Source organism: Oppia nitens, unplaced genomic scaffold (assembly GCF_028296485.1).
Source record: "Oppia nitens isolate AA-2021 unplaced genomic scaffold, nextdenovo-longstitch-racon4-pilon3 scaffold1_pilon_pilon_pilon, whole genome shotgun sequence".
NCBI classification, from domain to species: domain Eukaryota; kingdom Metazoa; phylum Arthropoda; class Arachnida; order Sarcoptiformes; family Oppiidae; genus Oppia; species Oppia nitens.
Genome location: NW_026533199.1, coordinates 13,879,339 through 13,951,427, shown reverse-complemented (window position 1 = coordinate 13,951,427; position 72,089 = coordinate 13,879,339). Strand labels below are relative to the sequence as shown.

Genomic DNA, 72,089 nt, shown 5'->3' with positions numbered 1-72,089 from the left:
CAAAATATGTTTAATTTCTAAATAATTAATACACTAGAAACATTTTAATTATTAAAAAAAATTTCTATTTATTAAAAATCTATTTAAATGTGTTATAATATTTTAAATAATATTTACAGTTTTAAAATCAATAAAACTATTAAATTTATTAAAAATATTTTTTTTAAATTACTTTAAATAAATAGCTAAATTAAAAATTTATTTAATTTTACATATTTATTATTCTTATTATAAAACTTTTATTATTTAATTATTATGTAAAAATTATTTACTAAAATAACTTAAAAGTTATTTTACAAATTTTAAACATTCCACAAAATATTTCATATTATAAAAAAACTAAATAACATTTTATAATAAGTATTTCTATAATAATTTTATATTTACAGTATTTTTAACTTCATATTATTAACGTTTAAATAATATATATTTTTTGTATATAAAAGTAAAATATTATTAAATATTATTATTTTATTATAAACTAAGATTTTAATAAAATTTAATTTTTTTTAAACTAACTAAAAAATTTTAACACTGAACTACTAAATCACTTTTTTTGAATAGGTTATCAATATTTTTTTTAAAATAAAAATTAATTTTAATCAATTAATAAACAACAACAACATTGTATGTTTAGACTGTATTAAAAAATAGCATTAAAACTTTATTTTATTAATAATTTTATTTTAAATAATAATATTTAAAATTATAATAATATCATAATAAAAATAAAAACAAATAAAATACGGAAACAATAGAGAGATTTAAAAGAGAGATAATTATTATTATTATTAATAATTTTTTTATTAATTAATTAATTCAAAAATAAACATAACCAACATTATGCTTCTCATATCATATCATTATACATGCCGTTCCCCTTTATATACTAATAATACTAACTTAAAACTAACCAATCAATCAATCAATTTAATGCAAATCATATGATTTGTGTGTCTGGACGTGAATAGTCTTTTCGATGACCGGACGCTCAACTTTGGCAATATAGGGCTTCTTGACTATCTGTTCAATCTTAACGGGATAGGGACGATCAACTTTGACTGTATAGGGCTTATCCACTGGGACCGGATAGGGTTTGGCAACTGGGACTGGTACCGGTACCAATTTGATTTGTTGCTGAGGCATGGGTGCATAGTTACCGTGTCTCAGATCACTACTGTCACCGTAGTTGTCGTTATCGTTGCCGCCATAACTGCCGAGTAGTTCAAGACCACTGCTGCCGTAGTTGTTGGCATAGCCTTTGTTGTCGTTGAGGATCAGTATCTGTTTGCCATAACCGCCATAACTGCCCTCATCGCCACCTTTCCACGATAGACCACCCAAATCCAAGCTACGACCCAGATCATAGCCACCGTGGTCACCCAGGGTTAGAGTGGGCAGGCCATAGGCAATACCGAAAAGTGCCAGTGCCTTCACATATATAAGTAAACAAAAATTAAATAACTAAATTAATAAATAATAAATAATTTTTACAATATTGCTAATAAAATTACTGCAAATAAAATTTATTTCAAATAAATATTAATATCTAATTAATTTCTAATTATATATTTCAAAAAACTAAATAATATTTTTTCTAACTATTTTTAAAACTATAATAATTTTTTTCATATAGTTCTAACATTTTTAAAAAAATTATTTATTACACTTATACTAATACTTCTACTTTATACACATAATAATAATTATTTTTGCGGATTTTAATATATATATAAAACAATTTCTAATTAATTACAATTTATTAAAACAAGTATTATATATACAAAACTATTATTACTTACAATTATTATGGATTTCATTATCACTCGGTTTGCTATCTATATTAACTGATTGTTAGACAACCATTTAAAATGTATGTTTGAAAGACATATTTATACTATTACTGGCTATTTATATGAAAGTTAAGTTTAATTTCAACAACAAAAATAAAACAAAAATTTAAATTTCTTTATTTTCTATCATAATTGGAAAACAAAACAAATAAAATAATTCATGTTTTACTAAATGATAAAAAAACAAAAATAAAGTTTTTTATTTCTAGAAAGTCTTTAATTATAATTTCACTATTTTTATGCATATATTTAATTATAATAATAATAATACTTAAATGTAATGATATTATATTGAATATACAGTATATCAATATTAATTTTTTTACAGTAAATTATATTATATATATTAAATATATTATATTTGTTTTCAATTAACCATAACTTTTTTAATTGCAAAATAAATTATTTTTTAATTTTTAATTTCTTAGGATATGTTTAACTAAAATATTTAAATTAACTGTAGAATTAAATATTTTTTTGAAAATTATAAATTTTTTACAGTTTTAATATTGTATTATATTTACTAATATAATGGTGTAAAATATTTATTATTTTTTAAAAATAAATAACTATTTAACTAATAATATTAAGTAAAACAACTTTTTTTTAGCAGCTATTGTATATTTATAAATAAAATAAATATTACTAAAAAATGCATTAAATAAAATATAAAACATCTAGTTAACTTGATAATTTATAATAATTTAATTTATTTATTTAAAAAAAATTAATTTTTGTTTTTAAAATGTTCAATTATTATATAATCAATCGATACATAAAAATATTTTAGCAAACATTTTAGTGTATATATATATATATATATTAGATACTGGCAGGAAAAGCTTACTAGCTTAATTTTTAAATAAATTGATGACGTAGTTTATTAAACATAATAAAAACTTATAAAAAATATCATCATGTACATATAAACTATTACTAATTTGCAAATAATAACGTAAAATTTTAATTTAAAAATTAAGCTAGTAAGCTTTTCCTGCCAGTATCTAATATATATCATCCCATTATAAATACAAACAAAATTTTTAACAATCAATCAATCAATCAATCAATCAATCAATTTATATATATATATATATATAAAATATTAATTTATTATTATTTAACAAAATAATATCATTTAATTAATTAACAACAATTACTAGATAGTGGGATAGTATAGCTATTCAAACCTATACAATTAATATCTATGGGGTGGGGGTGTGAGGGGGGGGGTTAGCTGTTGTTGCTGTTTAATATCCGTGACCACCGAGTTCGAGACCACCCAAACCGTGCGATAGACCCAAACTGAGACCATTATCGCCGCCATAACCACCGTTATTACCGGACAACAATAGACCGCCATTACCGAGACCGCTATCCAAACTTTCCGATTGGACAATACGGGTGCGGACAATGGGTTCGCCTCGGGCGATGACCGGTACACCAACGGTACGGGTAACTGTGTAGGGTACGGCACGTGGTACTTCGACGGTTACGGCCCGTGGGACGGCATAGGGCTGGGGAACGGGTACGGCATAGGGTTGGGCAACGCCTTTGATGATGGGTGCCGGCTCCTGGACGGGATGGTCGGTTTTCAGTCGATAACTCGATTGTTGGGTATGGCCCAGTAGGGTTGTTATGGCAATGGGTCCGTGGCTGCTGGGGAAGGCGCTGGCCACTGTGGCGATAGCAAAAATAGCCTAGATGATAATAATAATAATAATAATAATAAAATTAGTATAAAATAATAATTTAAATAAAACAATAGTTATTATAGTTGTTTAAAAATTGTAAAAAAATTTTTTAGTTATTTATATAAGCTATAAAAATTTTTATAATATTTTTTTGATGGGGTCTATCATAAACTTATTACTATCATAGACTAATATATATATTTATAATTCTAATAATATTTTTAAAAAAATATTATTATTAGCTAGCTAAATCTATTTACTTTATACTAGACATATTTTTTATATAAATAAATTATATAAAATATTATTAATTTTATAATTAGTTAGGACTTACCAAAATTGATCTCATGTTTGTATAATATGTGAGTGTGTTTGTGATTATTAGGTTTAATCCCTGATTAACATACAAACTATTTTAACTAAACTACCGTTCCTTATATACTTATCTATGTATTTCCAATTTTAAATGGTTTTGAAGAATTATTGGATATTAAATGTAAATTTTTTTTCTTATATTATTTTTGTTTTTATTTATTTGTTTTATTTGTTTTCTCTCTATATTTGTGTTGCAATAATAGCTATATATATATAAACTTCAAAAAATCTAAATGTAATAATTCATACGTAAATCAAAACTATAATCAATAAAAAAATAAATAAATCAAAAAACTAATAATGAATATAAAAATTAAAAAAAACTAAAAAATATTTTAATCACTTTTTACTTTGCATTATCCAACAAAATTTTTCAAAAAAAACTAAAATGTAAAAATAATAATACTGTGTAATATAAGGTATAATTTTAATATTATTATTTTTATTGTTAAACGTAAAACTAGATATTGTTATGCAAATTATAGATTAATTACAATATAAGTTAAAGCTATCTGTATTTTCAATGTTAGAGTATATATATATATATACTAGTATATATACTGTATATACAGTACATAATGTCTCAGCCAATTACATACCTGTGCTAATAATGAGAGAGAGAGAGAGAGAGAGAGAGAGAGAGAGAGAGAGAGAGAGAGAGAGTCCAAGTATGCAAAAAAAATTTATATAATATAAATAAACTGTAATTTTGAATCATAAAAATATATATATATTTGTAATAAAATATTTATTTTTTTTAATTTAAATATTTAGATGAGCTAGCAATTTGGATATTTTTTTAAATTTGCAATTTATTATATATGTATATTATATTGTTAAATTTGTATATAACTATCGTGGTTATCCCATTTTAATTAAAAATTTAATTTGACAGTAATCTCTCTCTCTCTCTCTCTCTCTCTCTCTCTCTCTCTCTCTCACTCACTCACTCACTGGGCGTTGTCTTATTATTTTTTTAATTATTAAAAAAAATATTTTACAAACTTTTTTACTAATTATACTTAAAATAAGACATACAATATGCATACATTAAGTGTTATCACACACAGACACACACACACACACACACACACACACATATACATACATACATACATACACATACATACACACACACACACACATAAAAAAATTATATACATATTAAGTTATAATTAATTTTTGAAGTGTAAAAATATCTGATTTTGAAAATGATTTTTTTTCTTCTACTAAATTATTAATTTATTTTTTGTTAGAAAATTATTTTACTTATTTTACCACAAAAAAAATCCATTTAAATATTATTAGATTTTTTATTTGGTTAATACTAACTATAAATTTTAATTAAAGTTTAGTTAATTTATTTTTTTTGTTAGATTTTTAAAGTAATATAATATATATATTGGTCAAGGAATTGATAGCTAATTGGATATTAAAAAAAATTAAACTAAATATTATTTTATGTATTTAATTATTTGTATTTTATCTTTTAAATAGCTATTTATTATTATAATTATAATCGTGATTATTACACACTTGAATGATTATATCAGTAATATAATAGTATATAAATTTTTTTCATATAAAAAGTTTAATCAATATTAAAACTGATTGATAACATTGATGATGATATTGAAATATATATATTATTAAAAAAAATAAATTGTATTTAATATTAACATTAGATTATTATGCGATAATAATATCATATAATCTTTTATAATAATTAAAAAAAAAACATTTTGCATAAAATATTTTTAATATATTTAATAATAATGTAAACTAATAGTGAAAACAATAGATAATTAAAAACTATATGTCCTTAATTAAAATACTATTATACTTATCTAAATATATCATAAATATTTTACTACAATTATTAATATAATATAAAATTATTAATAATAATAATTATTATTATTATTTTAAAACTTATTCTATACTAATAATGCAATAATTTTCATATTTTATGCAATGAATAATTTTTGCGACAATTTTTTTTTTTTTTGAATCTAATGTGACCTTCAAAAACAAAAAATTCAAATATCTAACTATAAATTTTAATTTTTATTATTATTATTTTTAAATATTATTATTATTAATAATTATATTAATATGATTAATAGGTGTGTGTGTGTGTATCATATGTTTTTTTAAAGTGAGATTATAAGGAAGTATTACTTATATATAATATTTATTTATTTATTTTTAAAAAATTGCTTCAATAATGACCTCAATTTTATAGTTTTTTTATATGTAAAGCCACACGAGTTAGTACTAAATGTTTTATAATTGATATTATCGATGAATGTATTGTATATACATATTAAATAAAAAATATTTGTGCAATATTTGTAAAAATTTATTTTAATTAATTTTAAGTAAACAATCTATAATATAAAAATAAAAACTTAAATAATTATTTATATTGACATAAAATGTTTAGCAATGAACTAATATTTTATATAGTAATACAATGTTTTGCAACTAATTTTTTTAATTAATTGATTAAAATTATATATATATATATATTTAATTAGAAAATAATATTGATAGATTAAATAAATTTATGATTTTTAAAAATAATATTTAAATTATATATTTAAATTTCATGTAAAAATTAATTATTAGTAATAATAATAATAATTTTATGAGTTATAATTGCCAACTATGTCATAGTACTGGACATATATAAAAAAAATATTTAAATAAAATATAATATAAACTTATTAATAGTATTAATAATTATTTTTTTTGATATAAACAAAATTATTAATTAGGAAATTTTTATTTGAAAAAAAATAATCATAAGTACTTTTTTTTAGTTTCAAAATTTAATAATATTATTTTTTTTTGTTAAAAAACTATAATATTAATTAATTTAATAACTAACAGCTTTTCCCACATAACCTTGCCGTTGGGCACCGGGAGGACAGTCGTTATGGGAGTATTCACTTTTTTTGGCGTCTTTATAATAAAAATGTATAATAATATTCAAATAAGATTAATAATAATGGGGCAATTATTATTAAATAATTATTTAAAAAAAATTATATATTTAATTTATTTTTGTTTTAAAAAAAAATTATTTTAATAAAATATTTTTGTTTTTACAATACCATAAAGTTTTAGACGAAAAATAAATGTAAATATTTTTTTTTAAATATTTTCACTACAATATTTTCTAATAAATATATGCAAAAATTAGATTAATTAGCTAAAAATTTTTATTGATAATTTTTTTACAGTTATATATATTTAGTAAATAAATAATATATTACTTTTTATATAAAGTACAGTATAATCACTATAATATCATTATATTTAGGTATTATTATTATAAAATATATGCATAAAAATAGTGAAATTATAATTATTAAACACTTTCAACAATAACAACAAAAAAAAACTTTTTTGTTTTTTTATCATTTAGTAAAAACATGAATTATTTTATTTGTTTTGTTTTCCAATTATGATAAAAAATAAGAAATTTAAATTTTTATTTTGTTTTTTTTTAAATTAAACTTAACTTTCATATAAATAGTATAAATATGTCTTTCAAACACACATTTTAAATAGTTGTCTAACAATCAGTATTTTATTGTATAGCAAACCGAGTGATAATGAAATCCATAATAATTGTAAGTAATAGTAGTTTTAAATATAATACTTGTTGTAATAAATTGTAATTAATTAGAAATTAATTTTAAATATATTGATATAAAGTAAATATTAAAATCTGTAAAATTATTATTATTATTATTATATGTATTAGTATAAGTGTAATAAATATTTTTTTAAATGTTAGAACTAGTTAGTAATAGTTATAATAAAATATTATTTAATTTTTTAAATATATATATATATAATTTGAAATTATGGCTAATATGTAATAAAAAAATTATTAATATTTTTAAATAAATATTGATTTTATTAATTTAGTTATTTAATTTTTGTTTACTTATATATGTGAAGGCACTGGCACTTTTCGGTATGGCCTATGGCCTGCCCACCCTAACCCTGGGCGACCACGGTGGCTATGATCTGGGTCGTAGCCTGGATTTGGGTGGCCTATCGTGGAAAGGTGGCGATGAGGGCAGTTATGGCGGTTATGGCAAACAGATACTGATCCTCAACGACAACAAAGGCTATGCCAACAACTATGGCAGCGGCAGTGGTCTTGAACTACTCGGCAGTTATGGCGGCAACGATAACGACAACTACGGTGACAGTAGTGATCTGAGACACGGTAACTATGCACCGATGCCACAGCAACAAATCAAATTGGTACCGGTACCGGTCCCGGTAGCCAAACCCTACCCGGTCCCAGTGGATAAGCCCTATACAGTCAAAGTTGATCGTCCCTATCCCGTTAAGATTGAACAGATAGTCAAGAAGCCCTATATTGCCAAAGTTGAGCGTCCGGTCATCGAAAAGACTATTCACGTCCAGACACACAAATCATATGATTTGCATTAAATTGATTGATTGATTGGTTAGGTTTTTACAGTTAGTTATATTAGTATATAAAGGGGAACGACATGTATAATGATATATATGAGAAGCATATGTTGGTTATGTTTTTTTTGAATTAATTAATAAATAAAAAAAAATTATTATCTCTCACTCTCTTTAATCTCTATCTATTGTTTCCGTATTTTATTTTATTTGTTTTTATTATGATATTATTATAATTATTATTATTATTATTTAAAATCGGTTTAAAATGAAATTATTAATAAAATAAAGTTTTAATGCTATTTTTTGGATACAGTCTAAACATACAATGTTGTTGTTGTTTATTAATTAATTTATTAACTTAACTTAATTTTAATATTTTTAATAAAATATTTTTAGTACAAAATAAAATCATCAAGTTAAATCAATATAATTTAGTTATAATTTAGTTACAGTAACATTTTTATAGATTGTTAAATTTTAGTTATTTTAATACAATATCTATAAAAAGTTTTTTTTAATTAATATTATTAGTTAAATAAGTATTTTTGTATAAATATTATATATTTTTATAAATATCATATATTTTTATAAATATCATATATTTTTATAAATATCATATATTTTTATAAATATCATATATTTTTATAAATATCATATATTTTTATAAATATCATATATTTTTATAAATATCATATATTTTTATAAATATCATATATTTTTATAAATATCATATATTTTTATAAATATCATATATTTTTATAAATATAATTACAGTAAATAATAATACAATACTAAAGCTGTAAAAAATGTTATAATTTTGAAATTTATAAATATTTATAACTAATTTCTTATTTAATTAGATTTTAATTAAAAATAAAATAACTAAATTGTCATTGTCTAAATTTTTATACATTTTTTGTCATAAAATAGATAAAAAAACAAATTAGTTAAACACTAACATATAAAAATAAAAGTAAACTTATAGTAATTAATTATTTTTTTAATAATAAATTAAAACTATAAATACAATAATAATGCTACTAATTATTATGTCTATAGTAGATATTGTAATCAATTATATATATACAGTATGCTATTAGTATTAAATTTTATTATTAATTGTTTTAATAATTCAAATACAAATAACTAATTAAAAAAACTATAAATTTTTGTTAGCAATAATTATTTAATTATAACAATAATTATTATTAATAGTATATTTTTTTATTAGTTAAAATTTTAACTAATTATTAGTAGTAGTAGTAGTTTTGTTGGGTGCAAATTTAGTACCGGAGCCGACCAGCACACGGGTGCTGCTGTTTTTCTCAAGTATACCTCTAAGACAGTGTACACTACCGGCCGGTATGGTTAGCCGATCGCCTCTTTCCAGTCTAATACCAACCAATCGGCCATCCGATAGACGTACCAATTGATTACACGATCCGTCCAACAGTACTGCCTGTTCCCGATACCGGTGCTGGTGTTCACCAATTTGATTGAATGTCTTACTATCTAGGATTTCAATTGTTGACTTATCGTCATCCCTATCCCCATCATCATCATCATCATCATCATCGCCCATACCTACCAATAGTTTGCTAAGTGTATCGGTGCGCTCATGTTGTTCAAGCACCTGGTTGTCCACCTAATTATTAATAGTAGTATTATATATATAGTAATGTTTTAATTTTTTAAATATTTATTATAATAATAATAATAATAATAATAATTTTAGTATACCTTATCCATAGTAATACCAGTTAGACGTAAGGCCTCATCTAAAGGCATCCAATGTTTCAGTGATTGATTAGTTAGTGAATCGCTATAATCGTAGCCAATGTCCAAATAAAATGCTTTTTTTGTTGAATCAGTTGAATACATAATAATAATAAAAATGTAATTTAAAAATATTTTATTTATACAAAAAAATGGTATTTATTTATTATAACTAATAATATTATTGAATTAAATAATTACTAGTTTTTTGAAAAAACAAAAAAACTTGTAGTTTATATACTATAAACACACGTGTCTTAACAACTAATTAAAAAAATGTTTATTGACTTATAAAAATTAATTTACAAAAAAAACTAAATAATTTTTTATTTGTCAAATAAAATAATGATTATGCTAAAAAAGCATAATGAAATTTTTGACTTTTTTTAGTTCACTGTATTATTATAATTATAGTAATAAATTATATTTTAATATATTTAATAAAAATTATTAAATTATATTTATTTTTTATAAATATTTATTTATAATTTATATAATATAATGCTCTTATAAAATTTATTTATGATGACAATTATTATTATTAATATTATAATCATATTTATTTTTTTTAATTTAAACTATTTATCTATAATTAATTAGTTTATTAATATTATTTTATTATTAAAATAATAATTATTATGAAAAAAATTAAAAAAATTAACTTTTATACTCTATATTACGACTGTATGTTTAATTTATTTTTAGTTATAATAATTATTTAATAAATAATAAATAAAACAATAGTAATAAATTACAATACTTTTGGTTTTAATAATAAAAAATAATTACAAATAATTTATTAGTCGCTATCTATACTCGTAGTAAATATACAAATAAAATATTTTTTTATTTGTATAAATAATTTGACAAATAATTGTTTAGAATATTTAATTAATTAATTATTTTATTCAAAAAAATAAATAAAAATTAAAACTAAAACAATAATATTAATTAATTATTTAAAAAAACTAAAACAATAATATTTATTAATTATTACTTAATCAAATCTATTTTAAACTTTATATATTATTATTGAATATTAAGTTTATTATTAGTTATTTTTAAAAAAAATAATTAATAATTAAAATAAAATTTTAAAAATACAAAATTTATTTGTTGTTTTTTGTTGTTGTTATCAATTAGTCATAATTATTATAAAAACTTTTAATTGGTATTATTATTTTGGTTGGTTGAAAATTTTAGTACCGGAGCCGATCAGCACACGTGTGCTGCTTTTTTTCTCAGGTGCACCTCTAAGACAGTGTACACTACCGGCCGGTATGGTTAGCCGATCGCCTCTTTCCAGTCTAATACCAACCAATCGGCCATCCGATAGACGTACCAATTGATTACACGATCCATCCAACAGTACTGCCTGTTCCCGATACCGGTGCTGGTGTTCATCAATTTGATTGAATGTCTTACTATCTAGGATTTCAATCGTTGACTTATCGTCATCCCTATCCCCATCATCATCATCGCCCATACCTACCAATAGTTTGCTAAGTGTATCGGTTCGCTCATGTTGTTCAAGCACCTGGTTGTCCACCTAATTATTATTAGTAGTATTATTTATATATAATATTGTTTTAATTAATATAGTTTTTTAATAATAAATAATAATAATTTTAGTATACCTTATCCATAGTAATACCAGTTAGACATAAGGCCTCATCTAAAGGCACCCAATGTTTCAGTGATTGATTAGTTAGTGAATCGCTATAATCGTAGCCAATGTCCAAATAAAATGCTTTTGATTGAGTAGTCGACGGCATATTTATAAGTCTAAAAAAATCAATGATTATCTATAGATTATATACTAGGAAAAAATATTTTAGTTATTATATATTATTATTATTAATAATAATACAATAGATATTAATAGTTAGATTTTTTGTTGTTGACGATAGCTTATATACTTTTATTATAAATAATTAAAAAAAAACATTTACCTAATAATGACTAATTAAATTTATTTAATTAATTTATTTTTATTAACTTATTTCTAAATTATTAATATTATTATTTTCATATATTAGAAAATTGTTTTTTTTCCGTAAAAAATAATAATAAATTATTTATTATTACAGATAACTTTTACATTTATAAAATAAACATTATAAGTTTTAAAACATTATAAATATTACAAACATTATAAGCTAATTTGTATATAAATAAATATTTTTTTACTGTCAACAACAATGATTATACTAAAAAATTATAAAAAAAATATTTATAATGATATATTAGTTTAATAAATACTTTTTACATACTTTTAGATTTATAAAAAATAAGTTATTATTTTCATAATATTTTAATTTTATGAAAAAGTTAGTAACTATATAGTAATATAATTTAAAAAATAAATAAAATAATAATAATAATAATAACATATTGTGAATTCATATTCAAATATTAAATAATTGTTCATTTTTTTGTAAAATGTTAAAATATTAATTATTTTATTATTAGTAGAAAATACACAAAAAATTATGACATTTATATAAATCTTTTTATATAAATATATTTTTAACTGTCAGTAATAATGATTATAATAAAAATTACAAAAAAAAATATTTACTAATAATTTATTAGTTTAATAAATACAGAATCAATAAATTAATTTTATTAATTATAAGAAAAAATAATGATAATAACAATAATCTAACTAAAAATATATATTATTAATTTAATTTTCTTAAATTGATCTAATATTTAATAGTTATTAAATAGCCCTTTAAAATAAAATATAATAAAATAATTATAGTGATATTATAGTATTTTAATTAAAATAGATATTTTGCAAAAAAAATATAAATAATTCAACTTATAAAATATTTAAAATAAATTTATTTTTATATGGGATTAAACTAAATATTAATTTAATTTTTCAATAAACAATAAACAAAAAAAACTTTATGTAAAATTTACAGTATTTTAAATAAATAATTTATATATATATATATTTATTATAAATTTAATTAAAAGCGAAATAAATAAAATAATATTAAATAGAAGTAATTAAATAACAAAAAATATAACTATTATTTTAATAGAAATCATATAATAATTTTTTATTTAATTAATTTTTTATTTATATTAACTTATTATGAGTAAATTATATTGAAATATTTCATATTACTTGTTTTATTATAATAAAAAAATTGTTAAATTATTAAAATTGTTTAGTTATTATTCTTTTTAAATTTAATTTTTAGACAAATAAATACTAATAATAATTTTTATTTTAATTTCAATGTATAGTAAAATTTTTAGAAATAAATTAATTTTTTTTTAAATATTTTCAATGCAATTAATATAAACAAAACATTAATTAATATTATTTTTTTTCAAATTATTACAATTAATTACAAAACATTTTTTATTTAATAAGCAATGTTTTTTTTTGGCTAACGGTGCCGATAGGACTGTTTTTTTTACTATACAGGTGCTGCTGATTATATACTAACTGTTCAGATTATAGTTGATATTATATTAGTTTATATTTTTTTTAAAAACAATTGTTATAATTTTAATTATATTTATAACAGTTTTTAATTTTGATTTTTTAAAATAAATTTTATACACACCCTAACCAATTTTATTTATATAAAATATCATTAAATATTAAACTTAACGCTTAATATATACTATACAGTTTTTTTTGTTATAAATTAAAATAAAAAAAATAAAATAATAATTTGTTAACATAATTATTAATATATTTTTAAAAAATAATTATTACTATATGTTATATAGATAATTAACTTTTGTATAGGAAAAATTTTATTTAGACTTACGTCAATAATTAAAATTTGATTTTTTAAAATTTTACTTTATATTAGTAGTATTATTATAATAAAATTAAATAACAAAATTAATTTAATTGTTTATATATTATTTGTTAATTTTACAGTTAGTTTATTTAATTTATTTTTTTGTGACTATAGTAATAGAAATTATAGTTAAATAAAAACTAGATATTAATTAATATATATTTTTTTATTATTGTAGTTGTCTATTGAGCACCTGTAGCTATCAATACTAAATGATAGCTAATTGATATTTGCAAATAAGTATTGACCAAAAATAATAGCAATTAAATTAAAAAACTGTACAAATGTTAACTAATTAAAATAGTTGAACTATTAATCAATGAAAAATAGTTTTAAAAGTTGTTTTATTGAAAAAACTTTAAAAATTGTTAAGATTTTTTTGTTGTTGCTTATTGTTATATAGATATTATTAAAAATTTATTTAAAACAAACAACTGATAATTTTCAATATTCATGAAAAATAACATTTTATTATTATTAGTTTATATTAGTTTCTATACAATCTATATTATAAATATTGAAAAATTATTAATAAACAAAATCAGTATTTAATATAAAAAAACAATATTTTTTTATTAATTTTTTATAATGCTAAATTTTTTTGAATACTATTTCAATACATTGCAACAAATTTTTTCTAAAAAAAAAATATAACAATATTTTTGATTTAATTATTAAAAAACAAACAAAATTAAAATCTCAATTAAGTATTATTTAAGTACATATGTATCGCAAACAAAATTATTTTTTAATAAGCAATGTCTTGGCTAACGGTGCCGATAGACCGTACGGTGCAAGCAATGGTCCCGAAGCAGCATAATGTACCGGTGCGGCCGCCAACAAGGGGGCAGCGGGAGCAACATGTGATACTAACGGTGCCGATAGTAGTCGGCCAGTGGTGTGTAGTACAGGTGCTGAATGTACTAACGGTGCTGTATGAACAGCAATAGCTGGACCGGGATGTACTTGACGGGTCTCGTAGCTATAGGATGTTATGGCCGGTGCATGAGCTACGGCTATGGCCGGACCCGCGGCCGCATAGACAGCTGCCGGTGCCGCGGCATATAAGTCAGGGCTGGCCTGGCATACAGTGGCCAACAACAGTGTAGCGATAGCCTGTAATATACAATACAATACATATATATATATAGTTAAAAAATTTAATTAAAAAAAATAATTTTATAATTATATATATTAATTTATATTAATATAATTTACATAAAAAAATATTTTAATTATAATATTTTATAATAGTTTATATATAATTTATTAAGATTTTATAATATTAATCTTTATTATTTTTAATTTATTATTAAATAATTAGCTTAAATTAATGTTTATTATACAGCTTTTTTAAAATATAAAATAAATTTGTTTACATAAAATAATTAATATATGTATTTTTAATTAAATTATTGTTTTTAATTAATTTAACTAAGTTTTTTTTAAAAAAATATTTATCATATAAGTTATATAATATATTTAGATTTTTATTAATAAAAGTGATTGTCTTTTCAATCTATTTGATTAACAAAATAAATTATATTATATATATGTTTATATATTATTTTTAATAATTTTACAGTTAATTAATTAATTTATTATATAACTAGAGATTATATTATAGTTAAAAAATTAGAAATTATGAAAAATATATTTATCATTATATAGTTATACAAGTTATATAAGTTTTATATTTTAAATTATTTTATTTAGTAATAAAAATTTAATACTTACAACAAATTTGAACATTATTCTCAACAACAAAAAAACTTTAGTATTAAACAACTAAATAATCAAAAAATTATTTTTAATAATAAATTATTATTTTTCTGGCGAAAGTAACTGTGAATTTTTAAAAATGATAAAATTTTTTTGGTATTTATATATAAAATTGTTTGGGAGGTTAAAACATATATAAATTTGATTAACAATCAAATCAATACATACATAATAAATAATTAATATTTTTTTTTTAAAAATCACTTTTTATTTTTTTTGTCTATAAATTTTGTTTGTTGTTGTTGTATGTGTGTTGCATAACAATAAAAATTTAATAATAATAATAATAATAATAATCACTTCATGTGTTGACCCCATACAGGAGGACAGGGACAGACACATACATACATACAGTAAATACAGTATATCTGATGTATAGACAGCTCAGGGAGATTGAAAGTCACGAGATTTTGTATTATTATTATTATTATTATTACTGATTAATACAAAATTATTGTATTATATTATAATAATTTTTTTTGATTTTTTATTTGTTGTAATATTGTAATAGAGTTTAACAGTTAATTAAAAAAAAACTAAAATTGAAAAACTTGTTATAACATTTAAAAAAAACAATAATATTAATAACAATAACTACATTATATGAATATATTGAGTGATTTATATGTTATTTGTAAATATATATATATACTGTATATTAATATTAATTTATATATTCAACAAAAAACATCATTTTTTTGCTGCATTTTTTTCCCCAAACAAAAAAATTATTGTAATTTTAATTGTATTATTATATAAGTGTCTATCATATGGTGTATAATGTTATCCTAAATTTTTTTATTAATAATTTTAAAAGGCGTTGCCATATGTTTTTTGTTGTTACTTTTACTTTTAAATTTAAATCTATATTATAATAAATAAATAAATAAATAGATAGATTTTTTTATTAACAACAAAACAACTCTAAAATAATATATTAATGTAAAACTAATACTAATTAAAAATTATTGAAATCTTATTTAAAAAAAAACATTTCATATTATGTATATTAAAATTATAATTTATTACATTGTATATATTGTTATTGAATTTGTTTTTAAACTAATAAATATTTTTTGTAAAAAAAATATTATTATTATTATTTATTAATTAAAATTTTAACAAATGTCAAGTATAATTTTTTTTTTTTGAAAAATAAACATTTACCGTTTATAATTTTTATTATATACAATGTCTATAATTTATGATGAATTATTGAATAATAATTGTGTATAAATTTTTTTAATAATTTTTATTTTGTTTGCCTTTCAATGTTAATCAAAAAAATATATTATTGTTGTTGTTATTGAATTGTACTGTACTTTACTATTATAAAACTAATAATTTTTTTTGACAACAATATTGAAAAATGATGGCCAAAATTATTTTTTCAAAATACAACAAAATGTTTTTTAATTTTGATTATATAAAAAAATTAAGTAGTTACATTGTATCAATAAAAAAAAAATTTTTAAAGTATATTAATAAAATAAAAAAGTAAAACCAATTAATGTATTTTTTAAAAAAATATATAATTATTTTTTTAAGTAACTTATTATTAACTAATACCTTGAGTATCTTATTGTGAGATTTAACCAAATATTAATTGTATTAAACTTTTACTTAACAATCAATTATTAATATTAGTATTTTATTTGTGTACAATTAATTGTGTTTTAATTTTTATAGATTTATTGTTTAAAATTGTTTTTTAAAAATTAATAAATTATAGTGAAATTACTAAAAAAGCTATTAAGTTATAAAATTAAACTTTTTTAAAAAGTTTTTAATTAGTATTTTATTTTTTACACAAAAAAAATAATTATTTTATATTAAAAAACTAACTACACTTATAATTATTAATTATTATAAATTAATAATATATTACTTTAATTTTTTTTAAAAATTTAACTTACTTTGATGAACTGGAAAATAAATTTCAATTTATATTTCAATTATTATTATTAATTTTAGTGATTTAATAATTAGATTTAGACACACAAATTGAATTTTACAATTTATTAATAATCTTTAAATAAACTATAAATATTAGTCACAAATAATTACAAATAAATGTGTAAACTATTCAAAAATATTTGTATTTTTACAAAAATTAATTTATTAATTATTATTATTGTTATTATTATTATAACTAATCTTAACATTTTTTTATCAACTTATACTTAGTGTACTTTATCTCTAGAAAAAAAATTTACTATATTTTTATTATTATTATTTTATAGATATATTTTTAATATTATATATATATATATATATATATATAAAACAACATTGATAAAATACAAAAAATACTAGATTACAATGCTTAAATGAACAAGTACCTAATACTTTAATTATTATTATTACTTATAATTGTGCAATATATATAATTAGTATAATTAAATTTATCATTTTTATTAATAATGCCAGGTACATAAGCTCCTTTAAAAAAATATAATAGATATAACTGTATAGATAAATAATAATAATAATAATAAAATTTTTTTAAATGATATATTTTGTATTTTATCAGATAAATTAAAAAGGTGAATCATTAATGTTTTATTTAATTTTTAATTTAGATAGAAATATAAAAACTATATAAATGTCACAAACATTTAGAAAATTTTATTTATTTATATATCAATGTTTGTATTGTAATATAATAATAAATAAATATATTTATTATATATAAAAACTAAAGTTTATAAAAGTATTATATGTATAACTAGAAAAAAACATTAGTTTTTTTAATTATAAACTTATTAATTAATTAATTAATATTTATAATTTTTTAACAATAATTTATTATTAATTAAAAAAATGTTTTTAATTTAATTAATATTATAAAGTGCAAAAAAAACTAAACTACTTAATATATATTTTTATTCAAAAAAATATTAATTATGAAAATTAATTTTAATTAAATATTTATAATAATAATTTATAATAATTTTTAAACATGTTATCAAATAATCAGCATCATAAAAAATTAATTAGCTTGCTAAAATCTAGTTATCAATTTACCAAGCTACTAACTGTTGAACCATATCTATTTATTTTCTCAATGATTAACAATATGAAATCAGTACCTGCTATGCAATTGGCTCAGGATAAATTATGTTTATACCATTACCAGATGCCTGGAAATTATTGCCGGGAATTTTCTCAAATGCCATCGGATCCGACAAAATTGGCCATCCTAGCTGATTTTGGTAATTTTCAAATCTATGGTATCTTGGTCATTTATTTGCCATCATTTATAATGGCCCTGTTTATTGGATCATGGTCAGATAAATATTTATCGGCCAAAAAATTGATCATGATCAATTCGGCAATTGCTATTATCCTTGAATCAATTATATTGATTTTATGCGATTATTTTGCTGAATCATGTATGTATTTTTTTAAAATTTTAATATTATTTTAAAATGTAAAAAAATTAAATATTTTTTATAGTTTTATTAGATAGTTTTTTTTTAAAAAAAAGTATTTACAATATTTTTAAATATTATATAAAATTAATAATGTTTATTATTATTTATTTATTAATTTAAAAAATATTTTTTTAATTAGCTAATTGTAATTAAAATTTAAATAGTTTAATTAGCTAGTTACAAAAAAAATTATAATTAAAAAAATAAAATTAATAATATTTATTATTATTATTCAATTATTTTAAAAAAAATCTAAATAATATTATTTAACTAGCTAATTTAACTAAAATAGTTTAATTAGCTAGTTAAAATATAATTAGATTTTTTTAAAAAATAAAAATAATGTTTATTTTATTGTTTTTTAATATAATTTTTAAAATTATTTTATCAGCAATTTATTTGATGCTATTAATCGGTTTACCAAATCTAATATCTGGCGGTTTGATGGGCTCATTGGGCGCCTGCTGGACATATCTGGTCACTACAACACCCGGCCATATGCGGGCTATGCGTATAACAGTTGCCGAAGTTATTATGGGATTGTGTAAGTGTTTTATAATTATAATAATTATTTAGTAATAATAATATTAATATTAATTTTGTGTTTAATTAAGTTTTCATAGATTTATAGTTTAAAATGTTTCTATAATTGTTTTTAAAACAAACCAATAAATTATAGTGATATTCATATTATTAAAAATAGTAGTAGTAGTAGTAGTAATAATAATAGTAATAATTTTGTTTTAAAATAATATACATATATTTTAATTTAAAAAATTAAACTAAAAAAACACTAGGGGCTTTAAATGCTAATAATTAATAATTTGAAAATATTTTATTTGTTAAAAATTTATAATAACATAATTTTGACAGTTTTTTTTTAATTTATTTATTATTTATAATTATAATAAAATTATTATTAATATTAATAGCAATAATTAGTATTAATACAGTATTTATAAATTTTGAAAAAATAGATAATAATTACTTTTAAAATAAAATAATTTAATATACTATTTAAAATTTTTATATATTTATTAATGATAATTTTTTTAAAAATAATTAGCCGGTCCACTTGGCTCATACCTGGGCGGCTACATAATAAACACCCCGACCTGGCTATCATCGGGTGTCGACCACCAGTTACACAACTCGACTGCCGTATTCATCATCGATGGCCTGGTCTATGGCCTATCAATCCTATGGATCTGGTGGGCCATTGACGAGGCCCGTGACATACGTAACTGGGAACTGGAGTTTGGCCTGCCGTACGAATCGGACGGCCTGACAGTCGACCAACGAGTAGCCGGGAAACTTGAAAACTATGATAAGCACCGGGAGTCGGGCCATAGTCCTGTACGCTTGCTATTTACATGGTCTAACCTGAAAAATATATGGCATACATGTGCGAAATCAAGGCCTAACTATGTCCGATTGCAAATTTGGCTACTGTTCCTGGCTAATCTATGCTATATGATTGTCAAATCAGGACCCGTAGCCTATTTGATGCCATTTACCCAAACGGTTTACAAATGGGATTCAAGCCAGTATAGTACTGGGGTAGCCATTACTAATCTGTCCGAAACGGTTGTACAGTTGCTGGCATCGCCAGTATTGATTATGGTAAGTGTAGATATATTTTTCAATTAATTAATTAAGTTATTTATTTAATAAAAATATAACTATTTTTATGATAACTTTTATATATATATATATATTAAAAAATATAAGATAAATATTTTTTTGTTGTTCTATAATTAGACTAATAATTATTTTATTTAGAAAAATAAACTATTATTTAAATAGTAATATATTATTAATATACATTATAAACAATATATAATTATTAATCAAATTTATGTGTATTATTATTATTATTATTATTATTTTACTACTAAATATTTATTACTAGTAAATTATTACTATTGTAATAAAATAAATTCATATTTATATTAATGATTTTATAAAAAATTAATGAAATTATTATAACTAACTAATAATCAAAAAATATACTAATAATTATAGATAAATAAAAAAAGTTTAGTTACAGTTTTTTTCTAATAAATAATATTTTTTTTTAATAATAAATAATTAAATATAATAGTTATTATTATTAAACTTATGTGTGTTTTAATATTTTTCTACTAAATATTTTTTTACGAGAAAATTATATTATAGATTTTATTAAAAATTATTATAACTAACTATTAATCAAAGAAATATACAATTAATTATAGATAAATAAAAAAGTTTAATTTAGTTACAGTTTTTTTATACTAAATAATTTTTTCTTTAGTTGTAAATATTTAAATATAATAGTTATATTAAATTAATATAAAAATATTTATATTTATAATTTTATTATAGATTTAATTAAAAAAATAATGGATATTTTTGATAAACTTTGATACTTTAATAATTTTTATGAAAAACTTTTAATCAAATAAAATAAACTATTAATTAAATATTAAATATAAAATTTAATTTAGTTACAGTTACTATTAATTAAAAATGATTTTTTAAATATATAATTTATTATTATTATAATTATTTTGTTTAACTTGACATACAGGTGCTCAAACTCAAAGATACTACAGTATCGGCACTGGGAATGGCATCGTATGGCATCCAGAATCTGGTCCGCGGTCTAGTCCTAACTCCGGACGGCTTTTACTATTCAATAATTGCCGGCTGTTTGGGTAGTATAGCATCGGTTGGTTTGCGATCGCATTTCTCACGTATACTCAAACCCCGTGAATTGGGTGCACTGTTCAGCTGTTTTACATGTATTGAAGGACTGACACCCATAGTGGCCGGTGTTATATTCAACGAAATATTCAAACATACTGTCCAAACTGGTTGGCCGGGTTGTATGTTACTGGTAGCTGCAGGTATACAATTGATACCTATTGTTATTATGCTATGGATACAGTGTTTTACAATTATGCCCAACAATGATAACAATAATGATGTTTAGTAATAGTAGTAATTATTATTATTTCAAATTAAAAATAATGTTTAGTAGTAGTAATAATTTTTTTTATATGTAAATAATTATTATGCAATTTATTTATTTATTGTTGACAAAAAAATATGTGCCCAGTTTAATTATGAAAATTATTAATAATAATAAATTTAAACAATAAAAAAACTATTTAAGTAAAAATACCAAAACTATTGTTTTGTTTTGTTTTTTTTTTTTTGATTAAATATATTTCTGATTAGATAAAAATAATAAATTTTGGATTAACCTAAAATTTATAATTTATAAAATTTATATAAAATCCTTAAAAAAATGATATTGCTAAATTTACAGTTTGACATAAACTAAATAACTTAATAACTATAGACTTTAATAGAATTATTTAAATAATTAAACTTATTTACAAATTATTATTATATTAAATATTTTGATTTAAAAATTTTTACAGTTTTTATTTTCTTACTATTAATTGATAAAATAATTGAATAATTATTTGAAAATATAAATAAATATTTTTCACTGATTATAATTATAAGTTATGTAATAAAAACTAATTATTATATTTTAATTAGCATATATTTTAAACATTTGCGTTACGATTTAGTCTAAAATTAATGTTTATAAAATTAATAAAAAAAAACTAAAAAAAAGTTAATGACTTTATTTACAGTTTAACATAAACTACATAACTATAGACTTTAATAGAATTGTTTAAATAATTAAACTAATATTAATTTTTATAATCACATAAACAAAATTTTATGAACATTTTCATAGTTGTCAATTAAATACATTTGGTTATTGAAATATAAATATAAAAAACTAGAAAAAAAATATAATTTTTATTTAGTAAAACAAATTTTAATTAATTTATATTTAAAATAAATTGCTTGATACAAAATCGACTGGCTAATTTTTTTAAATTTACATATTATTATTACATTAAATAATTTTATTTTAAAATTATTACAGTTTTTATTTATTATTATTAGACTAATTTAAGAAAAACTTAGATTTTTGAAAATTGATTATTATAATTTAATTAACATAAATATAAATAAGTTATATAAATATGTAATAACAATTAAAAAAAATTTTTTTTATAGTTTCATAAAAAAGTTTTATAAGAGATTTATATAGTTGTCAATTAAATACAATTAATTTTTTAATATCAAAAAACATATATATATGAATTAATTTGCATTTAAAATTTATTGAATGATTATTTCGCATATTGACTAATATTTATTTATTTATAAATTATTATTATATTTAATATTGAGATTTATAATTATACATAATTATACAATGATGTGTAATAATAGTAGTAATAAATTATTATTATATAATAATAATTTAATTTTTTTATATGTAAATAATTATTATCTTAATTATTTTTGTTGAGAAAAATATGATGCAATTTAATTATGAAAATTCATGTTTAAAAAATTTAAACATTTAGAAAAAAATAATTAAGTATTTAAATAAACAATTTTAAAATTATTGTTTTGTTTTTGATTAAAAAATTAATTTTAAAACATACAATTTACTATATTTTTTATTTTAGATAAAAATAATTATAAAATAATAAAGGATTGACACTACATACTAAAACTATTGATTATAAAAATTTTTATAAAAAAACCTAAAAAAATACTAGCTTAATTTACAGTTTGACATAAATTAATTAATTAAATAAAGTTGTATTGTTAAACTAAACAATTATTTTTTAAAAATTATTATTTAAAAAATTAATATTTAAATTATTATTTCATTTTTTTTACATATGAACTTATTATGTTATATAATAAAAATGAAAAATTTAATAAAATATTATCAGTTTAAACATTTTTCTAGTTTTAGACTTTACAAGTATTTAATGAAAATAAAAATTATCAAATATTTTAATACATTAAAGGTTAGTTTTTTTTATTTAAAATTTATATATTATTTTTAATAATAATGTTTTTAAATTATTAAAATGCATTAAATGATTGTTTATAGTCAATTAATTTTTTTACAAAAAAAACTAAATTATAGTTCAAAATTTAAAATTTAAAATTATTAATTATATTACAGATTTATACAAATAAATAAAAAAACTTACCTCACAAATAAACCTATTTAAATTACTTGAAAATAACTATTAAAATAAAAATATTAATTTTATAATTATTACAGTTTTTTATTTAATTTACAATACATAACATTTTCACAACAATACTAATAATAATTTTTCGCTAAAGAAACTGATAATATATTTGTATAGTTTATAATTAATATATATATATATATATATACTTATTAATAAATAAATGTGTATTTTTTGTATTAAATATTTATTATTAGAAAATTATTACTATAATACTATAATACTATAATACTAAAATTAATAAAATCATAATTATATTATAGATTTCATCAAAAAAAAATAACGGAAATTTTTATGTCAAACTATTAATCAAAATATACTATTAATTATAGATTAATAAAAAAGTTTAATTTAGTTACAGTTTTTTTTAATAATTTTTTTCTTTAATTGTAAATATTTAAATATAATAATAATTATTATTAAATTAATAATAAAAATATTAAAAACAAATAGTTAGTTAATAATAATAATAATAATTATTATTATTATTATTATTATTAATTTGACATACAGGTTCTCAAATATTTAATTTAATAGAAAAATTAAAAATAAATAAATATAAACATAAATATTTTTATATTATTTTTAATAATAATATTTTTATAAATTATTCAAACAACATATACTTTACATAAATCGCATTTATAGTCAATTAATTTAAAAATTATAAATTAAAATTTTTTATTATGAATTATATTACAGTTTTAGACAAATAAATAAAAAAAACGTAATTCAGGAAGAATTTCAATTTTTTTTAAATGAAAATTATTATTAAACTAAAAATATTAATTTTATAATTATTACAGTTTTTTTTATTTAATTTACAATTCACAACATTTTCACAACAATACTAATAATAATTTTGGCACTGACTGAAAAGTAGACCAGTAGACTGGTAGACTAGTAGACTGGTAGACTGGTAGACTGGTAGACCTGGTAGACTAGAATACCTGGTAGACTGGTAGACCAGCAGACTGGTAGACCTGGTATACTGGTAGACTGGTAGACTGGTAGACTGGTAGACTGGTAGACCTGGTAGACTAGAATACCTGGTAGACTGGGTAGACTTAAGACTAGTAGACTGGTAGACTTGGTAGACTGGTAGACTGGTAGACTGGTAGTACTACTAGTAGTACTAGTAGTACTACTACTAGTAGTACTACCACTCTACCAGTCTACCAGTCTACTACCAGGTCTACCAGTCTACCAGTCTACCAGTCTACCAGTCTACCAGTCTACCAGTCTACCAGGTCTACCAGTCTGCTGGTCTACCAGTCTACCAGGTCTACCAGTCTACCAGGTCTACCAGTCTACCAGGTCTACCAGTCTACCAGGTCTACCAGTCTACCAGGTCTACCAGTCTACCAGGTCTACCAGTCTACCAGGTCTACCAGTCTACCAGGTCTACCAGTCTACCAGGTCTACCAGTCTACCAGGTCTACCAGTCTACCAGGTCTACCAGTCTACCAGGTCTACCAGTCTACCAGGTCTACCAGTCTACCAGTCTACCAGGTCTACCAGTCTACCAGGTCTACCAGTCTACCAGGTCTACCAGTCTACCAGGTCTACCAGTCTACCAGTCTACCAGGTCTACCAGTCTACCATGTCTACCAGTCTACCAGGTCTACCAGTCTACCAGGTCTACCAGTCTACCAGGTCTACCAGTCTACCAGGTCTACCAGTCTACCAGGTCTACCAGTCTACCAGGTCTACCAGTCTACCAGGTCTACCAGTCTGCTGGTCTACCAGTCTACCTGGTCTACCAGGTAAATAAGTAAATCGATATATAATCGATAATCGAGTCTACCAGTCTGCTAGTCTACTGGTCTACTTTTCAGTCAGTGCCAATAATTTTTGCTTAAAAAAAAGTAAAATAAATTAGTATAGTTTATAATTAATAAATTTGTACATACTTATTAATAAATTTATATGTGTATTTTTTATATTGTTTTTCTACTAGAAAATAATTATTATTTTAATAAAAAATAATAATATTATTATTATAGATTTTATTAAAAAATTATCGTTAATTTTGTATCAAGCAATTAAATATAAAAATACGAATAATTATAGATAAATATAAAGTATAATTTAATTACAGTTTTTTTATAATAAATAATTTATTTCATTAATTTTAAATATTTAAATATACAGTAATAGTTATTATTAAATTAGTATTAAAAATAAATAATTAATTAATTATATTATTATTAATAATTATTAACTTGACATACAGGTTCAGGTTGAAATAAATTAGTTTAATATTTATAATTTTTAAAGAAAAAATTTAAAAATTTAATCTAATTTAAAGTTAAAATTTAAAAAAAAATAATAATAATTCATAATATTACAAAAAAAAATCATTGAAATATTCATTGCTGTCTATTAAATATATTTGTTTTTTTGGAAATATAAATATAATAAAAAAATAAAAACATATTATTTAGAAAAACATATTTTAATTAATTTCTACAATTATATAAATTGCTTGCTACTAAACCGATTGCCTAATTTTTTTTATTTACAAATTATTATTATATTAAATATTTTTGTTTAAAAAAATTATTACAGTTTTTATTTGTTATTATTAGAAACTAATTGACTAATCATCTGAAAAGTTTCAAAAATATTTTTCACTGATTTTAATCATAATTTAAGTAAATATATAAATATATAATAGTTATTATTATTAAATTATTATTAACTTAATAAAGTTGTATTGTTACACTAAACTTGTATTTTTTAAAATTAATATTTAAAATATTATTATTTCAATTATTATTATTACAGTTTTTACATATGAATCTATTATAACTTACTAATATTTTTTATAAATAATTATTATTTTTAAACATTTTTATTATTATTATTAGACGTTTTACAAGTATTTAATGAAATACTATAAATTTAGAGTTTTTATTTAAAATTTATATATTTATTATTGTTAATATTAATATATTTTTAAAGTATTAAAAACAACATATTCTTTAAATAAGCCGTTTTAAATAATTATTTTTAACCAATTAATTGAAAAAAACTATAGTTAAAATTTTTTATTATTAATTATATTATAGATTTTATTAAAAAAAAATAATAGAAATAATTTATGTCAAAATATTAATAATAAAAAAAAATACTATTAATGATAGATAAATATAAAGTTTTATTTAGTTACAGCTTTTTAATACTTAGCTTACTATTCAATAATTGCCGGCTGTTTTGGGTTAGTATAGCATCGGTTGGTTTTCGATCGCATTTCTCCCGTATACTCAAACCCCAGTGAATTGGGTGCACTGTTCAGCTGTTTTACATGTATTGAAATGACTGACACCCATTGTGGCCGGTGTTATATTCAACGAAATATTCAACCATACTGTCCAAACTGGTTGGCCGGGCTGTATGTTGTTGTTGGTAGCATCAGGTATACAATTGATACCTACTGTTATTATGCTGATGGATACAGTGTTTTACAATTATGCCAAACAATGATACTAATAGTGATGTTTAATAGTAGTTGTAATTATTATTATTATTACAATTATAAATTAGTTTTTTTTGTAATAATTTAATTTTTTATATGTAAATAATTATTATGTAATGCACTGGGAAAGGCATACAGAATCTGGTCCGCGGTCTAGTCCTAACACCCGACGGTTTTTACTATTCAATAATTGCCGGCTGTTTTTGGGTTAGTATAGCATCGGTTGGTTTGCGATCGCATTTCTCCCGTATACTCAAACCCCAGTGAATTGGGTGCACTGTTCAGCTGTTTTACATGTATTGAAATGACTGACACCCATTTTAATCGTAAGTTATTTAATAAATTTGTTAAACTAATTAATTTGTTTTAATTAACATTTAATAATAATTATTATTAATAATATTATTTTTAATATAGAATAGTATTAATATGAATAAATTTAAAATAATAATAATAATAAAATAGATTTGATTTAATTGATTGAATAGATAAATATAAATTAATTTTATAGTACTAATAAAAATATAAATAAATTAATAGGTAAATATCTTGTCTTCTAATTGTTAAATTAGTAGAAATAATATAATAATAAAAATTAATTTATTATTAAATTTACAGTTTTATAGAATAAATTCTGAATGATTGATGAGATTTTTCTAAATTCTAATTATTTATATAAACTTTTTTTTATTTTTACATAAATAAAATATAACTAATTTTATAATTTTTTTTTATTAATATATTAATACAGCAAATTTCTAGTGAATAAGTAATATTTAAAAAAAATAAAAAAAATACTAGTGTAGATATTTCATTAAATTTTTTTTTGAAAAAATAATTATTAATACAATTACTATTTCTGTTATTATTACAGTTTTTTACATAACAATTTATTATATTATTTAATAAAATTTTTTATATTTTAGTTCAATTAATTTTCTATTATTAAACATCAAAATTAATTGAATGAATATAAAAAATATATATATTAATAAATTGAATTATTAATAATAATGTTTAAAAAACATATTTAAGTTTATATACTATTGATAATTTTAATATTAAAAATTTTAAATAGTATTAAGGTCACAGTTTTTATTTAATATATATATATATATCATATATAGAGTATATACTGTATATATCATTGTTATATAATATGTTAATTAATTTTATAGCAAAATAATAGCATTTAATATAAACAACACGCACACATTATACGGTATATAAATAGTTATAATTAGTTTATTTAAATTATATAAATAAAAAAAATTTTAAGATTATATATTTTTATGATTTTATATGTTAATTATATTAACATTGTTTCTATAAAAAATAAAGCATTTATTTTATTGTACGTCTTTTTCATATTTATTGAAGTTTTTATTAAGCTAAAAATAATAATTAAATTAATTATTTATATATGTGTGTGTAAATTAATAAACTAATAAATCAATTATTTATGTAAATTTGTATTTATTTTTTTAATAAAAAATTGATATACAGGTGCTTAGGAGGTAATTTTCAATAGTAATCAATTAAATACATTTGTTTTTTGGAAATTTAAATATAGAAAAATATTATTTTTATTTAGTAAAACAAATTTAAATATAATAAAATAAATTGATTGCTTCAAACGTGATTATCCTGATTATTTTTATTTACAATTTATTATTATATTAAATATCTTTACTTATAAATTATTACAGTTTTTGTATGTTATAGTATTATTAGATAATATTTTATTAATCAATGAAAAGTTTTAATATTTTTCAACTGAAATTAATCATAAGTTATGAAATAAATTTTTTAAAAACTAATTAACATTTAATAATAATTATTAATTATATTATTTTTTTTTGTTTTACATACATACAGGCTATTAATAAACTTATGGACTATACTATTAATATAATAAATTTATTTGAAACAATATTAAATTTATCAATTAATGCTTTTTTTAATTATAGTTAAATAAAATATATTAATATTAATTATTTATAAAAAAAATAGTTTTGAAACTATTGATAATAAAATCGATTTTAATAGATAAACATAAATTAATTTTCTGGTATTTATTAAAATATAAAAATTATAAATAAATAAATAAATTATTTCTGGCTCGAGTAATAGAAATTTAGTAGAATTAATATTATAATAAACTTTAATTTATTAATAAATTTACAGTTTTTTAAAAATAAATTATTATTGGAAAAATAATTGACTAATCATTTGAAAAACATATTAAATATTTTTCACTGAGTTTTTTTCTTAATTATAAGTCTTGTAATATATAATTTGTTAAACTAATTAATATATTTTTTAAACATTTAATAACTACTACTATATAATTTATAGTATTTATTTAAAAATAAAAATAAGTAAAAAAATACATATATGTATTTTTTATATTGTTTTTCTACTAAATAATTATTATTTTAATAAAAAAAATAATAATAATATTATTATAGATTTTATTAAAAAATAATCGATAATTTTCTATCAAGCTATTAAATATAAAAAAAAATACTAATAATTATAGATAAATATAAACTTTAATTTAATTACAGTTTGAAGTAATTTGAATGTCGATATAATTATAATATTTTTTAATTATAAATTGAATATATTATTGCTATAAATATAGAATACAATTATTTATAAGTTATTTTTACTGTAAAAAATTTATTAATAATTTTTAAAAAATATTTAATTAGATATGGCGTAATCAATATTTTTAACAAAAATATGTTTTTAACAATTGTAAATATAAAATAATACAATTATTTTATTAATATTTGATTTATATATAAGCTTATATTTAAACCTAAAATTATCAGATAAAATAAACTATTAATATAAAAATTAAAAATTTTAATTAAATTATTATAAAATTTAATCTAATTTATAGTTATACAATTAATTTTTTTTTGAAAATATAAATATATAAAACCGATAAAAACAAAATTAATATTTTATTTCTAAAAAAACATATATAACAATATAACTTTTATTTAAAATTAATTGAATGAAATGAAAACTGACTAATAATTTTTTATAAAAAAAATTATAATTATATTTAATATTTTGATGTATAATTATAACAGTTTTTTAAATGTTATTAATATTATAAAAATAATTGGCCACTCATTGGAAGATTTAATAGGTATAAAAAAAATTTACAATAAGTTATTTAATAAATTTGTTATTATTAAATTTACAGTTGTTTTAAAAAAATATTAGTTTAAATGTCGACATAATAATAATTAATTTTTATTTAAATTGTTATTGTTGCAAATAAACTATTAAAATAATTTTTTTTAAAAATTAGTATACTATACTAATAAATAATTAAAAATAAATTTATCTTGATTAGTTTATTTAATAATAAAATGTATGTTTAAAATTTTTACAAACAAAAAAATTATTTTCTGTTTCATAGTTGTCAATTAAATACAATTAATTTTTATTTTTGGAAATATATATATATAGAAAATTAGAAAAAAAACTTATTTTTTGTTTCAAATATATATAAATATGAATAAATTTAATAAATAAAAATATAAATAAAAATATATTTATATGAATTAATTAAATGGCTTTTATGATAATCTAATATTTTTTTATATACAAATTATTATTTTATTAAATATTTTGATTTAGAATTATTACAGTTTTTTAATGTTAGTATTATTAAAAAATAATTGAAAAATTTAATTGAGAGGTTAAACTAAACTAATATTTTTTTTATATAAAATCTATTATTATAATTAATATCTTAAATTATAATTATTACAGTTTTTATTTATTTGTTTGTTATTATTATTATTAGAAACTAATTGACAACTCTATAAAATCTTAAATATTTATCATAGATTTTTATAAAATAAGTTAATTTTATAAAATTGTTATAATTAAATTTACATTGTTAATACTGTCAAATATATAATAATATAATTTACTTAAAAAAAACTGTAAAAATTATATATCGAACTGTATATTTTTAATAATTAGTTAAATAATTATAACAATTAGTTAAATAATTATAATAATTAATTAATTAAGTATAATAATTAATATTAATTATATATAATTATGAAAATTTTTTATTTTTATAAAAAATATATACATCATTGATATATATATAATAAATTAGATAACATCAAACATTAATGATTAGCTATATGAATTTTATATAAAAACAAAAATTATATTTTTTTTTAAATTTTTTATTGTTAACTATATTACAGATTTATAAAACAAAACAATGCAGCACTATAGGAGCGTCTAAAACTTTTAATAAAATTTATTTGTTAAGCTAAAAATATTAATATATTAATTATTACAGTTTTTTTGTGATTAACAAAATTTATTGAAACATTATTAATAATAATAAATAATAATATTATTTAATTTTTAACTTTACAATTGTGTAGCTAAAACTTTTTGTTTTGAGTTTTAGTACTAGTTTTATGTGTATGCAAAATAAATAATAATATTTTTAATATTTTATTATTTTTTTAAAAAAATCTATTTATTTTAATTGAAACAAATATTAATTTGAATGTCAACAAAATTATAATATATTTTTTATTTAAATTGAAACTATTATTGCTATATATGCTAAATATATTAAGATAAATTAAAAAAATTTTAATAATATTTGTATATCAATATAAAATAAAATGACTAGTTTTTTTTACTTAAAAATAACTGTAAGTATATTTTTTAAAAATATTAATTTAATAATAATTTTTCTAAATAATTAAGTAGTTTTCTTGAAAACTGTTCTTAAAAAATGTATATTTTTTAAAGTTTTAGTATTTGTAGATCAATATAGATAAATAGATTAGTTGTTTTTACTTTTAAAAAAACTAAAATATATTTGTAAAAAAATATTATTTTAATAATAATTAGTTTCATTGAAAAGATTGATATTTATTATTCAATATATTAATAATATTTGATTTATTTATTTAAATTGAAAATTTGACAAAAATTTATTATCTTATTTTTATCTAATAATAAAATATTTATAAAATTATATTTAAATAATTAAAATTTTAGTAGATTTTTAAATATTTTTATATTCAAGTTAAAAAAAGATACTTTCTATATATTCTAACCAAAAAATTAATTTTTAAAAAATAATATTATACTAAAAATATTATTTTCATAATAATCACAGTTTAGTATTGCTTAATTAATTTAAATAAAATATTATACAAAAAAAACAATTAATATAATATAACGATTTTTAAAAAAAATTATGTAAGTTGTTTGTTGTTTAATTGTTAATAGAATCCAATATAATAATACAGTATAACAAAAGTATTTTTATTTACAATATTACAATCATTAATATATAATAAGTTAAATAATTATATAATGAAAAAATATGATTTAATTTATACATAGAAATTATAATGTAGTAATTTTATTTAAATATAAAAATAATAGTTTTTATTAAAAAAAACAATAGTATTACCACCAGTTAGTATGATTTCATTAAATAATTAATAAAATTTATTATTAAACTAAAAAAATACAAATTTTTTTTAATTATTACAGTTTTATATGTTGTTGTAATTAATTAATTAATTAATTAATTACTTAATTATAAATGTGCATAAATTAATAAACTACTAAGTCTATTATTAATGTAAACAATTAATATTAATTTTTAAAAAAAAATAATTGATATACAGGTGCTTAAACTTATAAAGACTACTACTACTACTACTACTACTAACTTGTTTTTACAAACAGACAGTCCAAACAATAATAATTATTTATTGAATTTTTATTTAAATATAAAAATTAAAAAATTAAAAATTTTTTATTTTTATATATTTTATAGTAATAGCGGTATTTCTACTATTATTTAATAACAATTTTTTTTATAAAACTAAAAAATATTAAGTATATAATTATTACAGTTTGTTGTTGCTATGATTATTATAAAATTATTTAATTATATAATTAATTATAATTGTGAATAAATTAATAAACTACTGAAAATAAAAATATAAAAAACTATTTTTTTTATTTATTTACATTTTAAAAATAATATAATAATTTTAGTCTAATACTATCTAATCTTTGAAATATAAATTATTATTAAATTAAATATTTTGATTTAAAAATTATTACAGATTTATGTTAATATTAGACTTTACTAGAAAATTATTATCGACTCTATTAAAGTTTATTAATATTTTTATAATAACATTTGTTTTCGTTAAATTTATTTACATATAATATAATTAATTATTAATTACTAATATTGTATTGAGCTTTACATACAAATGCTCAAACATTATGACATTATTATTAATATTATTGATTTATTTTAAACATTAGTAAATTTTTCTTTTAATGACTATTTTAATTATATTAGTTAAATAAATATTTAATATTATGATTTGTTAATTAAAAAAATGATTTGATTTTATTTATCAAATAAATAATTATTAATTTATTTTTTATAGTTTTTTATCTAAATTTAATAGCCATGTTTATAATAAAAAGAAATTATAATAAAAAACAGATAATTTAAAATTATATAAAATTAAAAAATATATATTAGCATAATTTACAGTTTTACATAAATTTAATAATTCAGCTAAAAACAATTTGCCAGAAAAGCATTAAAAAATTAATCTAATATTTGATAGTTTTAAATAAATTATATAAATATGTAATAAAAATATAGTACAGTTTCTGGCATCACCCATATTGATTATGGTAAATGTAGATTTAATTAATTAGTCAATTTTATAAAAATATAAAAAATAATAAATAAATAAATTGATTGTGTCGTGATCCGCTAATTGTTAAGTTATTAGTAATTATAAAATAATAAAAAATAATTTATTTTGAAATTTACAGTTTTTTAAAATAATAAAACAAAAAATAAATTTTGACTGATTATTGAGATTTTTCTAAATTCTAATTATTTATGTATAAACCTAAAAATTTTTTACAAAAATAAAAATCTAACTATTTACAGATTTTTAATATAATTTTTTTTAATACAGTAAATTTTTAATAAATAAGTAATATTTTAATCCAATTTAAGTTATCATATTTATATATAAAAAAAATGTTTGATCGACATTTCTAAATATATTTTTATAAAAAAAATTTATTAAACAATTATTATTTCTATTATTATTACAGTTTTGTATCACAACTTAATATTATATTATTTAATAAAAATGATTTTTTAAATATTAGCTCAATTCTATTATTAATCTATTATTAAATATCAAAAGTAATTTAATAAAGATAAAAAATATATATTTAAATAAATTAAATTATTAATAATAATTAAAAAAAACATATTGAAGTTTACATACAATTGATAATAATTAATAAGTATTATTATAATCAAAAAATTATAATACATTTTAATTATAGTTTATGTAATCACAGTTTTTATTTAATATTTATATATATATTGTATATCATTGTTATACAGTATAATATATTAAATAATTATATAACAAAAAAATGAATTTAATTTAAAAATAAATATTATTTATAAAAATTTTATTAAAAAACAAATTTATTTTTTTTAAATATTTTATTGCATTATTTATATTAGAGTTTTAAAAAAATTAAATGAAGTATTTAATATAAAATAAGTTTTTTTATATATAATGAAAATTATAGTTAAATTATAAATATTAATTATATAATTATTACAGTTTGTGTGCTTAGTTTGACATAAATTAAATAACATAATAACTTACATACTTTAAGATAAATATATTAAAATCTTAATAAAATCTAATATATAATTTAATAAAAATTACATAATATGTAATAATAATAATAATAATATTTGAAATTAAATATTTATTTTCAGTTACATTTTTTAAAAAATTATTTCATTTACATTTTAATAGTTGTCAATTAAATACACTTGGTTTTTTTTCGAAATATAAATATATAGAAAAAATTATTTATATTTAGTAAAACATATTTTAATTAATTTATATAATGAAAAAATTGCTTGCTTCGCTAAACAATAGGCTAATTTATTTTATATACAAATTATTATTATATTAAATATTTTCATTTAAAAATTATTACAGTTTTTATTTAGTTACTATTACTATTAGTAAAAAATTATCGACAAATCATTTGAATAGCTTAAATATTTGGGGGTGACTGAAAAAAACCAATTCTTTTCTAAATAAAACCAAAAAGAATTGGTTTTTTCAGTCAAAATCTGAAAAAACCAATTCTTTTTAATATTTTTTAAATTTTTTAATAAAATATAATTTAATATTGTAATTTTAATATTTCAATTAATAAATTTATATGAAATGGTTAATATTATGCATATTTACAAATATTGACCAATGGTCAGTTTCATTAAATTTTACTTAAAATTATTTATTTTATATTAATTTTATATATTAATCATTTTAAACAATAATTTTATCAAAAGTGACCAATGGTCAACAATTGGTTAATATTTTATAAATAAGTATATAGAATTATAAATTAAAATATTATTACTATTAGTTAATATAAATAATATATATCATTTATATTATTTTTAAATTTTATTAAATAGTGACCATTGGTCATTTTTGATAAATTTATATATTAAAACATATTAAAAATCTTTAATTTATGAAAATAGTATTTAATAAATAATTTTAAGTAAAATTTTATGTAACTGACCATTGTTCAAGAGTAGTAAATATTAATAAAAGTGACCATTTCTTATTAATTTATTAATTGAATTATTAAAATTAGAAAATTAAATTATATTTTATTAAAAAAATAAAAAAATATGAAAAAGAATTGGTTTTTTCAGATTTTGACTGAAAAAACCAATTCTTTTTGATTTTATTTAGAAAAGAATTGGTTTTATTCAGTCACCCCCTAAATATTTTACACTGATTTTAATCACAAGTATTGTAATAATTTTTTTTAAAAAAAACTTAATATATTTTAAACATTTAAAAATAATTATTAATTATATTATTTTTTAGTTTTACATACATACAGGCTATTAATAAGCTTATAGACTATTAGGTATGAAATATATTAAATTTATTTTAACAGTATTAAGTTTATCCATTAATGACTGTTTTAATTATAGTTAAATAAAATATATATTAGGTTTAGTTATTTTCAAAAAATATAGTTTTTTGATTTTGATTGAACTATAGATGAATATTAATTAATTTTATAGTATTTATGAAAATATTAAAAATTAATAAATTAATTATGTAGTGCTGCCCTAACAGTAAACTTAGTAGAAATAATATAATAATAAAAATTTATTTAATATATTATATTTACAGTTTTTTTATAAAAAAAATAAATTTTGACTGATTATTGAAATTTTTCTAAATTCTAATTATTTATGTAAACTTTAAAAAATTTACAATGATATAGAAAAAATATATATGTATTTATAATTAATTGGATGGTTTAAAGCAAATTGATTAATATATTTATATATATATAAAATTATTACATATATTTAATATTTTGATTTAAAATTATTACAGTTTTTTTTATGATATTATTATTAGAAAAAATTTGGTCACTATTTAGACCATTCAATATAATTTTTTTTAAATTTTTAGTTTGAATATCAACATAATTATAATATAATTTATTTAAATTAAAATTATTATTCCTCTATATATATTAAAGCAAATTTTAAAATTTTAGTATTTATACCTAAATATATAGATTAAATTCAATAGTAGTCTAATTAATAATTTAGAAAAATTATTATTAAATTAATAATTAAAAAAAAATTATTAATTAGATATGACGTAATCTGTTTTTTTTATAAATATTTTTAAACAATTGTAAATATAAAATAATATATTTACTATATTAATAGTATTTAATTTATATAAGTCCGAAAATTTCTAGCTGTAACTTTAATATTAATTACTATTTAATTACAGTATAATTAATCACAGTTTTTATTTAGTATTTATATTTATTATTGTTATACAGTATAATATGTTAAATAATTATATAATAAAAAATAGGTTTTAATTTCAACAACACAATTTTTAGTAAGTTTATTAAAAAATAAAAATTATAACTATATATACGTGGCGATGCATTATCCTAAAATTAATATTTATAAAGTTTAAATAAAAAATAAAAAATAAAATAATAGCTTAATTTACAGTTTTAAATAAGTAAAAATAACTAAATTACTAATAACTTGGTAAATAAATAAATAAATTAATTTATATTTTTAAAATACAAATTTAGAAAACTAAGATTTTTTATATATATTTTTTTTATATATTTTATATATAAAATGAATCATATTTTAATTTATATATATATTTAAAATTAATCGAACTAACCACTAGTTTAATCGAACTTATTTAAGTATTAGATTAAAAGTAAAAAATTATTATTATTATTATTTTGATAAAAATAAAATAAAATTCATCTTGCTGAAAACATCTAAAAATTAATATTAATAAAATTTATATAATATAAAAAATAAAATATTATCTTATTTTACAGTTTTACATAACTAAAAATAACTAATTACTATCATTTACATATTATTTTTATTTAATTTTATTGTATTTATAAAAATATTAAAATTATAAATTAATTAATTACAATTTACAAATTTTAACAAAAAATAATTTTTTAAATATAATTAGAATTTAAAAATTACTAATTAATGTTTATTATATAAAACTAAATATAAAATGTTATTTTAATTGTGAAAAATTTTATAGTTTATTTGAAAATTTTAATATATTATAATTCAAATGTTAATTTTTTTTAATATATATATTAAAGTAGTTTATTATTTTAATACATATTTGAAAAAATAGAAATCGGTTATAACAATCCTAATTATTAATTTATTAATAAAATATTAATAGTTATAAATTAATTAAAATGTTTAGTTTACTGTTTGTTTGTTTTTTAAATACAATATCAACTATCAGTTAATATAGATCCATATATTAAAGTATTATAATTAAATTTACTACAGTTTAAATAAATAATTAAATATATAAAACATTTAATATATAATTAATTTTTTTCGATAATTGAATTTATTAAAATAGAATATTGTTTTTTTTAAATAATTAAATTAAAAAAAAAATTTTAAAATTTTTTTGTTTTGACTATCATTTTATTCAATCGCCACAAAACAAACAAAGTTATTGACCGCCAAAATTATACCGAATACCGCCATCAATATACAGATTGGCACCGGTTATAAAACTGGCCGATCGGGAGGCCAACCAAACAACTCCGTCGGCTATATCCCGGGGCTGACCAATACGTTTGAGTAATGTACGTGAAATTGCATGCTTTATCATCTGATCTTTTAATGGATCATCGGATTTAAGTGATGTATTGATAACACCTGGACTATAGATATTTAGGGGGTATATATATATAAATAATTTTTTAATTTTTAAATTATTATATATATTAATTACTTGATTGTATTGACCCGTATATTGGGTCCCAATTCAAGTGCCAACACACGGGTCATCATATCTATGCCAGCTTTAGCTACATTGTAGGCTAGATTTGTTTTTAACTATATATATTTATATATAATATACATAATTAAGTAAATAAAAATAATAATAATTAAGTAAATAATAATAATAATTATGTAAATAATAATAATAATTATGTAAATAATAATAATAATAATTAAGTAAATAATAATAATAATTAAAATATAATTTTTTTCATATAATTAAAATATTAATATTAATTATATATATATATATACTGTATATACTGTATATATTACTGTTAATTGTAATCCTAAAATATTTACATACATGTATAAATATGATTACAAAATAATATTACAAAATTTTTTAATTTATAATTACCGGAACTGTCGACACAAAACTAGATATACTGATAATATTGCCGTTAGTTTTGTTCAAATAGGGAACCGATAGATGACTGAGCTCTACATACGGACGCAGATTAACACTCAATACCTTATCAAATACTGGCATAAATTGTTTATCGGTAACGCTGGCCATCAACGATATGCCGGCATTGTTGACCAATACATCTAACTGTCCATAGGTTTCAATTGTCTTATTCAATAGTGATTGCAATTGTGTACTATTGGTTAGATCAGCCAAAACTTCAAGTGGCTATAAATATTATATACAGGTATATATATATAATATATATACAGTATATATACAGTATATATACAGTATATATACAGTATATATACAGTATATATACAGTATATATACAGTATATATATATTGTTTAATACAAAAATACAAAAAAATATTGATAATAATGGTAATTTAATAATTAATAATTAATAATAATTAGATATTAATTAATTATTTTATTAGTAAATTATTATTTTATTAGTAAATTATTATTTTATTAGTAAATTATTATTTTATTAGTAAATTATTATTTTATTAGTAAATTATTATTTTATTAGTAAATTATTATTTTATTATTTCAAGTTTTGATTATTTTGATTATTATTTTAGTCATACCTTTAGCTTATTTGGTGATAACTGTTGACAATCATTGGCCACACTCTGGATATCATTCAAATGTCTACCAGTGATGACTACATGAGCGCCCAATTGGGCAAACAGTTTGGCAATACCGGCGCCCATACCACTACTCGAACCGGTAATCAATACTACTTTTCCCGTAAAATTTCGTGAATCATCTAATTGTTTATTATTATTATCATTATTTTCACAATCAGCCAAAATGCTTGCATTAACTATAGCTATAGTTATTATAATAATAATATTTAATAATATTAACTTCATTTTTAGTTTTTAATTATTTGATTTAATTGATTAGACTTAAGACTAAAATAATAATTTAATAAAATATTTATTTATTTTTTAAAAAAAAGTTTTTTAGTTTAGTTTAGAAACTTAAAACTTAAAATATGTTTTATCAATTTTTTTATATAATTAAATTAATTTTAGTAAAAAATGATTACTTAATAATTTATAATTTTTAAAAAAATTGTTTAGCAATATAACTATTTAGTATATTTTTTTTAGTCGTTAGTAATAATATAACTATTAAACTAAACATATGTGTTATTTAATTATTTATTATATATATATATTAATACAAAATTAATACAAAACATATTGTAATCATAGTATCAATCAATTTGCAAAATAAATAAATGTTTCTAAGTTTTAAAATCTAAACTAAAATTTATTTATAAATATATATCAAAATTATTTTTATTATAATTTATTATAATTTTTTTAAATCTATTTTTTAACATAGTTTATATTATTTTTATCAAAATAAAAAAAATTGAAAATTAATAAATTAAATAGATATAATAAAATTATTTAATTAAACTACAACAACAAAAACAATATATTTATAAATTATAACATCATAACAATATAATTATCATTTTTTTTATAAATAATTAAAATTATTTTGTATTTGCAATAAATAAATTGCAATTTATTCAACAACAAAAAATATTATGAAATTATTATAAACAACAACAAAAATAAAAATGATAAAATTGAAAAAATAATTATTTATTTAATTATTATTATTATTAAAATAAACCGCCAATATTATAGACAATACCGCCGTCGACGACCAGATTGGCACCGGTTATAAAACTGGCCGATCGGGAGGCCAACCAAACACAAGCATCGGCCACATCCTCGGGTCGACCGATACGTTTCATCGGTGTCTTAGAGCTTATGTATTTCATTAGTTCATCAATAATTTTGCGATCACCTTGATGAAATGGTGTATCAATATAACCAGGGCTAATATATTGATAAATAAATAAATATATATATATATATATAAATATTTTATATATAAATAAATAAATATTTTATATATAAATAAATAAATATTTTATATATAAATAAATAAATATTTTATATATAAATAAATAAATATTTTATATATAAATAAATAAATATTTTATATATAAATAAATAAATATTTTATATATAAATAAATAAATATTTTATATATAAATAAATAAATATTTTATATATAAATAAATAAATATTTTATATATAAATAAATAAATATTTTATATATAAATAAATAAATATTTTATATATAAATAAATAAATATTTTATATATAAATAAATAAATATTTTATATATAAATAAATAAATATTTTATATATAAATAAATAAATATTTTATATATAAATAAATAAATATTTTATATATAAATCTATTTATTAAAAAAATATTAATTACTTGATTGTATTGACCCGTATATTGGGTCCCAATTCAAGTGCCAATACCCGACCCATCATATCGATGGCCGCTTTGGACACTGAATAGGCTAAAACACCTTTAGTCTGTATATATCAATATATATATAACAATATTAAAAAAATATTATTAATTAAAATAATGTATAGTTTCTGGAAAAAAACCTACCGGTGCTATAGCCGATACACTAGATATGCTGATAATAGTGCCGTTAGTTTTGTTCAAATATGGTACCGATAGATGACTTAGTTCGACATACGGACGCAAATTAACGGCCATTAGTTTGTCAAATACGGGCATAAATTGTTTGTCGGTAACTGCGGCTCCGGCACCCATACCGGCGTTGTTGACCAATACATCCAACTGGCCGTACGTTTTGATTGTCTGATCCAATAGTGACTGCAATTCAGTACTATTGCTAACATCGGCCTTAACTTGCAATGGCTATACATATAATACAATAATATTATTGTTATTATTATTATTAAATATATAATAATTTGTTGTTATTATTATTAAATATATAATAAGTTAATGTCTATACATATATACAGTATATATATAGTAGAAATATAATATTAATATTAAATAAAATAATTTTATTTTTATTATTATTATTAGTCAAACCTTTAGTTTTTTCGGTGATAACTGTTGGCATTCATTGGCCACTAATTGGATTTCAGTTTGATTTCTACCAGTGATGACAACATTGGCACCCAATTGGGCAAACAGTTTGGCAATACCGGCACCGATACCACTACTCGAACCGGTAGTCAATACAACTTTTCCGGTAAAATTTCTTGGATCATCCAATTGATTGTATTGTTTATTAGCATTATCTAAATTAAACAAAATGTTTGCATTAGCTATTGCTAGAAATAATGGGAACAAATTAATAATAATAAACAATAAATTCATTTTTTTAATTTGATTTTCTTAAACAATATACTGTATATCAATATATATAAAAATATATAACTATTTTATTTTTGTAAACTATCTAATATAAAATATATATATATACTATTTTGTTATCTTTTTTTCAATATTAACTTAAATTAAATAAGTGCACTTAAACTAAATTTCAACCTTAAAATTTAAATGTCAAGTATAAATTGAATGCATTATATTATTATTATTATTATTATTATTATTATTATTATTATTATTATTGATAATTTTTTTTTGTTAGATTATTAAAGTATTGCATTAAAATTATAGATATAATATTAATATATTTATTAATAAATAAAAATAACCTCAACGTACTTATAACGATAATGTAATTATTAATATAGTTTTATTATCAACAAATGTATGACAATTAATTGTTTATATATATATACTGTATATATATTATTTCTATAACTTTGTTTGAAAAACGTTTTAATTATTTTTTTACTTTTATCAACTAGTTAAATTGAAATAATAAATAAAAAACTGTAATTATTATAATACTTTCAAAAATTTTTAGTTAAAATAAATTTTTATAATAGCAATTACTATTCATACAATATAAATGTTATTATTTTTTATATATACTGTTTAATATATTATTTATATTACAAAAAACATTAATAATGTTTATTCATATATATTGTTAAGTAACTTATAATTAAAACAAAAAAAATAGTTTATCATTAACATATAACAAATTAAATTATTGATATCATATTATAGTACTAGAGTTTAGTTTTTTTATTATTATTAAAACTTATTAATTAGAAAATAAATAATAAAAATCTTATTTAGTATTTATTTTTGAATTTATAATAAATTTTATTGAATTTTATTAACATAAATAAACTAATTAATTCTGTATATTAAAGGTTTAAATTTTTAATTAACAAAAAATTGATAAGCCATTTTCTAAAATAATAAATATTCAAAATTTATTTAAAAAATTATAATATAAAATAATAAAGTTTATAATTACAGTTTTTCAACAAAAACAAAAATATTAAATATTAATTAACATTAATTTAATTGTGTTATTAACTAATATATAATTTCATATTTTTTTTTATTGTTTAAAGTTATATATATTGTAGTATTCATTAATAAACTGATTTTTTTATTATTATAATTGTTTATTAAATAAACAAAAAAAATTATTATTTCTGATATAATATACTGTTTAAAAAAAGTATGTAGATTAGTTTATTTATTTTGTAAAATAAACTAAAAAATTATATATATAAATTTTTTGATTATCTAAAAAAAGTTATCAAATATTCGTATTATTAAAAAATTGTAAATACTGTAATTATTATTATATTTTTTAACAAATTGTAGTTAAAATAAATAAATTACTTTTATAATAGCAATTGATAATCTTAAAATATATTTTTTATATATATACTGTACAATATATGATTATAAAATCAATAATAATATTTATTTATACTTACTTTAATAATATATATATTGTTAAATAAATTATAATTAAGACAAAATAATAATTTATTAATAACCAAATTTAATACAAAATAGTTTAACTAAATATAAATTACATATAAAAATTACAATTAATTTTTATTCTGTATATTATAATTATATTAATTATTATTTATTTGTAGTAGTTTAACTAAAAAAATAACTTAAAAATAAATTTAAAATCTATTAATACCACCAAAATTATAGGCAACCCCTCCATCGATGACCAGATTAATACCGGTTATAAAACTGGCCGATCGGGAGGCCAACCAAACAACACCGTCAGCTATATCCAGGGGTTGACCCAAACGGTGTAGTGGTGTACGTGAAATCACCAGTTTTTTAAATTCATCCACTATTTTGGGATCGCCCGACAAAATTGGTGTATCAATTAAACCTGGACTACATATATATTGAAATATAAGATATTTTAATTTTTTTAAAAAATTAATTAAATTAATTAAAATTAAAGTTAAATATTTAGTTTTGTTTTGTTTTAACTTATATTACTTGATAGTATTGACCCGTATATTGGGTCCCAATTCAAGTGCCAACACACGGGTCATCATATCTATAGCCGTTTTGGACACACTATAGGATAGATTTGACTTTAACTATATATATATATTATATATATAAAACATAGATATAAAAATATGAATTAATGTTATCTGAATATATGATATTTATAGTTATAAATTATTAACATAACCTACCGGTACTGTTGACGCTATACTAGATATGCTGATAATAGTGCCGTTAGTTTTGTTCAAATAGGGAACCGATAGATGACTGAGCTCTACATACGGACGCAGATTAACACTCAGTATTTTGTCAAATACTGACATAAACTTGTCATCAGTAATGTTAGCACCGGTACCAATGCCGGCGTTGTTGACCAACACATCCAAACGGCCGTACCGTTTGATTGTCTGATCCAATAGTGACTGCAATTCAGTACTATTGCTAACATCGGCCCTAACTTGTAATGGCTATACATATAATAAATTATTTTTTTTTATTATTAATAACTTTATTATTATTATTATTAATATAAGCATACCTTTAGTTTTTTTTGGTGATAACTGTTGACATTCATTGGCCACTAATTGGATTTCAGTTTGATTTCGACCAGTGATGACAACATTGGCACCCAATCGGGCAAACAGTTTGGCAATACCGGCACCGATACCACTACTCGAACCGGTAGTCAATACAACTTTTCCCGTAAAATTTCGCGAATCATTCAAAACATTATTATTATTTTTATTAACATTATCTAAATTGAACAATATGTTTGCATTAGCTAATGTTAAAAATAAAACAAAATAACTTATAAATAATAAGTTCATTATTATAATATTTTTTTGATTAATTTTTTGTTGATTTAATTATTTTAAACAATAATTTAAAAAAATACAATTATTATATTTTAGTAAATTACTTATTATTATATACTATGATATTTTATTATAAATTAAGATTATTAAGTGTATAATAGATTAAATAAAATAAATTATAAATGTCAAGTATATATTGTTATTAAATTATTGTGTTATTATCAAAAATATTTAAAAAAATAAATTTATTATATTGTTGTTGTTATTATTGATAAATAATTATATCTTAATTTTTATTTATTGTACTAAAATTGAACTTAGATTAGAGTTATACTAATATTATATGAAATAATTAATTTATTAATTAATAAATTTAATAATAATTGTAATAATAATTTATTTCGATATTAAGATTAAAACTAAATATACTACTATATTTAATTATATTAAATAATAAATATAAAAAAAATTAATATTGTGTTTAGTTATTCAATAACTGTAATTAATATAATAGTTTAAAAAACAATTATATTTAATTATTTTAATATTTTATTTTTAGTGTGTTTCGAGCGACTTTATTTTATTTAATTATTTTTGTTTAAACTATTAAAAGTCAAAAAAAATTAATAATAAAAATAAATAAAAATAAATTATCCATTAAATAATTAGATATTAATACTATTACTAATTAGACATTATAAAACATTAAAGTATTGACCAATTAACTAATTAAAACTTAAAATTAAACTTAAATTATTTTTAAAAAATAATATAAAATCATTAATTATGTATTACTATTAGATTGTCAGTGTTATTGGCTATAATATTAATTATAAAAATTTATTAAAAATTATAAATAAAAAATTAAATTTTATATTTACAGTTTATTTAATACAATAAAAAATATATTTTTAAATAATATTTTTTTAAAAATTATTAATAGAGTGAAGCTAATTTCAATTGTGTTTCAACAAATTTTTAATAATTTAATAAAATAATTTAAATCCTATCACAACAATAATAAATTTATTACAGTTTCATTTACAATAATTATTTCAATTTTATAAGTAAATATAATTATAGTTTTTCAAATTATATATTTATTTGTTAATAATTATTATTTTATTTATCTAATATAATAAAATAAATTTAATCTGTAAATTGTTACTATTATACAGTAAAAGTATAAAACAAATAATATAAAGACTATTTAAAAAATTAACATATTTTTAGTTATGAAATATCAAATGCTATTTTGATTATATATTATTGTTTTAAATTGTTAAACTAAATTTTTTTTAAATAAATAAAAAAATCAAAAATAAAGTTATAATAACTATTATAAATAAAATCAAAAATATATCAATAGTTTTAATCAATAAAAAAAATATAATAATTAATCTCAAATCATTTAAATCAATCAAATAAAATAATTTAAAAAATAATTAATTAATTAAATAAACCGCCAAAACTATAGATAACACCGCCATCGATGACCAGATTTGTACCGGTTATAAAACTGGCCGATCGGGAGGCCAACCAAACAACACCCCGGGCTATATCCAGGGGTTGACCGATACGATGGAGTGGTGTATGCGAGACAATCAGTTTTTTGAACTGATCTATAACTATAGGATCACCCGATATAATTGGTGTATCAATTAGACCTGGACTATATCAATAATAAAAAAATTTAATTAATATGTAAATAAAATTAAAATTAAAAAATTAATAATTAAAAATCTCAAATTACTTAATAGTATTGACCCGTATATTGGGTCCCAATTCAAGTGCCAACACACGTGTCATCATATCTATAGCCGATTTGGACACACAATAGGGTAGATTTGATTTCATCTATATATATATAATTTATAAATAATAATAATAATAACTAAAATCTATTAACAAATTAATTATTTTGTTTATACTGTATATATATATATATATATGATTACAGTATACTATTGTTATAAAAAAAATAAAACTTACCGGAACTGTTGACACTATACTAGATATGCTGATAATAGTGCCGTTAGTTTTGTTCAAATAGGGAACCGATAGATGACTGAGCTCTACATACGGTCGGAGATTAACACTCAATACTCTATCAAATACTGACATAAACTTGTCATCAGTAATGTTAACAGCATTACTAATACCGGCGTTATTGACCAACACATCCAACTGGCCGTACGTTTTGATTGTCTGATCCAATATTGACTGCAATTCAGTACTATTGCTAACATCGGCCCTAACTTGTAATGGCTATACATATAATACAATATTTTTATTTATTAATAAGTTTATTATTAATATAAGTAAACCTTTAGTTTTTTAGGTGACAACTGTTGGCATTCATTGGCCACTAATTGGATTTCAGTTTGATTTCTACCAGTGATGACAACATTGGCACCCAATTGGGCAAACAGTTTGGCAATACCGGCACCGATACCACTACTCGAACCGGTAGTCAATACAACTTTTCCCGAAAAATTTTGCGGATTATTATTATTATCTAAATTAAACAAAATGTTTGCATTGACTATAGCTATAAATATAACCAAAAAACTTATAATTAGTAAATATTTCATTTTTTAAATAATTTTAATATTAATTATTTTTTGTTTGAAACAATTATATGTTTTTATTATTTTATAAAAAAATCTAACATAACTTGAGTTTATATACAATAGTGATAATATTTTTTTAGTGCAATTTATCAATATTAATTATTTTTTAATAAGTTTATTCAATAGATTTTTTAAATATAATGATAAAATTTTCTAAATGTCAAGTAATATAATGTTATTTTTAAACAACTAATACTATTGCAATTTATTATTATTGTTTAGCAATAATATATTTACTATAAAATACGTTTAAAAAACAATTTATATAAAATATTACTGATTATATATTATCACTATTTTTGTGATTTATATCAACCAACAAAAAATTAATAATAATAATAAAAATAATATAATTTTACAATTAATTGTATTTATAAACATATAATCAATAATAAAAGTAAATAAATTATTAATAATTGTTGTGTTTTATTATAAACATAAGTAAACTAGTTAATTTTATCAATTAAAATTAATTAATATATTAATTAGTTAAAAAAAATTTGCTCCATGACAAGACTATTTAAAAAAATAACAAAAAATTAATAAAATTTCAAATATGAAAATGTAGAGATTTACAGTTTTTATAATTATATAAAAATAATTGTATACTAAAAATAACATAAATTGTAATTATATTATATATACAAATATATAAAATATACAAATATATAAAATATTTTAATTAATTAATAATGATAAGTTAGAAAAAAATTATAGTTATTAGAAAAATGTATTGCAAAATTTTAAAAAAAAAATATATTAATTGAATTATTATACGTTTTGATAAATTTATAATAACTATTTAAATAATATTTACAGGCTGGCTCATCAGGAGTTATTTTCAAAATACACCACTTATTTCAAAAACTACTAATTATATTTTATTTTAACAAAAAATATTATAAAATATGATAAATGGGATTACATATTTTTATAAAAAAAATTTTTAAAATGGCCGCCTTTAATTGCAATTAAATGGCAAAGTCAGGTGTAAAAATAGTCGAAATTGTCCTTATTTATTATATTTTGACTATCACGCGACCGCTACATCCAGAACCTGTCGCCATATGATGTGCTATTAGTGACAAAGAAATAATTGGGCCTATATTTTTAAGAGAAATTTGTGATATCAGAGATCTACAGGACTTAAATCATTGTGCAGGACATAGGGTCTGCTGAAGATAAAAAGATTGCTTGATTGTTACTGGTTTAAACAAGATGGTTCACGACCTTACAGAACACAAGATATCTTTGAACAACTTAGAGAGTGTTTTGGTGATCGGATTATAGGTTTGGATGTGCCCAAGAAGACTGGCGGCTGAAATGATTTTACCTCCATATTTACCCGATTTCAACACCTGTGATTATTTTTTTGGGTTTATTTTAAGGATATGGTTTACATATCCAACCCTCAATCTATTGAAGAATTCACAAAAATGATTGAAAGTGAGATACGGGCCATACAGCAATATATGAAAGTACGGGTAACATCCAATTTTGTACACCCGACTTTGCCATTTAATTGCAATTAATGGCGGCCATTTTGAAAATTTATCTAATTAAAATATGTAATCCCATTTATCATATTTTATAATATTTTTTGTTAAAATAAAATATAATTAGTAGTTTTTGAAATAAGTGGTGTATTTTGAAAATAACTCCTGATGAGCCACCGTGTATTAATTTTAACTATTAATTTATTAAAGTATATTTATGATAATTTGTATTATTAAAAAATCGTATAAATTTTCTAGTGATTTACACATGAGATAATAATGTAATATTATTATAGTTAGTAATATTAAATAAAATGAAAATAAAATAAAATACAACATTTATGATCTAAAAATTATTTAATTATTAAAAAAAATATATTAAATTATTACTTTATAATTTTAAAAAAAACTGTAACTATTATAACATTGTATAATTAGTTTTAATATATAAAAATAATATTTAAATAAATAGCAAAGAGCTCTGAACCAATTTTTTTTTATAAATATATGATTCAATAAACTATTAAATTATTTTTAAAAATTAATTTAAAATATTAAATATTAAATTCAAAATCTTTTTTAATTTTTTGACAAAAATAAAAACTGTTAGTCTATTAAAAAAAATAAGTAAATAATTTTTTTTATTTCAAAAAGTTAATATTCATATTTAACAACTTTATATAAAAAAAAATTAAAATACACTTAATTATTATTAATATTTATTTTTATTGTAATTTATTATATACCGCCAAAATTATAGATAATACCGCCATCGATGACCAGATTAGTACCGGTTATAAAACTGGCCGATCGGGAGGCCAACCAAACAACACCTTCGGCTATATCCAGGGGTTGACCGATACGATGGAGTGGTGTCCGCGAGATAATCATTTTTTTCAATTGATCAATAATTTTGGGATCACCCGACATAATTGGTGTATCAATTGAACCTGGACTATATATATATATATATATATTTATATTTAATATGTAAATTATATATATATATTAAGTTATAATTTAATTTAATTTAGTTTTATTAAATAATAATAATTACTTAATAGTATTGACCCGTATATTGGGTCCCAATTCAAGTGCCAACACACGGGTCATCATATCTATAGCCGATTTGGACACACAATAGGGTAAACTTGATTTTAACTACAAAAAAAGTAATACTATTATAAACTCAATTTTAAATTAATCTTATTGTTAGTAAACTAATATATTATTTAAATCTATGATAACCTATATACTGTATATATATAGTTATAATTTTAACTTTTTAAAACATACCGGTACTGTTGACGCTATACTAGATATGCTGATAATAGTGCCGTTAGTTTTGTTCAAATAGGGAACCGATAGATGACTGAGCTCTACATACGGACGCAGATTAACACTCAGTATTTTGTCAAATACTGACATAAACTTGTCATCAGTAATGTTAACACCGATACCAATACCGGCGTTATTGACCAACACATCCAACTGGCCGTACGTTTTGATTGTCTGATCCAATAGTGACTGTAATTCAGTACTTTTGCTAACATCGGCCCTGACTTGTAATGGCTATACATATAATGTAATTATTATTTTATTAATGTTTATTATTATTAATATAAGCAAACCTTTAATTTTTTTGGCGATAACTTTTCACATTCATTGGCCACTAATTGGATTTCAGTTTGATTTCGACCAGTGATGACAACATTGGCACCCAATCGGGCAAACAGTTTGGCAATACCGGCACCGATACCACTACTCGAACCGGTAGTCAATACAACTTTTCCGGAAAAATTTCGCGGATCATCCAATTGATTGTATTGTTTATTAGCATTATCTAAATTAAACAAAATGTTTGCATTGGCTATAGTTATAAATATAACCAAAAAACTTATAATTAATAAATTTTTCATTTTTTTTATAAAATAATATTAATATTAATTATTTTTTTTTTTGTTTGAAACAGTTATATGCTTATATTTTTGTTAACAATAAAAATGTAACTTAACTTGAGTTTATATACAAACATTGATTATAGTTTTTTTGTGCAATTTATCAACATATTCATTGAAATAGATTTTCAAATATAATTGATAAAAGTTTTTAAATGTCAAGTAATTGTAATTTTTTTTTTATTTTTTTCAAGTAATACTCTTTAGTATATCTTATAATAAGATTGTGATAAAAAAAATATAATGAGTTTAACAAACAATATATATATATATATATTAATATATTATTATTAAATTATAAGCTCAATATTAGTATATTATTAGTACGTTTTGATAAATTTTTTTTAAAAAAAAATATGCAATAATTTTTAGCTATAATTTAATTAAAACTTTTAATAATATATAAATAACAGCTAGCTTAGATAATAGTCTAATATAATTACTCGTCTACTAAAAAAATTATATTAATAACATTTATAATGCAAACAATTTTATTATTAAATATAAATATTAAATTTTTGTAACTTATATTTATTTTATTTTTTAAAAACTGTATTTATTATAACGCTGTAAAATTAAATTAGATATATTAAATAATATTTAAAGTTATAGTAACGAAAATAGCAAAAAAAGTTTACATATATATTTTTATTAAATATCAAATTAATAGTTATTTTTTAAAAAATAAATAAGTTTAATTTATATAAAATGTTAATATTAAATTAAAACTATTTGCATAATAAATATTTTTAGTCTACTCAAAAAAATAAGTAAATAAATATTTAATACAAAAAATGATTTTTTGTTGTTGTTTTATTATTATAAATTAAGCAAAAATTAACAATTAATTGTTTAATAAATTATTACAAAATATAATTTAATAACAAATTATTAATTTTAATTAACATATGTTAAATAATGAAAAAAAATATATTGAAAATTAAATATATATTAAAAAAAATAAAAAAAAAATAGTAATAATAAATATGTCATTTATTTTTACTAAAAATACATTTGTATTTTTTAAAAAAATTTATTTATTCAAAGTTTTAAAATTATAAAAACTTTACAATTAATAATAATATCTCAATTAATCTATTGTAAACCGCCGGCGTTATAGACTAGACCGCCATCGATGACCAGATTAGTACCGGTTATAAAACTGGCCGATCGGGAGGCCAACCAAACACAAGCTTCGGCTATATCCAGGGGTTGACCAATACGATGGAGTGGTGTCCGCGAGATAACCAGTTTTTTCAATTGATCCACTATTTTGGGATCGCCCGACAAAATTGGTGTATCAATTAAACCTGGACTGATATATAGATATATATATATATATATAAATAATAAAAATATATTCAATTAGTTATAATTTAATTGTTTTTTTAAATGAAAATTTCTATAATTACTTAATAGTATTGACCCGTATATTAGGTCCCAATTCAAGTGCTAACACACGGGTCATCATATCTATAGCCGATTTGGACACACTATAAGCTAAACCTGTCTTTACCTATATATATATATAATAGATTTAATTTAATAATAATAATACCAATTAAATAAATTGTTATTAACTATAAATGTTGTCTAAAAAAATTATTTTTACTAAACATACCGGCATTAGTGACGCTATACTAGATATGCTGATAATAGTGCCGTTAGTTTTGTTCAAATAGGGAACCGATAGATGACTGAGCTCTACATACGGTCGGAGATTAACACTCAATATTTTGTCAAATACTGACATAAACTTGTCGTCCGTAATGTTAATCGGATTACTAATACCGGCGTTATTGACCAACACATCTAACTGGCCATAGGTTTTGATTGTCTGATCCAATAATGACTGTAATTCAGTACTATTGCTAACATCGGCCTTAACTTGTAATGGCTATACATATAATAAATTATTATTTTTATTATTAATAAGTTTATTACTACTATTAATATAAGCAAACCTTTAGTTTTTTTGGCGATAACTTTTCACATTCATTGGCCACTAATTGGATTTCAGTTTGATTTCTACCAGTGATGACAACATTGGCACCCAATCGGGCAAACAGTTTGGCAATACCGGCACCGATACCACTACTCGAACCGGTAGTCAATACAACTTTTCCGGTAAAATTTTGCGAATCATTGAAAACATTATTATTATTATTATTATCTAAATTAAACAAAATGTTTGCATTGGCTATAGCTATAAATATAACCAAAAAACTAATTTTAAGAAAATACTTCATAATTTAAAAAAAAAATAATTTAACTTAAATACTGTTTATTTATGTTTTTTTTTTAAAAATAGTTATATGTTTTAATTTTTAAAATTCAACTAAACTTAATGTTTTTATATACAATATTGATTATATAGTTTTATTTTAGTGCATTTTAGTCCACTTTATCAATATAATTTTTTATTATTATTAATTAATTAAGTTTTAGTGCACTTTATATCACAATATAATTTTTTTACAAGTATATTCAAAAATAGATAGATATATATATTAAATATATTACACAATTAATATACAATAGATATATATATATACTTTATATTTAGTGTAATTGTTATATAAAACAAGTATTAAATTAATAATATTTATAAAGTTTGAAAAGTTTTTTAATCTTAATAATTTTTTTTTATAATTTTAAATAACTTATAATAATATAATTTTTATTTTTGGATTTACAGTTGTTTATTTTTAATTTTAATAAAATAATATTTTATTCAACAATGAACTATAAATATATATTTTTTAAATAATTATATTATATTAAAACTGCAATAAATATTAGTTATCAATAAAATAATTTATTTATTAATAAAAACAAAAAATAATAATTAATATATTATTTATTATAATATATATATATATAGTTAAATATATTAGAAATATTAGTAATAAAATTAATTTTTTTTAAATAAAACTACATATCATACAATAGTTTTATAATTAATTATAATTAATAATAGATTATTTTATTTATAACTAATATTTATTGCAGTTTTAATAAAACATAATTATTAAAAAAATATATTTATAGTTCATTGTTGAATAAAATATTATTTTATTAAAATTAAAAAATCTCAATTATGATATTATTATTATTATTATAATCATAATAAACCACCAAAATTATAGACTAGACCGCCATCGATGACCAGATTAGTACCGGTTATAAAACTGGCCGATCGGGAGGCCAACCAAACACAAGCTTCGGCTATATCCAGGGGTCGACCGACACGACCGAGTGGTGTATGCGAGACAATCAGTTTTTTCAATTGATCTGTTATTTTCGGATCGCCCGATATATTTGATGTATCAATTAAACCTGGACTATATATATATATATATATATATATATATATATATATTAATATAAATATATTAAAATATAATTTATATTTATTACTAGTAAATAGCTATACTGTATATTACTATAGTATAAGATTTTTAATTTGATTTTTAATTTATTTGATTTATAAAAATCTCAAATTACTTAATAGTATTGACCCGTATATTGGGTCCCAATTCCAGTGCCAATACACGGGTCATCATATCTATAGCCGATTTGGACACACAATAGGCTAAACTTGTTTTTATCTATAATATAAAATAAAATAAATAATATAATTAAAAATTAGTTATTACTAATAGTCAATAAATTAATTTTATATGAATATATAGTTATACTGTAAATTATAATCATAACCTACCGGTACTGTTGACGCTAAACTAGATATACTGATAATAGTGCCGTTAGTTTTGTTCAAATAGGGAACCGATAGATGACTGAGCTCTACATACGGACGCAGATTAACACTCAATAGTCTATCAAATACTGACATAAACTTGTCATCAGTAATGTTAGCTCCGTTACCAATACCGGCGTTATTGACCAACACATCCAACTGGCCGTACGTTTTGATTGTCTGATCCAATAGTGACTGCAATTCAGTACTATTGCTAACATCGGCCCTAACTTGTAATGGCTATACATATAATAAATTATTATTTTTTTATTAATAAGTTTATTATTATTATTAATATAAGCAAACCTTTAATTTTTTTGGTGATAACTTTTCACATTCATTGGCCACTAATTGGATTTCAGTTTGATTTCGACCAGTGATGACAACATTGGCACCCAATCGGGCAAACAGTTTGGCAATACCGGCACCGATACCACTACTCGAACCGGTAGTTAATACAACTTTTCCGGTAAAATTTCGCGGATCATTATTATTATCTAAATTAAACAAAATGTTTGCATTGACTATAGCTATAAATAAACATATAAAACAAATACAAAATAAATATTTCATTTTATTTATTATATAATTTTAATTATTTATTTATTGTTGTTTAAAAAAACTATAGAAAATCTATATCTATTGTTTAACATTAAAAAAATACTTTAATACTTATATACAATTTTATAATGTACTTTATCAATTGTTATTTTTATTGCTAATTATCAATATATTTATTTTTATTTGATTAAGTATTTTTCTTAATAGGTTTGTAATATAATTGATAAAAATTTGTAAAATGTAATGTAATATAAATATTATTTTTTTTATAGTAATACTAAATTGTTGATTACTGTATTAGTTGAGTATATAATATATTGAGATAATTATATTTACTAAACAAACAAATAATAGAAAATAAAATTAATTATTAGATTATGTTTTTTAGATAATTTTAAATATGATTTTTATTAAAATTATATTTTAAATCACATTTATATAGTTTTTTTTAAATTTAAAAAGTTTGTATTTTTTATTTTATAAATAAATTAAAATTAATTAAGTAAACCTCAAAAGTTTTTTTTATTAACTAAAATTTAATAATTATATTTGTTTAATTTGAATATATGAACTATTTATAATTAATAACAAAAATTTATAATTTATTTAAAGCATTGATTTTTTATTTAATAAAAAACTAAATAATAATATAATATTTTTAGTTTAGATTATTTTGTATTATAAATTTTATAAACAATGATGATGAAATAATATTGTTACAGTATTATAGATGATTAATAAAAGAAAAATAATATAGTTAAACATGAAGCTTATATTCAATAGTAATTTATAAAATTTTGTTTTAATAATAAAATATTTAATTAAATTAATTATAATTTCAATAGCATTAGACAGCAATAGAAAACATTATTTTACATAAATTTATTGTAATTAATTATGTAAATAATTTGTAAGTTTGTTTATATTGTAAATTATACAACTAAAAAAAATAATTAACAAATAAAAACTGTAAAAATTTTTATAATTTTTATAATTAAAATTTATTTAAAAACTAAAATTATTAAAAATAGTTGTGAATGACATACAGGAAACTTTTATTTGTTTATAAAATGTTTTACTATTAATAGTAATAATAATAATAATTTTTAACTTTTTTAAAAAATATTTTATTTTTTTCTTGACAACAACATTAGTTTTTTATAGAAATTTTATTTTAAAATAAATTATTAATAATATAGTAATAATAAAATGTTATTGACTATAAATAAAAGGTATATAAATTTATATATAATTAATTAAATAATTTTTCCTCAAAAATTATTTTAATATAGTTATGATTTATTATTTTCTATCAAAAATAGACTAATAATATTATTTATTAATATGAAATAAAAACTGTAAAACTTTTTTGTAAAATTACATTAAAATTATATTTAATAATTATAATTAATACTTAAAGAATACGGGCGTGAATTACGATATTTTATTTTCTCATAAATTAAAATTTATTTTTAGATAAATATTAACAGAATATTAAGTATAAAAATTCAAATTGTTGTAATTAATTATTTAAATAATTTGTAAGTTTGTTTATTTTTCTAAATTATACTTAAAATAATTTTTTAGCAAATAAAAACTGTAAAATTTTTTAAATATTTATGATTAAAATTTATTTGAAAATTATAATTATTAAAAATAGTAAACAAAAACAATGAATAAAATTTTATTTGTTTATACAATGTTTTACTATAATTATTATTATTTTTTTTAAATATTAAACATTTTAAAATAAATTATTAATAATACAGAAATAAGATTTTTTTTGTAATTAACTATAAATAAAACTATTTATATAAAAAATATAATGTTATATAAATTTATATGCAATTAATTAAATGATTTTTTCCCTAAAAATTTTTTTTAATTTAGTTATGGTTTGATTATTTTCTATCAAAAATAGTAACTAATAATAGTATTTACTAATAAAATAAAACTGTAAAACTATTTTGAAAATTATATTAAAATTATATTTAATAATTATAATAATTATTTAAAGCAAGCAGACGAAATGGAGATTAAATTAAAATTAAATTTATTTTTATATAAAATTTAGTTATAATTTTTTCATAATAATTTTAATTACTATTTAATAAATAATGGATATTATAAATAAATTATATAATCAAAAAATTTAATATCATATTATATTTTTGTTTGTTTTTTTTCATAATAATTTTATACATTTATTTAATAATATATTGACTTTTTTATTAATTAAAAAAAAATCTGTAAATATTTAAATTATTTATTTTTTACATTTAATATTGCAATTGATTTTTTTTTAAAAATATTTTAGATGAAGTAATGCTTATTTGTTTAATTAATTAAATATTATTTTTTTTATTTATATACCGCCGGCATTCAGAAACAGTCCGCCATCGATGACCAGTTGGGCACCGGTTATAAAACTGGCCGATCGGGAGGCCAACCAAACACAAGCATCGGCTATATCCTGTGTATCGCCCATACGTTTCAATGGTGTACGCGATATGACTAACCGTTTCATTGCTTCCCAATATATAGGATCCACACCCGACTGTATATTAGTCGGTATTAATCCCGGTATTAAAAAAATAATAATTAATTATTAAAAAAATAATAATTATTAAAAAAATAATAATTATTAAAAAAATAATAATTATTAAAAAAATAATAATTATTAAAAAAATAATAATTATTAAAAAATAATAATTATTAAAAAAATAATAATTAATTTATAAAAAATAATAATTATTAAAAAATAATAATTATTAAAAAAATAATAATTATTAAAAAAATAATAATTATTAAAAAAATAATAATTATTAAAAAATAATAATTATTAAAAAAATAATAATTAATTTATAAAAAATAATAATTATTAAAAAATAATAATTATTAAAAAAATAATAATTATTAAAAAAATAATAATTATTAAAAAAATAATAATTAATTTATAAAAAATATTAATTACTTGACTGTATTGACCCGTATATTAGGTCCCAATTCAAGTGCCAACACACGGGTTATCATATCTATAACCGATTTGGATACTACTACTACTACTACTACAATAGTGTACTATTGTTAGATTAAAAATTTTTATAGTTTTTTTCAAGTAGTTTAATTAAACTTTTATCTTATAATTAACTGTATAATAAGTTAATAATAAATTGTTTTGTTTACTATACTTTCTCTAAATAATAATTTTTTTATTCAGTTTTTTAATTTATTTTATTTTAAATATAAATATTAATAATAAAATATATAATACACTATATATTGTATATATATAAATATAAAAATATATTTTTCAGTTTTATATTTATTTATTTTAAAAAAATATCTTATTAAAAATTTTACTATTAAAATATTAAGTAATAATAATAACATAACTAATACTACTTTAAGTCAAAAAAAAATTTTAAAATAAATAGTAAATTAAAACTTTTTTAATTAAATTATTAAATTATTTATATTTATATATATATAGTATTATATATCAATTACATATATTTTTCTACTAATGCATTATGCATTTGATTGACAAAAATTATAATTTATTAAAAATAAAATTATGGTTTAAATTTGAAATTTTGTTTTGGATTTTATTTTATTTATTATTTTTTTCTTCTCAAATTATAAACCGCCGGCATTATAGATAAGTCCGCCATCGATGACCAGATTAGTACCGGTTATAAAACTGGCCGATTCGGAGGCCAACCAAACACAACCTTCGGCTATATCCTGGGGCTGACCAATACGTTTCAATGGTGTACGGGATATGAACTGTCGTTTTCGGATTTCCCATTTTTCCGGATCAATATCCGGCTGCATACTAGTCTCAGTTACACCAGGACTATGAAAATAATAATAATAATTAAATTATAGTATAATAATTAAATTAATTAATTTATAGTATAATAATTAAATTATAATTTATAATTAAATTATAATTTATAATATACAGTATATACAGTATATACAGTATATGTTATGTTATATTATTATTAATACTACAACTAATAATAATAATGTTATTAATAGTAATTACTTGATTGTATTGACCCGTATATTGGGTCCCAATTCAAGTGCCAACACACGGGTCATCATATCGACACCGGCTTTAGACACTTCATAGGCTAAACTATTTTTCATCTATTTATTGAATTAATAATTTAATGAATATTTAATTTCAATAATAATAATAATAATAATAAGCACATACCGGTACAGTTGACATAATACTAGATATGCTGATAATAGTGCCGTTAGTTTTGTTCAAATAGGGAACCGATAGATGACTGAGCTCAACATACGGTCGGAGATTAACACTCAGTATTTTGTCAAATACTGATACAAATTGTTTATCAGTAACGTTAGCCCGCAATCCCATACCGGCGTTGTTGACCAACACATCCAACTGGCCGTATGTTTTGATTGTCTGATCCAATAGTGACTGCAATTCAGTACTTTTGCTAATATCGGCCCTGACTTGTAATGGCTATACATATAATAAATTATTTTTTTTATTAATAAGTTTATTATTATTACTATATAACAAACCTTTAGTTTTTTTGGTGATAACTGTTGGCATTCATTGGCCACTAATTGGATTTCAGTTTGATTTCGACCAGTGATGACAACATTGGCACCCAATCGGGCAAACAGTTTGGCAATACCGGCACCGATACCACTACTCGAACCGGTAGTCAATACAACTTTTCCGGTAAAATTTCGCGGATCATTCAATTGATTGATATTATTATTATTAACATTATCTAAATTAAACAAAATATTTGCATTAACTATAGTTATAACTATAGAAACTATACAACTTATAAATAGTAAATAATTCATTATTTATTTATTAATTTTTTGTGAGTAATAATATTAATAATAAATAATTTTTTATATTTGAAAAATATACAGAAAATATTTATATATATTTATTTTTTCAACAAACCTAACCTATGCTTATATACATATTAAACTTTATTGTTTTTTTTATCAATACTATTTTTTAAATAAAAAATATATTAAATTGAAAAAAATGATAAAATTGTTGTTAAATGTCAAGTAATAATGTTATTATTATTATTTTTATAATAATATAATAATAATAATATTGCATACTATTGCAGTGCATTGTTAATAATTGTTTAGTATATATATATATATATAATATTTATCAATTATTTTTTATTAGTATATTAATCTTAAAATTATTATTATTATTATTATTAAATTTCATTAGCTAAAATTATAATTTTTTTTTAATTAAATTGAATGGTACAAAATATTTGAAACAAAGTGTTCAAGATAAACTTAATAATTTGATAAAAGTTCAATCAGTCTAATAATTTATTGTATTTAATAATTTAATGTATAGTTTTATTTTTTTAAAAGTAATTATAATTAATATTTAATTTTAATGTACTATGTTACATGTACTAATTAATTAAAAAAATAAAAGAAAGTATATTATTTAAATATTTATTATAATCTAATATTAAATTATTTTTTAAAAAAAACTGTAATTTTTATTTAAAAATATATTATATTTTTGCTTTAAAATTTAAAATTATTGTATTTATTATAGTTGGTATTAAACAAACACAAAATATTTTTTTTTAAAAAATAAAGTTTTTTTCTAATAAATTTAATTGTATATTTAAGGTTATAATTTTTTAATTGTTTATTTTATTATTGCAATTACTATCCAAGTTATTCAATATTTTAAAATTATAATAATTAGAAAAAAAACAAAATAAAATTATTTAATAATAAATATTTTATATTTATTTGTTAAGTATTATAACAAAAATAACTTAAAATAAATATTTTTTATATATAAAATTATTTTTAAAAAAATATAATATACACTGAAACTTAAGTATTGAAATAAAATTTATTTATAAGTATATTGTTATATATTTCAATGTCAAACATAAGTTGTTTTTTGATACTAAACAATAATAATAGATATATTTAAATACTTTAAGTACAAAAAGTTACATTTAGTTACACTAATTGCATAAGTTGTAAATTATTTTTTTTAAAATTAATTTATATATATATATATAAAATCTATATATAAATAAAAAAATAAAAAATAAATAAATAATTGATTGATTGTTAGTTTTAGTATTAAAGTTTTAATTATATATTATTTGTACTGTATTTTGCATGTCAATTATTTGCTGTCAATATTAATATTTTATATCAATAATAATAATAATAAATGCACTAATATTAAACTATACAAAAATATATCATATTAGATTTATCTATAAAAATAAATTTATGTTTTTATTTTTATTATTTTTTACATACAATAAAAAATCAATTAAACTTAGAGCTTTAATAATTATAAATAAAACTAAAACACAAAATTAATTAATTAAATTTCACTTTTATTATTATTATTAAAAATACTTTATACACTGTATATATATATATATACTGTTTATATCTATAAATATTTAATATATTATTTTAATAAATACTTTTTCAATGTCGTACACAAACTACAGGTATTTTAAGCTAATTATATAAAACTATATAATATACTAATAATAAATAAATTTACTTATAAGTAGAAAAAGTTACATTTAGTTACCACTAATTATGTTGTTTTTGAATTGCAAATAATTTTATTAAATTAATTTATATATATATTTATATAGACATTTAAAATACTATTTTTAGTATGTATGTAAAAATTTAATTGCACTATTAATATACACATTAAATATATATATATATATATATATAAATATTAGATATTATATGATTATTAGATATTTCCGTAAAATATATGATATTAATTTTATTTATAAAATTTTAAAGTTTTATTTTTTTGAATTATATTAATCCGCCGCCATTCAGAAACAGTCCGCCATCGATGACCAGATTAGCACCGGTTATAAAACTGGCCGATCGGGAGGCCAACCAAACAACACCGTCGGCTATATCCTGTGTATCGCCCAAACGTTTCAATGGTGTCCTCGATATGACTAACCGTTTCATTGCTTCCCATTGTTCGGGAGTCATACCCGACTGTAGATTAGTCGGTGTTAATCCCGGACTAAATATAAATATATATTTAAATAAATAAATATAATTAGTAATTATAAAATAATAATAATACTATTAAAAAAAATAATAATAATATTAAAAACTAATAATATTATTATTAAAAACTAATTATAGTATTATTAAAAACTAATAATAATATTATTATTATTAAAAAATTATAATATTACTAAAAAATAATACTAATATATTTACAAATATTAATTACTTGATTGTATTGACCCGTATATTGGGTCCCAATTCAAGTGCCAACACACGGGTCATCATATCGATGGCAACTTTTGATACTTCATATGATAAACTACCTTTCATCTATATATTTATATATTAATATATATATATATTTAAAAATTTATTAAAAATTATACTACTATACTATACCGGCATCATTGATAGATCGCTAGATATGCTGATAATAGTGCCGTTAGTTTTGTTCAAATAGGGAACCGATAGATGACTGAGCTCTACATACGGTCGGAGATTAACACTCAATACTCTATCAAATATTGGCATAAATTGTTTGTCAGTAACGGGAACACCGAGTGCTATACCGGCGTTGTTGACCAACACATCCAACTGGCCGTACGTTTTGATTGTCTGATCCAATAGTGACTGTAATTCAGTACTATTGCTAACATCGGCCCTGACTTGTAATGGCTATACATATAGTTTAATAATAATTATAATTATTACTAATAATATTATTATTATTAATATAAGCAAACCTTTAATTTTTTTGGTGATAACTTTTCACAATCATTGGCCACTAATTGGATTTCAGTTTGATTTCTACCAGTGATGACAACATTGGCACCCAATTGGGCAAACAGTTTGGCAATACCGGCACCGATACCACTACTCGAACCGGTAGTCAATACAACTTTTCCGGTAAAATTTCGCGAATCATTATTATCATCACTGTTTGCATTGACTATAGCTATATAAATAGTAATAAAACTTAAAAATATTAAATATTTCATATTAATTGTTTGATTGTTTGTCTTTTTTAAAAATTTAAATATTTAATTATTTTTAAAAAATTAATTTTTCAGTAAATATACATTAGTTTATATACAAAATTATAAATGATAAAGTGTACTAAAATAATTATTAATTATCTATAAATACTTAAAAAGTAGTTATTGTCAAGTACATTTTTGTTTAGTAGATATTTTATATATATACTGTATAAGTATTAAGTTCTCAATTGTTTTTTTTTTTAATATTGATAAAAATAAATTATACTTAAAATGCACTAAAAACTAATTATACATTTATTAATACAATAGATAATTATATTTTGTTAAATAGACTAATAATTAATTATTTACTAAATAAAAATATTACATTAATTTAAATCAATTATTATTATTTATTATTATTATTATTTTTATATTTTAATGTCTATATATATATTTATTTTAGTTTTTAAAAAATAACTTAATTAAAAGTATAGATTTTATTTTTTATTATTAAATAATGTTTTTAATTTTTTAAAATATATATATATATAGCGTTATTGCCTAATATATAGTTATCTTTTATTAATGTTTTTAATTAATTAGACAAAAAAAAATATTTTTTTTTCAAAAATAATTAAATAAATAAATTTTTACTTTTAAATGTCAAGTACTAAATGATATTTATTGTACTTATTTTACAAGTTATTATTATTATTATTATTTTAACATTATAAATAGTTAAATATACACATTTAATTTTTATATAATAAAATTACATTGTTTAGTTACTGTTAATCTATACTAGTTATTAGTTTTATTATTATTACAATTTATTTTAATCAGCTAAACTTAATTATATTTTTTATTGTTTTTTAACAAATATACATTTTTATGTTTTTATAATATTATGTTTTATGAATTATTATTTTAATACAAATAAATATTTATTTTTAAAAAACTGTAATATTTTTTAAAAAATTTAGAATTATTTTTGTTATAAAATTTTAAATCTTTATAATTAGGAGTTTAAAAGCCAAAGTAAAATTTTAATTATCAATCTTGAACTTGATTATATATTTTTTATATTAAATAAATTTATTCAAACAAATAATTTTCACATATTTTTTAAAAAATATAATAATCATATATCAATATATTTTTGTAATAGCTATAAATTTAATATTATATAATTATTTTATTATTAATTAATTATAAATTTAATTTAATTACAGTTTTCATATTATAGTAATTATTATTACTAATTATATAAAACAAATTATTTTTTATATTAATAATTTTAATATTTTATATATATATATAAAATAATTTTATATAATTAATAACATTTTATTATTAATTATATAAATATATAATTTTAAAATTTTAAAACTTTAAAATATTCCACCTAAATTATATACGAGTCCGCCATCGATGACCAGATTAGAACCGGTTATAAAACTGGCCGATCGGGAGGCCAACCAAACAACACCGTTGGCTACATCCTCGGGCTGACCAATACGTTTCAATGGTGTCCGCGATATAATCAACTTAGACATGGCTTCCCATTGTTTGCGATCCCAATCCGAGTTTAGATTACTTACGGTTACTCCCGGACTATACATATGAGCAGAAAAAATTATATATTAAATATTAATTAAAAAATTTAATTAATATTATATATATATATATATATATATATATTAATTACTTGATAGTATTGACCCGTATATTGGGTCCCAACTCCAGTGCCAATACACGACCCATCATATCGATGCCTATTTTGGATACTTCATAGGCTAACAATGATTTACTCTAATTTAAAAAAATATATAATTATTACATAAATAAATAGTTAATTATTAATTATTATTATTATGTATAATAAAAATTGAATACTTCATAGAATTAAACTAAATATAATAATAATTAAAAAAAATTAAATAATAATAATAATAACCGGAGCCATTGACAGTCCGCTAGATATGCTGATAATAGTGCCGTTAGTTTTGTTCAAATAGGGAACCGATAGATGACTGAGCTCTACATACGGTCGGAGATTAACACTCAATACTCTATCAAATACTGGAATAAATTGTTTGTCCGTAACGTTTGCTTGCAGTGCTATACCGGCGTTATTGACCAACACATCCAACTGGCCGTACGTTTTGATTGTCTGATCCAATAGTGACTGCAATTCAGTACTTTTGCTAACATCGGCCCTGACTTGTAATGGCTATACATTTAATGAAATAATTTTGTTATTATTATTATATTATTATTATTACTATATAAGCAAACCTTTAGTTTTTTAGGCGATAACTGTTGGCATTCATTGGCCACTAATTGGATTTCAGTTTGATTTCTACCAGTGATGACAACATTGGCACCCAATTGGGCAAACAGTTTGACAATACCGGCACCGATACCACTACTCGAACCGGTAGTCAATACAACTTTTCCCGTAAAGTTTAGCGGATTATTATTATTATTATCTAGGTTATATAATATACTAGCATTAACTGTAGCTATAAAAACAATAAGAAAATTAAAAACTACTATATATTTCATATTTTTTATTGATTTTAAGGTTTTTTAATAAAAATAATTTTATTTGTAATTAAAATTAATTATTTTATTTTTATTTTGAAATAAATTTTTCTTTTATACAAAAAATTAATTTTAAAAAAAATAAAATGTACTTGAACAAATATTCAGATAATATATTATATTTATAATTAATAATAGTTTAGTTAATTGTACTTAAAATAAGTGCAAAAAAATATTAGTTATATTTAGTTACAACAATTGATTTATATGCTATATATATATATATTAATAGTTTGTCATAATTTTTAATGAAAAATTTATTTGCACTTTAAATGTACTAATATTAGACTTAAACAAAAAAATGTTGATTAATTAATATTAAGTATTATTATTTATCCAAAATGGGCTAATAATTAGTTTACTTATAATCACTTGTAATAAAAATTAATTTTTAATAATATAATTTATAAAAAAAAATATTGAACTTAATTTTATTTATTTATTTATCTAAAATTTTTTAATAAAATTATTGTGCCAAACATAAGTTTAAAAAAAATTTATCTAAATATTTTATTTATCTATTTTTAAATCTGTTATAATATATGTTTTAATTAATAAAAAAATATTTACTGTTTTTTAATAACAATAAACATAATTACATTAGTGATAATATCTTTTTTTTAAATTAATAATATTAAGCTTATATTAATATACATTTAATTAAATAGTTAATTATTAATTAAATTAGTTAAATTAAAAAAAATTTTATAAATTATTAATGCTATTAATTTTTTGTTTAATTATAATACAAAACAAATTAGATCCCATTAGACTATAATTTCTAAATATATTAAATAATTTAACAAGCAAATTTATTATAAATAAATATTAAATTTATTACAGTTTTACATCAGCACTAAAACAAAAATTATTTTATTATAATATATTTCTATATATTTACTATATATAAATAAATAACTAAAATAATAATTTTTTTTAAAAATAGCATTAAAAAATTTTTTTTTATTGTTTTTATTGAATACAAGTAAAAATAATTAAATGTAAAAATCAATTTTTATTTGTTAAATATTTATTTATTTTATTTTTGTTGTTACAAAAATCATTACTAAATTTTTTACAATTAAGATATAATGTATAAATTAAAAATATTACTTATTTTTAATTAAAAAAAACAATAAGTTATAATAAGTTAACTTTTTAAAAAAAAATAATTTGTAAATTTATTAACTTTTATTTTTTCAAAAAAAATTTATTTATTGTTTTCAGAATAACATAAATGTTTTCATTAGATTAGAAAATTTATAATTTTATTTTAGTAATAATAATTTATTAATAATAATAATAAATAATTTATGAAAATTCTAAACCGCCGGCATTATAGATAAGTCCGCCATCGATGACCAGTTGGGCACCGGTTATAAAACTGGCCGATCGGGAGGCCAACCAAACAACACCGTCGGCTATATCCTGGGGCTGACCCATACGTTTCAATGGTGTACGGGATATGACTAACTTCATAAAGGCTTCCCGTTGTTCGGGAGTCATACCCGAACCAAGATTAGTGGCTACTGTTCCCGGACTATACATATGTTAAAAAAAATTATTTATAAAATAAACTAAATTTAAATATATATATATATATATAAATTACTTGATTGTATTGACCCGTATATTGGGTCCCAATTCAAGTGCCAACACACGGGTCATCATATCGATGGCCGTTTTGGACACTGAATAGGCTAACAATGATTTAGTCTAAAATTAATTAATTAATTAATAATAATAAATATTAATTATTGGGTTTAAATTATTGTAATTATATATATAAGCTATGATAATAACCGGAGTCATTGATAGTCCACTAGATATGCTGATAATAGTGCCGTTAGTTTTGTTCAAATAGGGAACCGATAGATGACTGAGCTCTACATACGGTCGGAGATTAACACTCAGTATTTTGTCAAATACTGTCATAAACTGTTTGTCCGTAACGTTTGATTGTAGTGCTATACCGGCGTTGTTGACCAACACATCCAACTGGCCGTACGTTTTGATTGTCTGATCCAATAGTGTCTGCAATTCATTACTTTTGCTGACATCAGCTCTAACTTGTAATGGCTATACATTTATTGAAATTAATTTTTTAATAATAATAATAATATTTATTATATTAAGCAAACCATTAGTTTTTTAGGCGATAACTGTTGGCATTCATTGGCCACTAATTGGATTTCAGTTTGATTTCGACCAGTGATGACAACATTGGCACCCAATCGGGCAAACAGTTTGGCAATACCGGCACCGATACCACTACTCGAACCGGTAGTCAATACTACTTTTCCGGTAAAATTTCGCGGATCGTTATTATTATTATTATTTTCTAGATTAAACAAAATGCTTGCATTAACTATAGCTAATGATAAAGCAATGAAATTAATAACTAATAAATATTTCATTTTTTAAAAAATATTTATGAAACTTTCAAATTAATATTTTTATAAAATCAAAAAGTTTTTAATATTTTTTTTAGTAATATTATTCTGATATATATAAAAAAAAAATCCTAAAAAAATAATAAGTAAAAGTGCAAAAGTTTATTTTATTTTTTAAATGTCAAGTATATATAAATTATTAATTTTGAGTTTTAATAAATAATTATATTTACTAATTAAAATTGACACCATAATTAAATTTATGAAATATTGATAATAAGTACATTGTACTTTTTTTTTAAAAAAATGTACTAGTCAATTTTTTAGTTTTTAGTACAATTAATGATAATAAATTAGTACATTGATAAATTATTTTATTTTTAATAAAAATATTTCATCATTTTTACACTAACATTTTTTACATTAATCAATACTATACTATATTTGTTTAAAATATTTTTTTTAATAATGTATCTAAAATTTTTAAAAAATAAATTTTTTACAAATAGATAAATAAATAATATGTATTTTTTTATTTATAAATTATACAATCAATCTATATAAAATACAATAAATTTTGGTATTATAAAAAATTATATAAAGTTATATTTGTTAAAAATAATTGTTTATTTATTTATTTAAAAAAATATTAAAAAACATATTGCCTGAATTAGATATTGCTAAAAATATAATTAAAATAAATAACTCAATTAATAACTACTAACTACTATATAGTTTATAATATTATAAAATTAATTAAGTTATTATATATATTATATAAATATTTATATATATATATATTTTTTTTAAAAATTTACTTTAGTTAGTTAATATTAAAAGCGATTATTTTAAACTGTAAAAATTTATTGAAATCTTTATTGGTTTATTATTTTGATTTTTAAAAAAATATATTTTTAGATGGTTAAAATTCAAGATTTATATTTTACTTTGATTTAAATAAATAAATACTTTTTTAAAATTAAACTGAAAATAAATATAAAATAATTTTATAACCAAAAAATTGTTTACATTAGCAATAGCATATATTTATGCTAATTGATTTAATAAATATTATTGATTTTATTTTTACTAATAATTTTATTATTTTTTTAAAAAATATAATATTTAACAATTAATAAAATTTAATTAAATAAATTACAACATATTAACTATTTAATATTTAATAATTACAATGATAAATGATAAACATAATTTTATCAAATTAAATAAAGTATTAATAGATATAATAATAGATAATTTTAAATGTCAATAACTAAAAGTAATTATAATTGTTTTTTATTATTACCTTATTTTTTAATTTAAATATTTTAAAAAAAATTATAAATTAAATTAATTGAAATAGTAAATTATAGTTAATATTACAAAAAAAAAATTATTATTAAAATTAAATAATTAATTAATTAGTTTATAATTATTTTTGTTTATAATATACCGCCAGCATTAAGAAACAGTCCGCCGTCGACAACCAATTGGGCACCGGTTATAAAACTGGCCGATCGGGAGGCCAACCAAACACAAGCATCGGCTATATCCTGGGTATCGCCCAAACGTTTCAATGGTGTCCGCGATATGACTAACCGTTTCATTGTTTCCCATTGTTCGGGAGTCATACCCGACTGTAGATTAGTCGGTGTTAATCCCGGACTATATATATATATATATTTTATTGAATAAATATAATTAGTAATTATTAATAAGTAATTAAAAAAATATATTATTATGAAAAAAAATATTAATTACTTGATTGTATTGACCCGTATATTGGGTCCCAATTCAAGTGCCAATACACGGGTCATCATATCTATACCAACTTTGGTTACTTCATAGGCTAAACCATTTTTCATCTATTTTTTAAGTAAATATCATAAAAGTTATTAATTTATTTGTTAATAAACTTTGATTTTATTTATTTAAAAAAAATAATAATAAATATTCTAATGATTATAATACCGGTATCATTGATGTATCGCTTGAAATGCTGATAATAGTGCCGTTAGTTTTGTTCAAATAGGGAACCGATAGATGACTGAGCTCTACATACGGTCGGAGATTAACACTCAATGTTTTATCAAATACTGGCATAAATTGTCTGTCAGTAACGTTGGCCATCAAACCCATACCGGCGTTGTTGACCAACACATCCAACTGGCCGTACGTTTTGATTGTCTGATCCAATAGTGACTGCAATTCAGTATTATTGCTAACATCGGCCCTGACTTGTAATGGCTATACATATAATAAATAATTTTTATTTATTAATAAGTTTATTATTATTAATATAAGCAAACCTTTAGTTTTTTAGGCGATAACTGTTGGCATTCATTGGCCACTAATTGGATTTCAGTTTGATTTCTACCAGTGATGACAACATTGGCACCCAATCGGGCAAACAGTTTGGCAATACCGGCACCGATACCACTACTCGAACCGGTAGTCAATACAACTTTTCCCGTAAAATTTAGTGGATTTTCAAAATTATTATTATTATTAGCATTCAAAATGTTTGAATAAACTATTGTAATAAATAAATAAAAAACAATTGTATTTACTAGAAGTTTCATTTTTATTTTATTTTAATTTATTATTAATTACAATACAATAAAATTAATCTAAAATGTATTTTATTAATATTTATTTATTTTTATTTGATGTTTATATATAATAGTTTTTTTTGATGCACTAATAATGTACTAAAAAAATGTAATTTCAAT

At 18.8% G+C, this 72,089-nt stretch overlaps 12 protein-coding genes across 12 annotated transcripts; 2 read left to right on the top strand and 10 right to left on the bottom strand.

Moving 5' to 3' along the window:
- Positions 1–855: 855 nt before the first annotated feature.
- Positions 856–1,880, bottom strand: LOC128952431 (uncharacterized). The gene is made up of 2 exons (XM_054297831.1): positions 1,803–1,880; positions 856–1,431 (listed from the first exon to the last, which is right to left on the bottom strand). The coding sequence occupies exons 1-2, from the start codon at positions 1,818–1,820 to the stop codon at positions 931–933; spliced, it is 519 nt and encodes a 172-aa protein (XP_054153806.1). The 5' UTR covers positions 1,821–1,880; the 3' UTR covers positions 856–930.
- Positions 1,881–3,042: 1,162 nt separating this feature from the next.
- On the bottom strand, positions 3,043–3,985 carry LOC128952418 (uncharacterized). The gene is made up of 2 exons (XM_054297816.1): positions 3,882–3,985; positions 3,043–3,553 (listed from the first exon to the last, which is right to left on the bottom strand). The coding sequence occupies exons 1-2, from the start codon at positions 3,894–3,896 to the stop codon at positions 3,104–3,106; spliced, it is 465 nt and encodes a 154-aa protein (XP_054153791.1). The 5' UTR covers positions 3,897–3,985; the 3' UTR covers positions 3,043–3,103.
- Positions 3,986–7,494: 3,509 nt separating this feature from the next.
- LOC128952267 (uncharacterized) lies at positions 7,495–8,545 on the top strand. The gene is made up of 2 exons (XM_054297627.1): positions 7,495–7,563; positions 7,898–8,545. Exons 1-2 carry the CDS (start codon positions 7,546–7,548, stop codon positions 8,399–8,401), a joined length of 522 nt encoding a protein of 173 aa, XP_054153602.1. The 5' UTR covers positions 7,495–7,545; the 3' UTR covers positions 8,402–8,545.
- A 6,191-nt stretch (positions 8,546–14,736) lies between these two features.
- On the bottom strand, positions 14,737–15,747 carry LOC128951633 (cuticle protein 12.5-like). The gene is made up of 2 exons (XM_054296879.1): positions 15,733–15,747; positions 14,737–15,111 (listed from the first exon to the last, which is right to left on the bottom strand). Exons 1-2 carry the CDS (start codon positions 15,745–15,747, stop codon positions 14,737–14,739), a joined length of 390 nt encoding a protein of 129 aa, XP_054152854.1.
- A 3,109-nt stretch (positions 15,748–18,856) lies between these two features.
- Positions 18,857–28,097, top strand: LOC128951630 (proton-coupled folate transporter-like). The gene is made up of 5 exons (XM_054296878.1): positions 18,857–19,172; positions 19,606–19,758; positions 20,281–20,837; positions 21,787–22,105; positions 27,961–28,097. Exons 1-5 carry the CDS (start codon positions 18,857–18,859, stop codon positions 28,095–28,097), a joined length of 1,482 nt encoding a protein of 493 aa, XP_054152853.1.
- A 10,890-nt stretch (positions 28,098–38,987) lies between these two features.
- On the bottom strand, positions 38,988–40,758 carry LOC128952298 (3-oxoacyl-[acyl-carrier-protein] reductase FabG-like). The gene is made up of 4 exons (XM_054297662.1): positions 40,364–40,758; positions 39,719–39,994; positions 39,308–39,411; positions 38,988–39,236 (listed from the first exon to the last, which is right to left on the bottom strand). The coding sequence occupies exons 1-4, from the start codon at positions 40,649–40,651 to the stop codon at positions 39,023–39,025; spliced, it is 882 nt and encodes a 293-aa protein (XP_054153637.1). The 5' UTR covers positions 40,652–40,758; the 3' UTR covers positions 38,988–39,022.
- A 663-nt stretch (positions 40,759–41,421) lies between these two features.
- LOC128951629 (3-oxoacyl-[acyl-carrier-protein] reductase FabG-like) lies at positions 41,422–43,045 on the bottom strand. The gene is made up of 4 exons (XM_054296877.1): positions 42,741–43,045; positions 42,282–42,557; positions 42,096–42,199; positions 41,422–41,641 (listed from the first exon to the last, which is right to left on the bottom strand). The coding sequence occupies exons 1-4, from the start codon at positions 43,029–43,031 to the stop codon at positions 41,422–41,424; spliced, it is 891 nt and encodes a 296-aa protein (XP_054152852.1). The 5' UTR covers positions 43,032–43,045.
- Positions 43,046–44,725: 1,680 nt separating this feature from the next.
- On the bottom strand, positions 44,726–48,538 carry LOC128951628 (uncharacterized short-chain type dehydrogenase/reductase y4vI-like). The gene is made up of 9 exons (XM_054296876.1): positions 48,217–48,538; positions 48,052–48,157; positions 47,882–47,964; positions 47,643–47,746; positions 47,353–47,561; positions 45,613–45,855; positions 45,266–45,531; positions 45,060–45,163; positions 44,726–44,951 (listed from the first exon to the last, which is right to left on the bottom strand). The coding sequence occupies exons 1-9, from the start codon at positions 48,481–48,483 to the stop codon at positions 44,726–44,728; spliced, it is 1,608 nt and encodes a 535-aa protein (XP_054152851.1). The 5' UTR covers positions 48,484–48,538.
- Positions 48,539–50,728: 2,190 nt separating this feature from the next.
- On the bottom strand, positions 50,729–51,959 carry LOC128952271 (3-oxoacyl-[acyl-carrier-protein] reductase FabG-like). The gene is made up of 4 exons (XM_054297630.1): positions 51,650–51,959; positions 51,315–51,590; positions 51,076–51,179; positions 50,729–50,973 (listed from the first exon to the last, which is right to left on the bottom strand). The coding sequence occupies exons 1-4, from the start codon at positions 51,935–51,937 to the stop codon at positions 50,757–50,759; spliced, it is 885 nt and encodes a 294-aa protein (XP_054153605.1). The 5' UTR covers positions 51,938–51,959; the 3' UTR covers positions 50,729–50,756.
- A 1,107-nt stretch (positions 51,960–53,066) lies between these two features.
- LOC128951627 (3-oxoacyl-[acyl-carrier-protein] reductase FabG-like) lies at positions 53,067–54,123 on the bottom strand (the record flags this gene model as incomplete). The annotated part of the gene is made up of 4 exons (XM_054296875.1): positions 53,067–53,291; positions 53,389–53,492; positions 53,598–53,873; positions 53,941–54,123. Coding segments are annotated over 4 exons (783 nt in total), but the record flags the coding sequence as incomplete, so codon positions are not given.
- Positions 54,124–55,100: 977 nt separating this feature from the next.
- On the bottom strand, positions 55,101–58,824 carry LOC128951626 (3-oxoacyl-[acyl-carrier-protein] reductase FabG-like). Its single transcript, XM_054296874.1, has 5 exons — positions 58,671–58,824; positions 56,043–56,233; positions 55,701–55,976; positions 55,484–55,587; positions 55,101–55,320 (listed from the first exon to the last, which is right to left on the bottom strand). The coding sequence occupies exons 1-5, from the start codon at positions 58,822–58,824 to the stop codon at positions 55,101–55,103; spliced, it is 945 nt and encodes a 314-aa protein (XP_054152849.1).
- Positions 58,825–59,936: 1,112 nt separating this feature from the next.
- Positions 59,937–61,446, bottom strand: LOC128951625 (3-oxoacyl-[acyl-carrier-protein] reductase FabG-like). Its single transcript, XM_054296873.1, has 5 exons — positions 61,434–61,446; positions 60,864–61,018; positions 60,526–60,801; positions 60,352–60,455; positions 59,937–60,156 (listed from the first exon to the last, which is right to left on the bottom strand). The coding sequence occupies exons 1-5, from the start codon at positions 61,444–61,446 to the stop codon at positions 59,937–59,939; spliced, it is 768 nt and encodes a 255-aa protein (XP_054152848.1).
- Positions 61,447–72,089: the final 10,643 nt, after the last annotated feature.

Coding starts and splice junctions, on each gene's coding strand:
- LOC128951630 (XM_054296878.1), top strand. CDS start 18,857: ATGAAATCAGTACCTGCTATGCAATTGGCTCAGGATAAATTATGTTTA. Junction 19,173..19,605: donor CGATTATTTTGCTGAATCAT/GTATGTATTTTT, acceptor TTATTTTATCAG/CAATTTATTTGATGCTATTA. Junction 20,838..21,786: donor CATCGCCAGTATTGATTATG/GTAAGTGTAGAT, acceptor CTTGACATACAG/GTGCTCAAACTCAAAGATAC.
- LOC128952298 (XM_054297662.1), bottom strand. CDS start 40,651: ATGAAGTTAATATTATTAAATATTATTATTATAATAACTATAGCTATA. Junction 39,995..40,363: donor TATCACCAAATAAGCTAAAG/GTATGACTAAAA, acceptor TAATATTTATAG/CCACTTGAAGTTTTGGCTGA. Junction 39,237..39,307: donor ATACGGGTCAATACAATCAA/GTAATTAATATA, acceptor AAATATCTATAG/TCCAGGTGTTATCAATACAT.
- LOC128951629 (XM_054296877.1), bottom strand. CDS start 43,031: ATGAATTTATTGTTTATTATTATTAATTTGTTCCCATTATTTCTAGCA. Junction 42,558..42,740: donor TATCACCGAAAAAACTAAAG/GTTTGACTAATA, acceptor TTATATGTATAG/CCATTGCAAGTTAAGGCCGA. Junction 42,200..42,281: donor GTGTATCGGCTATAGCACCG/GTAGGTTTTTTT, acceptor TGATATATACAG/ACTAAAGGTGTTTTAGCCTA.
- LOC128951628 (XM_054296876.1), bottom strand. CDS start 48,483: ATGAAATATTTACTAATTATAAGTTTTTTGGTTATATTTATAGCTATA. Junction 48,158..48,216: donor TGTCACCTAAAAAACTAAAG/GTTTACTTATAT, acceptor TTATATGTATAG/CCATTACAAGTTAGGGCCGA. Junction 47,747..47,881: donor GTATAGTGTCAACAGTTCCG/GTAAGTTTTATT, acceptor ATATATATATAG/ATGAAATCAAATCTACCCTA.
- LOC128952271 (XM_054297630.1), bottom strand. CDS start 51,937: ATGAAAAATTTATTAATTATAAGTTTTTTGGTTATATTTATAACTATA. Junction 51,591..51,649: donor TATCGCCAAAAAAATTAAAG/GTTTGCTTATAT, acceptor TTATATGTATAG/CCATTACAAGTCAGGGCCGA. Junction 50,974..51,075: donor ATACGGGTCAATACTATTAA/GTAATTATTATT, acceptor ATATATATATAG/TCCAGGTTCAATTGATACAC.
- LOC128951626 (XM_054296874.1), bottom strand. CDS start 58,824: ATGAAACGGTTAGTCATATCGCGTACACCATTGAAACGTATGGGCGAT. Junction 55,588..55,700: donor GTTTAGCGTCAACAGTACCG/GTAGGTTATGAT, acceptor TTTATATTATAG/ATAAAAACAAGTTTAGCCTA. Junction 55,321..55,483: donor ATACGGGTCAATACTATTAA/GTAATTTGAGAT, acceptor ATATATATATAG/TCCAGGTTTAATTGATACAT.
- LOC128951625 (XM_054296873.1), bottom strand. Junction 60,802..60,863: donor TATCACCAAAAAAACTAAAG/GTTTGTTATATA, acceptor TTATATGTATAG/CCATTACAAGTCAGGGCCGA. Junction 60,157..60,351: donor ATACGGGTCAATACAATCAA/GTAATTACTATT, acceptor TTATTTTCATAG/TCCTGGTGTAACTGAGACTA.